Below are 72089 nucleotides of genomic sequence, written 5' to 3'. Positions count from 1 at the left end.
TTTTCAGTAGAATCAGCTCAAAGCAAAGTCGTTTTGGGTTTGATTTGACAGAGCGAGGAATGCAGATGGATATCATTTGAACCACAATTCCCAGGGCATCATTTATTTACTCATTCATTCATCTTCTAACGACCATGTCTCATGCATCAATGCAAAATAACCAGTCAGGCACATGCATAACGAACTCAGCCAGCCATGGATCACCCACAGCATGACATCCACTCAGCACAGATTGAAACAAATAGTAACGAACACAAATTGGAGAATAGTTCACTTAATATAGATAGCCAATTATCCGAAGATAAAAAGAAAAGTCAGAGACCAGTGTTTACTTGGATACAGCAGCAAACATAGGAGGTAGTAAAGAATTTACAACTAATCTAGCTTCTTCCTTTTTTTTATTTCTTTTGCGTGGCTTGATCACACAGATGTCATTGCAACATTTCAATAGACCCCAAATGTGTTTTCACCGCTGTATGTCATGTAAAGAAAGCCATCTTCATCCTTGTTTTCCTCGTATATTGCTGACATCATTGCAGCTGTGACAAAGCAACCAATTTTCACATCAAAAAGTCTGTAAAACAGGCAATGTTCATACGTTCTGAATCAAAATACATTAAATGTTATCTCACCAGTTGGTGGTAGAATATTCTTCACGAAGATGAAAATAGCCTTCTCTGGACTGAGCTTGATCCTTTTCCGGACCACGTACACAAATTGGCCAACAGTGAGATCAGCTGGAACCAAGTATCTACTCATCCCAAAGTTACAAATTAATTTCCATTTTAAAAAAACAAGATAATGGAAAATGTGAAATATATTAGTTAGCACACCTCACAAAGTCCCACTCAGCACCTTCCAACCATTTAACAATTCATAGAATTTAAAGAGAGTTATGTTTCTCTTATCATTCAGCTGGGAAGCTAATACACAAGCACATATAAGAGTCCAGCCTCAAGGAAATCCTGTCTCGCATCTCTTTCCCTTGAAGCAGTTACGAAACACACGTTACATTTAGCCCTAGTTAATTGAGAATCGTATCAGTGGCTACTGGTGTTTTACTGGTCTACCGATCCCCAATAATTAATTCTCGCTGACCATGTCCTATAGGGATCATTAAGTCAATAGCAACAAGTCCTATTTGAAGAGGCTCATTTACGGAAGCCCTCAAAATAATATGGAGAGGGCGATTCAATTAACCAAGATTCAGAAAATGAAATTGCACCTCTATCATCAAAAAGCTTAACCAGGGAATTTATAACATGACCCAGAAAAAAAAAAAAAAAAAAAAAAAAAAAAAAAAAAAAACCCTAATACAAGCAGTCCATGGTAACAAAGAGGTGAGGGACTAACTTTTTCTTGTCAATGTCAGGGACATCACTCTTCTCAGCCCTTTCCACAATCACCTACACAAGATAATTAGTTAAAACGTCAAACTAAAAGGAAGACCGTCCAAGCAGCAACGAACAAACACGCAAAAATAAAACGGTTAAGAACAAACAGGAATTCTATCAGGATATTTGTCTCTGATGCGACCAGCTTCTGCCTGCCTCCTTTCTATCATCCAAAACACAACAATCATTAAATAATATAATTCCACACCGTTCTACTAACTCGTCTTTAAGAAAAAAAAACCTAGGTTAACCAATTGATCAGAATTAAGACAGATGTCATAATAAAAGTTAAAGAGTTTCTTAGAGAAATAACCGAGAGGGTGTTCCATCTTAAAGGAGCTTTTAGCCATCGCCATGATCTGCAATTTCATTTTATTTTTTTTGTCAAGGAGAGAAACTTGTTTCTGTGACTGATCAAATTAAATTTAAGAGAGAGAGAGAGAGAGATTGTAAGTAACGTACCGATATTGAGGGGAGGAAGTGTTCGGAGATCAGAATTCAGATCCGGAACGAAGGAAGACGGAGAAAAAAGGAGGAAAAAAAGGGAAATAATAGCCTGCAAGCAAGGACAAGGGAAAGGAAACTCCTCCCACACTCGCTCACCCTTTTTATTATTTTGGCTGTTTATCCTCTACCCGACTCCCTACACTAGTTTGTGTAGAGCCCACGTAAACTATCCACGTTTGTTTTAGATATTGTTAAGTGGGTTGTTGGAGTTGTTTCTAAAATATTTTTTATTTTAAAATAATATTAAAATAATATCTTATTTTATTTTATTTTTTAAAATTTATTTTAATATTATCATTTGATTTAAAAACATTAAAAAAATTAAAAAATTATTTTTTTAAAAGTATTTTTAAAATATTCAAAAACTAGCCTTTAAGTTTACTAAAAAAAGATTGGAACATTTTACTTTATAACTCATGGACATTTATATAATTATAAGTCACACCAAGTTAAAAGAAGATTAAGCTAATAGTATTAGGTTTCTCGAAACACATAAACATAATAGGAACAATAATTTTAAAAAACATTAAAGAGTCCTAAGAGTCTCGTTAGATAATTTCAGGTTATTTAAGGTTCGCGTGGAGATTATCTGAAAATAATATCTTCATTCACGATTAGAGATCTTCCTAAGAACCTTTTAAGAATATATCTTCATTCACGATCAGAGATCTCCTAATAACCTTTTAAGAGAGCGATTATTATATATTTAATGCTAGCTCTTTTCTGTATTTTTAGGTGCATTTAATCATATAATATCTTTCTTTATCAAATGATCAGAATAAGGCATACTATTCTATTTATAGAGAAAACTTGATAACCAAATAAATTGTAAAATATCATTTTGCGCCTTGAAATATATCACATATTATTTTCAGATAGTTTTAGAAATTTATAAAATCATGTCGCTACTTGATTTTTTTAGATCTAGAATTGTAATTCTTTGTATTAATTATATTTAAGTCTTTAATTTCTAAAACTTATTTTCAATGAAGTCGCCCTTGATTAATCATCGTAGTTTAAATTCTTACTTGTGGTTCTTTATGTGTGTAATTCATTATATTTTATAATATGTTGACCCAAATATAAATCACAATTCTAATCAAAATAGGATTAAATAAGTTAAATAATTTAACTTATTATCAATTTAATAAATTGATTAATTTATATTTTAAAATTAGAAACAACATCTAGCAATGTTTCATAATCCCTTAAATATTAAAAAAAATCATAAATGGTTTAAATTAAACTTTTAATTACTCATTTTTTAATATAATTATTATTCATTCATCAACAATGTTTTAATTTGTATACTTGAGCATAGAGTGTGTATGCTCTGACAAATTATACTTGTTCTTAACACCATAGTCATTGATTTTTTGAATAAGATTTTAAATTATTTTCAAACATCATTTCACCTTGCACAAGGATTCCACAATTAATATTATTTAAAAATAAGTGAAATATTTTTTCTAATTCACCTAAGATGATGAATCTTCTCTTGATCATTTAAATATCTTCATATAGTTCATGTTATACCTAATATTTGTTTATTTGTTACCTTTTATTAAGGCAACATGTACTCAGGATCAAAGAAATATTTTTTTAATAAGATAACTTAATGATATCAATCTAAGAATCACTTATATAATTGTCATGTGAGTATTTACATAGACATATGTAATTTTTTTATATGAAATCTTGATACATGTCGATTTAGTATACATGTCATTTAACAAGCACATACATATTAGTTTCAAGGATTCCTTATACATCAACTTGTAAGAACAACTATTTCGTTTCATAAAGAAAAAAATATAATATGTGTCAATCTTAAGAACTATAATTAATATCAAGTCTTAATTAAACATTGACCAGGAGCATTTAGGAAAAAGCTATGATACAATAGGAATCTTATAATTATAATCATTTTATAAATTGTTTTGGAAAGCATTTTTTTTTTCCAATAACTTTATATGTACTATAGATTCATTAGTCAAACATAAATTAATATTGAAGATAAAAAAAAAAAAAAAAAAAAAAAATCTTTATTAATAATAAATATGCTTTTAGATAAATAAAGTCAATGTCATGAATAATCAATTGATTGTTTATAATGTTATATCTAACTGGTAGTTCACTGTTAGGTGGAGAGGATGATATCATAATTGTTATTCCTAGGTATAGGCATATCATAATGCCATCATCTAGACTCTATTATGATAGAAAAACGTGTTAGCATTTAATGTATGCATCTTTTATCTCCATGGTTAGTGGTGAGTCAACCAAGTTTGATTAGAAAGGTAATGTACGTAGGATGTGGTAGCTATATTCAAGGTATTAGCTCAAGAAGAGAGAGTATGTGGTCGATCCGTCAAGGAATGGGACACAAGGTCGGTCCATCAAAAAAAGGTATATAAGGTTCATACACTAAAATAGGATGTAAAGTCAATTTAAGGGATGCGTGGCTAATCCCCTAAACAAATGGTATTTATGTCTATCAAGGAGAATTGAAATAGGCAAGTCTATGGAAAGATGAGGTCAATCTAGGTAGATCTATGAAAAGGTGAAGTGAATCTGACCATCTCATTTGTTTAGGCATGCCATATCAATTCAAACATACCTCATAATGTACATGTCACCAGTTATAGGATGTAGTATGCAAGACTTATGAAATTTAAAAGAATAGTTTAGTGGTCAAGAAAGTTTACTCTCTTTTTTTTAACTTTCTAAATTTGAACTTCAAGCCTTATAGTTAGCATCCAAAAGAATTTTATTAAATTTTCATAAATACACTAAGACAATATAAGATGAATTTTTTTAAAGTCATCTAAATAGAGAATTTGATCTTGACTAATCTGTAAATTAGTTGAAAAATATCCCTACAAATTGAATAAAGAAATAACAATTTTTTACACTTCAGGCTTTATAAACCTATAAAAATTATGTTTTTTTTTTTTTTTGTGATGTAATCAGACCTTAAAAGGGAATGGTCGAATAAGATATTTTTAAAGGCTTAAATGAAGAAGCAATGAGGTGACAAACACATCAATATATAAATTCATCGTGGAAAATTAAATATCATAGGCATTGAGTTTAGTGTCATTTAATTATAAAGAATGAAAGGTTTAAATAGAAATAGAAGAATAAAAATATTAAATAATCAACTTTTCTTTTTTATTTTAATATTGTATTTGGAATAGTAATAAGAAATCTAAATAATGTTTTTTAATATCTCACTTTTAAGATAAAAATGATGATTAAAATAATAATTTCATCAACAATGGTGATATTAAAAATAATAGATGTGATTTTAGTGGTTGTGGCGATGAAGAAGAATGAGGAATATAGTATATGTCTATATGGTGGTAGTAATAAAAGTATATTAATAACAATAATATATTTTTAAAAAACAAATTCCATTGCTAAAAGAGATGGCGTTGGAAAAATAAAAATAAAAATAAAAAGTGGTGGTGGTGGTGGAAGAAAAGTGGAGGGTAATTTTAAGAGAAATGGTGATAGTGATGGTGATGATGCAATATTAACAATAATACCTTTTTTAAAAAAGAAAAAAAATGTCATAATCGCCACCAATAGTAACAAGCAACAATAGTAAATGAGGTAGAAATAATGGTAGAAATCCTTGAGGTGGTGATAGTGGTAAAAATAGTTGATATATATAACAAATAAAAATAATATATCATTTAAGAAAAATTTTCTTGTTTCTTATTTTTATTTCCACCTCCTTTCATGAAATTAAGAATATGTTTAATTTTCATTCTCACACTCACTTCATTTATATTTATATTTATATTTTATTTCCTTAATTAAACACTAACAAAGTGGGAATAAAATTTTCATTTTCATTCTCACCATTCCATTTCTAGTTACCAAACATCACTTAATTAGCATTTGAGGACCATAAAATACTTAAGCATGGAAAAAGGAAACTGAGATTAATGGTTAAGTGTCCAAATTAAATCAAATGAATAGTTATTTTGATTTTTAAAAAATGATAAAATGTGTTATTGGATCCTTATCTTGTTTAAAATATGCATTGAACATATCGCATTTTGTTATATCCTATTATCTTCTGTCCTATCCAATATAACAATCACAACATAATTAGTTGGATAGTTTCTAAGCTTAGAAAAAATGTAAAGTTTTTGTTGTTTTTGTTAACCATATGATGTATGAGGGTTTGAATGATCTAATAATTCTTAATAGTCAATGATGGATCTACCATAAATAAAACATATAGAAAGCCTACCAGACTCATTTATGAACCAGTAATAAAGAGCTAAGCCTAAAAACACGCTTAATCACATAAAACAACCGGTTAGATAGAAAAATTTATAACTTTTGATTCGATCATTGAATTAAATCAAGCTCAAATTTAGTTAGGAGGTTTTATTGTCTCAATTCTTTAAGGGATTGGTTTGTTGTCACCATCCTAGTTTGATAAAACCTTCAAATTAGGCTTATAAGATGCTTTTTTATTTAGTTTTGTTATTTTCCTTTTATTTTTAAAAATCCTAGTTTAATTTCAAATTTTATGTTGTTTTTCTTATTTGATCTAGGATTCTGATTTTATTTTTTTTTAACCTTGTAAAGGTTAGTTATTGTCATATTTAAATAGTTGTAAACCTTTTAAAATATATTAGAAATGAATATTTAGTGATAAATATGAATCATAACTCTTGTTGTTGAGATCCTATTTAAGCAGTTGTTATTTGTATATTGTTACATAACCATGGCTAGAAGAGGCCGTAGAACAATATGTGCTCATGTAGAAAAGGATGAGAAGGTTCCACCTTAAGAAGAAAAAACCCTCAAGAACTCAAATAGAAAATATGCAAAGATAGATTATAAAATTAACCTATCAATTGCTGAAGAAACCTAAAAGATCATGATGAGGATGAGGATCCCATATTTGTAGCGAGTTTTGAGAACTCGTTTCAAACGTAAGGGTAAAGAAATAAACTTTTTGATTGAGATGGGTATCTTGAAGACTTAGGATTTCAGATAATGCTTCTTAAGTTTATAGACACTTTACAAGAATAGGAGTTTATTGATTGGATTTACAAAGTAGAGAGGATTTTTTAGTGAAAAGAAATCCTGGAGTAGATGAGGGTGAAACTAATCACTATTAGAATTAAGGGTGAGCTTCTTTCTGGTGGAAACAATTAGAAACACTAAAAATACACTAGGAAAACAAAGGATATGTGACTAAGAGGAGATGAAATATCACTTTCTCCTTTTTATATGCACTCAAATTTTATACCAGTTGCTCCATACATTATGATAATAGAGGAGGTTTATTAATGAATACATTGATATTTTTTATCAACTGGTAATGAGAAATGATATGTAAAAAAACAAAACAAAAAATAATAGAGAGCTAATCATGACATACCATTTAAGACATACTATACATGTAATCATTGTGGATTGCTTTAAAAGCCTATTAGAGAGCCCTAAATATAGAGAAACAACATGCTATTAGGGTAGCTAAAAAAAGCTTTTGAGATTACCAAAACATTAAAGAAGTGTGCATTAACGATCAGAAAATGACTACTCAACCTAAACCAACTCCTCCAAAAACCTATAGTCGGTGTATTAGTTCTAGTTCTAGTTTTAGATTGTAGTGTTATAAGTTTAATGTGTAAAGGTATTGCTCTGCCAATATGTTGTAAGCTAGAAAGTCATTCGAGAAAGAAACTATCACTAGAAAATCCCAAAGAGGAACTTATTTATGATGATTTGAATGGCAGTATAGAGGTTTTGTATGGAGATGTTAGTGTTACTTTAATAATTTAAAAGAGTCTACTAACTTTCAAGGAGAATTTGAATAAGAGTTGGTTATACACCAGCATATTTCATTCAATGTGTACCATCAAAGGCAAAATGTGTAAACTAATCAAATATGGTAAAAGCTATAAGAAAGTAGTATCAACAATAATAGTGAAGAAGTTGTTGTTTATAATAAAGAAGCACCCCAAACCCTGCAAGTTGAACTAGTTACGACAAAACAATGAGGTAGTCGTAGATAAATGATTTCTTGTCTTGTTTTATATTAGAAAAAAAAAATATTATGATATTTTTAGAATGATATTGTCTTTATGGATGCGTATCATATACTATTAGATAGATTTTTGTAGCATAACAAGAAGGTTGTGCATGACAGACAACACTAATGTACACCCTCAACATAATTTTTTTATCATATTGGCACCTAAGAAAAAGAAGGAAGTGATTGAAGTTGAATCAAGTAAGAGTAAAACCTAATTATTCATATTACAGATCATGGAGGAAGTATAGAATGATGTAGTTTTTGCACTGATACCTACAGGTAGTTTCATAGAGAAGACTAATGGTATCACAGGTTTAAGAGGTTCTGGCCAATTTTATAGACTTAATGATAGAAGAGTTACCTTAAAGCTTACCTCTCATATAACATTATATCAACTTAATTCAAGGTTCTAGCTTTTCAAATAGGCTAGTGTATATATTCAGCCTCAACAAGTCTAAGAAGTCATACTAACAAGTGGTAGAGTTGTTGAAAAATAGGTATTTTCAAGAGAGCATGAATCAATATGTAGCATTAACCCCTCTTAGTTTGGAAGAAAAATGGTTTATAGAGCATTGTATAGATAACAACTATTAACCCAATCATAAAATATAGGTACCACATACTACAGGTAGATGATATGTTGGATCAGCTAGTTGGCTCTAAGATGTTCTTAAATATTAACCTTAAAAGTGGCTACCACTAGATTAGGAACAAGTTGAGGGATGAGTGAAAGACAACTTTAAATTACTAAATAGGTTGTTTGAGTACATGATGATGTTGTTTGAGTTATCCAATACCCCAAATACTTTTATTAGATTTGTAAAACCCTAATCTTTTATTATAAAAAGAATAATATGATATAAATAGTGTTTTCTTTGTATAGTAAAAACGATTAGGGTTGAATGTGAGAGATATAAATTAAAATAAGGAGTAGGATGATTCATTAGTAAGGTTTCTTGACATCCTTATTCCTTTAATCTTCTTAATCTTAAATAGAAAGGAAAAAGGCCCATTTTATTCTGAAAAAATTAGGGTTTATATAGATTAAGAAAATTAAAGATTTCACGAAATAATGTTGTAATAAGAAGTAACTAGAAGAAATAAACAACAAATTAAAGAAAAATCCAATCATAGAAATCCTAATTAGTTTCAGTCAATTAGGGGAAATTTCAATGTGAAATCCTTACTTGAGTTTATGCATTATTATGGTGGTATAAACCTCAAGGATGTGATAAGATTAAGTTTATACATGAGAACTAGATTGAAAGATGAGTTTCTTAAATTGGTTTTTAATAATATTGAAAAAAATCATGTTTTCTTAAAAAAAAAAAAAAAATGAAATTTTATTATTAGGGAACAGAATTAAAGGTAATATTGTGGAAGATTTGAAAAGAGACTTTTAGGGAGGAAAATGAAGATTTTAGACACCAAGAGTTTTGTAGGGGAAAGAGGGATTTGTTGTATTTGAGTGTGTATCCTTTAAAAATTTATCATTTGGTATGTTACGTATGTAACTTGAATGAGTATGAATTGATCTGGAAAAAATAACGCAAGAATTTCAAGAATGAACACTTCGACTAATGAAAGAACTATATATATATATTTTTCAGACCCGGACTAGCCATTTTAAGAAATGGCTAGACTAATTTGGACCATTTCCCAAAATGGTTGAACCATTTTAGCTATTGCCTAATTTTAGCTGATTTTGTGTTCTGGTCTTTTCTTGGTTTTCTTTGGTTCTTTTAGGTTATTTTAAGGGGAGATTGAAATTGTTTGATTTAATTAAATATAATAAGTGTGTTTAATAATAGTGACTGAAACACTTAATCTTCAAAAGATGAAGTAATCTATACACATATGGTCTAATAAAGGTTATTAATAATAGATTAAATTTGGTCAATTAGAGGCTGTTTTGGCATCCTAAGATAGTAAAAACAAGGGCTAACATAGAAATCTTGATTGGGAAAGAGTTTAGGAACTTTTTTATGGTCAATAAATGTCTAACATGGCCTATCGTGACAACCTTATTACAAGAGGTAAGGGGGGTTGTTTTGGGCAACCCTAAAGCTTAATTATCTTGAAAAAAATGAGTGATTATTATATGGAAAAAAAAAAACATAATATGTGTGTATGCATGAAATTAACTTATGTTGGAAACCCAAAGTTTAATGTGTGATAGTGTAAGAGTACATGTATTCATGAGTAACAAGTACCTAAATTTTTAAAAGAATATTGACAAGTACACTTTTAGTACTTAAAGAGTGAAGTTAATAGAAGACTTTGTGTAATGCATGAGAGGTGTCAGTTGTAGGACTAAATGCAAGCAGGAAAAGACTAGTGAGAGGAACAATTAGGTACTTGTCACCTTATCCTCATTATTTTACAAAAATTTATATTATATAAGTCTTTATTTTTAGTATTAAGATAAGGATTTGTATATATGTGTTGTGATGTGGTGATTATTTTTAGACAAGTGTTGTGTGTGCAAAGTTGGCCACATGGGTGAGGCTTGGATTTATTTGCTTTTTTATATGATGTTTGAGTTGTTGTATGAAAAGTCAATCATATAAGAGGTGCTTAGCTTAAGAAACTTGAATTGGGAATATAAATACATTGATTTGCATGCATATTTCTTCACAATTGACTGCTCAAAGCCAACAAATCCTTCAAACCCGCTAATATCAATCTCCCTATGTAACATCTCTAATTTTTAAAACATATTTTCCACAATAGCATCTTTCACATAATGTAGGAAGCCAAGGGTGAAAATTGCACTACATAAAAAGCCTAGTAGACTTGTTTATGGACCATTATAGCATAGATAAGCCCAAAAAGAGGCCTAATCGCACCAAACTACCAATCAAATAAAAAAACTCATAACTTTGTATATGATTATTGGATCAGGCTTAGATTCAGCCAAAAGGTTCTACAAGCCCAATTCTATAAAGGATCAGCTCATTGTAACTAGCTGAGTTTGGAAAGACCTTTAAATTAATCCTAGAAGATGCTATTACATTCAGTTTTGTTATTTTCTTTTTATTTTCCAAATATCAAGTTTAATTTTGGATTTTATGTTGTTTTTCTTATTTGATTTAAGATTTTGATTGATCTAATTTATAAATATCAATAATTGGCTTATTTAAAGAGTTTTAAACCCCTTAAAGAGAGAGTACATTATAGAGAAAAATTTAGTAACAAAATGCAAACCGAAGCTCTAATTGTTAAGACTTTTTTCAATAAAATTTGATTTTTTTTATTATTTCTTTTTTTTGTCATGTTTATATTTAGCTATCCCATAAAATCAAACCATTTTTCAATCATTAAAACATTGGCGGCATTGCTTAGTGTAAAAGTTCATACTCATCACTAATCACGAGGTATTAAAATACATTAATAGGCAACAAAAGTTATCATTGACATGCCAAGTACATGTCTTTTCTATAAGAGTTCAATTTTTATCTAAGGCACAAATATGTTAGCCTTAATATGGTTGTTAATGCTCTGAAAATAATATATAATTCTACACAACATTATGCATACCTGTATGCAAGGAGTCTAGGAGTTGTACCTTGAAGACCTATATTTTAGGCAGATTTCTATTGGGTTGGAAAATGAAGGTCAAGTATTAAGTTTCATGCATAGAGAAAAGTGATGAACTATAGCCTTGAGAACCTACTACGAAGTTTGGCAAAAGAAAAACCTTAAAATACAATCTCATTTTTCCACAAATAAAGTTCACATATAACAGGTCTAAGAATCAGACTACTCAACTAAACTCATTTGAGATTTTTTGAAAGCAGAATCCTTCTGACGTGCTTGAGTTAGTACTTGTTCCTCATATCGGAGGCTAAATATTCAAGATAAAGATATAAAAGATTACCTTTAAGGGTTACATGATCATGTTAAACAAGCAATTTCTAAAAAAAACATGATTAGCCCAAGTGAGGTGTTAGAGAAGGACAATGACCAAGAATGTAATCCTCTATATTGTGTTAGTGATTGTCAAGAAAAAGGACTTCTACAGTATAGGGGATTTTAGGAATTGTGCTTAGGATAGTTTTGCATGTAATCTCTTGTGTGAAAAAAAAAATTAATAAATGTATTGCACTAGGCTTGGAAACACGAATGCCACTACTAGTTATTCTCATAACACCATAAAATGTTTTTGTTTTGGTTTTGCTATCTCTCTACCCACACAAAAGAACTCAAACAACATTAACATTACCATGTACTACTAACCCTTGACATCTAACCATCACTAAAACTAAACAAACACCAAGTTATTGAACCCCGTTAGTTTTCAACCCTTTTCTCGCCTGACAGAAACACCACCTTTTGCTAATGAATTCAAAGTGTAGCAGATTTCCATTGGTTTCACCCTATAGCTCACTTATAATAAACTCTGGATTTTTTATTATCAGCTATAGCTGGTAATGTCTTCCAGTTTTAGGAGCTCCATCTCTCTTTACATTTTCCCTCTTTCTCTCGGAGTTGCATCAAAATTATAGAACAAGAATCAATATTGTTGCATTGCTTATAAGTTCATACAATCCACGGTGAGCTATGTGTTTGTGTGTGTAGTTAGTGGTGTTCTTTTAATCATATAACTTGTTTGCATCGTGCAATGAAGATGATTAATAATTTTTTACATGTTGTTAAGAACCGATTATTTATTGTAATTGAAATCCATTATAGTATTCAATTTGAATTTAATTGGAAAAAAAAAAGTTTAATTTACATATTTAAAAGAGATATAATTTAATTCATTTTATTTTATATATCACCCTCATTACCTTTAACTTATTCCATCAGAGATCTTTCAAAAAATGAAATGGGTAAATGGGAGTTCTGAAAAACCTAGTTTTAACCTCTCTTTTTTTAGTACAGCAAATAGAGACATTGGCTTCTAATTTACTTTTGTACTATTTTTAGAGATTAATTTTCATTTCAAATTCAATTCTTGACTCTTAAAATTATTTTAAAACATGAGTTTTTATTTAAACTTCTGAATTGAATTGAATTGACAAAGTTACAAAGAGTCTTTCAAGATTTTTAATGAAATCAAATTTGCCAAACAAAATCTATTGTAACTTTCAAAAAGTAAATTTTGAAGTAAAAGTTTCAATTGTAATAAGAGAGGCAGGAGTTTTGGTAGCATGTATTATGAAAATAGCATAATAGTTTTTCTGGGGAAACAAATTACATATTGATGAGTAATGGTTGGGATGCGACATAAACAAAACCATTTGTTAAATTGTCAAGGGAAAGGGTTTCTATGGTTTAGCTGCAACAGCAACACAATGATTCCAAATATCCAGGCTCCTTAGAGAAATCTTAGATGGATTTTCTTGGGGCTCTTTTGATTCGAGAAATTCTGTAAATGCATTATGACAATCTATTCCTGTTGTCACGAGCTTCTGGCAACAACTATCTGATGGATTATTATTGTTGCCACTAAAACTATGAAAAATCTCTGCTCCACATTTTCCAGTCAACTTTGCAGCACAACCTGCTATATATTTGCTAAGCTTAGGCATAGGCTCTCCCGATGGTGCAACACTGCGTCCTGCGAGTCCTGGTGTACCCATAAATACACCAACCAAACATAATAAAACCAAGAAATATTTTGTTTGAAAAATTGTCATCTTGCTTAAAACTCAACCCGGGAAGAGATAAAGATTGTGGATTCTTTAATTGAATTGAAGGACACAACTTACTAATTAATTTATAAGTAAAAGTCTTCCAAATGCTTGGTCAGTTGTTACTTTGTTCATAAATAATCTTTAATTTGTATTTAATGAAGTTCATATAGGTTAATAAAATTAAATAGATTATTTATTATTATCATTAAGTCTCTTTCTTTATTGTTAAGCTTGTTTCTTTATCATTATTGTTGTTATTTAATTTCATTGTTGTTTCATATGTTTTTATAAATTTTTCATTTTTTTCTAAATGAAAAAATAATATAATATGATGAATAATTCATTATTTTATTTTAAATGCAATCACTTTTAGCAATGGAAAACACTAAAATTATATTTTCTACATATTTATATTTGGTTAGTGTCATAAATTTAATTAAAATAAATTCTAGTTAACATGTATAACGTTTACTTCATAATTTTTAATTTAAATGAAATAAGAATAATATTTTATAATTAAATCATTAAGAACACAAAATATTAAGATGATTATAATAAATTATGGTTCCAATTCTTTATAAACAAATCACTATAAACTTGATGTGATTTGTTTCTATATTTATTCTAATTATTAATTTTCATTAATTGCAATAAAAATATTATATTGCTATAGACTCAATCCTTTTGGTGGTGGATAGGGTCTCGAAGTTAGCCCATTTTATTGCTTATATGAAGACCATAGTTGCTTCCGACGTTACCTCTCTCTACTTTAAAAAGATGGTTCGTCTTGCATAGGGTTCTTAGGTTCATTTTTTCTGATAGGAATACGAAGTTCATAAGCAACTTTTAGAAGAGATTGTGGAGAAAGTTTGTAACTCAGTTAGATTTCATTACTCCACAGATAAAAGTGATGAACTATAGCCTTGATAACCTACTACGAAGTTTGGCAAAAGAAAAACCTGAGAATAGGATCTGATTTTTCCACATTAACAGGTCTAAGAATTAGACTACTAAACCCATTTAAAATTTTTATATGTTCCTCGTATTGTATGTTAAATATTCAAGATAGATTACCTTTAAGGATTACATGATCATGTTTTTTAGTTCGTCCAAAGAAATAAATTAATTTCAGTTAATATATTATGAGAGAGCACAGTTAATATATTATGAGAACTGCTCCAACAGGGATGCCACTACGAGCGTTGGCTGATAATGTCTTCCAGTTTCAGGAGCTCCATCTCTCTTTACCTTTTCCCTCTCTCTCTCTCGGAGTTGCATAAAAAATAGAGAAGAAGAATCATTATTGCTGCATTGCTTGTAAGTTCATAATCAAATCAACCAACTTTAAGCATTTCCTAATTGATGCAATGCAGAGTTTCTACAATGGATATTGGGTTAACAGAATATAGAACACTTCAAAATCGAATGAGGGCTGGAAAAGCCACCGCCGGAACTTGTATTATTGTGCTTGATTGCCCGTGGGATTGTAACCTACAATTTGGCAAAGAATTGTTGGGGTGGTGACAGGTCCACAGCCTCTTGCCTTCTCTGGCCGCTATTGCAGACTCTCTCCTTCACTAAAATGGAGAAGTCCGCAAAGCAGGGCCTCTTCTCTCACACACACATGTGGGCAAGGGCGTGAATGTACATCCATTTTCTCCCCCTCTCTCTATTGGCGTATAATGGCATGGTTTCTATACTCACAAAAAATACAGAAAGTACTCAAAACACCTGATTCTTTAGTGTATCATCTTCCCGAGGTTGGAAGAGCACTATCTCCTAAAAAGTTGCACTCCACAAAGCATTCTCACCTTCCCCGCACCGCCGATGGACCTCCTTAATCCTATCGGCAGATCTGCAAATCCCGCTGCAGCTCCAATCAAATGATGCAACACAGATGTTGCCGGCCTGGGCCTTCCACTCGCAATCTGAGGTAACAAGTTGTGAAAAAATAATCAGAATTTGCAACATACTCTACTGGTACAATTCAGAGACTAAGGTTTAGGAGCCATGTGCTCAAGGATGGGTCAACAACCAATGTGGCAATTATATTTGTTATATATTTGCAAATAGCAACTAACAGAAGGAAACAGAAATAAATGTGATCAGGAAAGGCCATATGAGGTTATTGCACTTTCATATGAATAGTGATTTCAGCAGTAGGATTATTATCATTATCATGATAAGAATTCTAAATTTTAGGTCAGAAGTATCAATCAGCTGCACACCATCCATGACAAAATTGTTGATTTGTGCGGGCAAATCTTATTAGTTTTGTGTCAACTTTTACAAATACTATGCTGTAAGTGTTAACTTCTTCAAACCTTATAATAAATAATAACAAATAATCACATCAATCCAATATTTAGTCAGTTCATTCTGGTGTGCAATGTACTCCTTCAAGGTGTAAAAATTGATGTGATAGAGGCTCACCCCCCACTGATGTATGACATGGGAACACTCAGTATCTTCAGCAAGACAGTAATTGCTGGATCTATAAATTATATTAGTCTAATACAGTCCAAGAAAATCTCTTTTTCTTTGTACTTCAATTAAATAAAGCTTTTCAATATTTCAAGTTAAATGTAGCTTTACCAGGTGGAGTGCCACAGCATAGTCTCCTATCATCAATGTGCTCTGCATCAAGTCCAATAAACCACGACCCCAGCGAAACATCCTCGTTGGCAAACTTGTGCAGAACATGCCTGAAATAATTATTTGCACAAGAACCATCATTGATGTAAGGAAACTACAGGAAAAGGTTGGGCATTTAGATCCAGGCACAAACTTCCATCTTTCTTATGTTACAAATAAAGAGAACTTACTGGTTTATTGATATATACTTGGCCAAATCTTTTGAAATAGCATACAGCTGTCCAGTAGCATGTCGGAAGTACTTATTTCCTGCCTCACCAAATTTCCAATACTCAGGTTCATGGTATCTCACACCCCTGTTCAAAAAAGTGACTAGTTAAAAATCTAGATGATGATTTCTTTTAAAAAACTCCTGACAGAAAATTCAAGACAATTTCACTTACTTTTGATTAAGGACAGGACCAGATTTCATGCATCCAATATATACACGTGGTTTCTTTCGGTGTCTAACTAGAGTTTCTCCGAGTGTTGCTGCACCAAGTAGCAAGAAATGGACTTAAAACAAATTATTAGAAAGTAGGAACAGCAATTTACTTGTATGGATAAAACCACTAAGATAAACTTGTGTTGATTGTCACATTGATCCTAGAGGCTATGAAAGAACCTAAATTCTTCAGATGGTGACATTTAAATACATAAAAATTTATAATAATCTAAAAACTTTTCCCATCAATTTCTTTCCTGAAATAGGAAAAGAATAACTCATTAAACATCTTCAGATGATTATAAATCACTAACAATGGAATCATTGCACATTATATATTGATCTACCTATATTTACATGGACATCATCATCAACTTTGACATAGAAATCTGCATCCCACGAAGTGACAGCAGTAGCAAAATATATCTTTGTCTTGGCTGACAACTCAAGATACCCTTCAACATGGTCCTGCTCGGATCATAGCAGCACAAATATGTGAGCTCTTAGACTTAGATTTTTCTTTTCCTGAGTATACTAAGTAGTTTTTCTTTAGAAATGAGCAAGTAGGGCAGCGCAATAGAAGATTAGGAAACAAAAGCCTTACCAGTCTCAAGAAATCTCCATGTTTTTTGTCCTCTGCTTCAATGGCTCTGTCCAAAATGCCTCCTGATGTTGCACTAGAAAGCATAAAAATATTTTAAGTGATCTAGCACCGTCAAAGCTATTAGTTGTCATGAATAGAAATTGTTAACAGATCATGCATTCAGAAAGCACAGGTTTAATTCATAAGATTTGATTGTTTTCACCAACATATATATAATATTTCAGAACTAAAAAAAACATATTTCTATAGTAGAGTGCCTCTTGGAAAATAAATTCTGCTATATGATATGATAGATTGAACATTTCAGCTTTTGCCAAAACAAGCGTGTACAAATTACAATTGAAGAAGAGACAGAAATGAGCTGCAAGTGTTTAATTTTAGACAAATGCATCATGTATAAAAAAGTTACTAAAGAAATTACATCAGTCAAAAAAAATTGAAAATCATTTCATGGAAATGCAAAGATCATCTCATGCATGCAACTATTCAGGCAACAATGTTAGGTTAATAAGCTCATTTCAAACCCAGCAAACAACAGAAATGATTCGTGAAGAAATGCTATTGAAAATGCAATAGAAATTTAATTTCTATGGAATACAAATGCACCAAAAAAGCCTTAGTAATCACTGCAATGCGGCAGCTTACTCTTCCAGATTCTCAGTGCCTTTAACTGACATCAGGATACTTATGGATTCTCAAGAGAGATTGGATTAATTACATTGTAGCAAATGGTTGTAGAAAGCAAATGGAAAGTTCGTGTGTGCAGCCTTAATAACTAAAATTTGAATTGTTTCATGGGTAGCGTTGATCATTAAGCACGGGATGGATGAGCAAATATTCAAAATGAATTTATGCAAATGAATTTATGCTCGCATTACAGCCAAAAACATCCACTCAACAACTCAAAACTAAGATCCACATACTCCATCACGAAATACATGCACCCTTATCCAGATCATTTAAGAGAATAGAAGCCAGCCCACCTATGACCAATGACAAAGCGAACAATGATACCCTTCTCTTCTTCCAGTTTCTTCCTTTTTTCACCTATTTTTCATTAAGGAAAAAAAAACCTTTTGTCACAATGAGATTTCACACAGAAATTAAAATAGCATAAGAGTTAATGAAGGAAAGAACAGGGGACAATTCAACGAACCTTGTGGCATCCACGTAGCACGAACTGAATCTCTTCTTTTCCGGCTGCTAAAAGCTGTATTAATACCAATAACCATCAAATATCTTCTTTTCCCAGATGACCCAGTCCTCTTTACGTCATCTGACAAAGGAGAGCCACTGAGTATAGACTCCTGTGCTGCCCTAGCAGCCGCTAATTCCATCTCCAAATTTGAAATGGTTTTGTCTAATGTCCTACATTCAATTTTTGATAGAGAGTTTGCTTTTGAGGATACCTTCACACAAATCAACTATGACATGTAAGCAGAAGGTAGAACAATTGTTGGGCATAAGCTATACTTACTGAATGGCATTATGAGTTTTATAAACTTCCCCAATAATATCCTTAGAGTCACGCTTCACTTCTTTCTGGTGCAACTAAAGGGATTTAAATCAGATTACAAACAACAATGGTGATGAGTAACATATAAAAATGAAGTAAAGAGCTTGAAACACTCTGAGTATAGCATTAATTAAAAAAACATAAAAAGGGAATGGAAATTTATCATGTCATAAATAAAGATACCCACAATTTCATCACCGCAACCCTCTGAAACTAACTTTAGTTTTTCAGCTTCCACCGTAGTTGTTCGGTTGATGCCTTTAGGCTCGGGAACGTTCCACATCCTGCCACCATTTTTCCTTATTAATATGCCATTGCATCTTAAGTGCCAACAAGAAGTTACCTTGTTGATGATTATTTGCAATCTCTTTAATCATTCAGAAACAAATAAAAGCAATGATGCAAACAAACTAATACAAAATAAGATAAAGATTGAAGCTACTTGCAGAACCACAAATGCACATACAACCATTGAACAGATACCAGGAACTCTGATGATTTCATCTCCATGAAATTATTCCTGGAGGCACATCCAGACTGAAGAAAATACTCGTATGTGAAGATATGAAAAGGGAAGAGAAAATTCAATGGGGGATCATTGAAATGATTGCTAAATCTCATCACGAATTTCTAGCTAACCATCTCCAACAAAAAAGAGCAGTCCCAGCTACCAGATATTAAAGAATAATTTATGGCAAAGTATAGCAGATGTCGGTGACCTTCCTTCCCCTAGTACACAACCAAGTGGAAGCAGGTAGAAATAAAAACGGGGATAGTTCTTAAAGGTAGCACATGGATTTCCAACAAATAAACCACTTTTAAAACTACTACCTGAAATAAAATCTTATGAACAACAGTAATGAAGACAAAGATTAATTATTTATTAGATGATGGAGGAATTGGGAGCAGAAGGGTATGAGAAATTCTTGAATAAGGAGGGACCTGTTATCAAAACATGAATCCACAAAGGTTTGAGAAAACAAAATACCGACACTCACTAATAGTATTAAAGTAAAATAGAAAGTCAATGCATCAAAATCCTAAATTGGATAATTAGATCTATCTCACTTGAGCAAGAAAATAAAGCCAGAAATTGCATGGAAAATTCAAACTCGAAAAATGGTGAAATATTAAGATTCAGATAATTTAAAGAAGTCAATCCATTTTTTTAGATGAAAAATAAAACATATTTTTCCACAAAACCAACCAAAAACAAGCCTTCGATCCACACAATTAACAATCATCAAAACTGAGATCTTAGAATTTGAAAAGAAATAACAGCTTGTGCCCATTTCATAAAAGGCAGAAACTTAATCAAATTCAATCAAAATAACCTCTCCAAAGATTGCCCCAACAGGGATTTCAGATGAAAAAAATAATTAGAAGAAAAAAAAAAGGACAAGAAGAATTAAACATACCAATTGGCGAGGAGCATTCCCGAACAGAAGCAAGCCAAGCATAACGAAAGAGTCCATTTTTGGGAGATAGCATTTTTATAAGACTGCTGATCTCCCCTGCTCTTGAAAGTCATTTCTTTTCCTTGTTATTTCAATCTGAGGTTTCCAATTCTTCCCTTCTATTCACAAACCAATAGCTATCTCAACAAAAACAAACCCCATATGCAAGAAAATAAATCGAACCACGGAGACGAAGATAAAAGCTCCCTCAAGAAGTACTTAGAATTTCTTTTAGGAGTACCAGAGCTATGAATGAGAGCTCTGTCCAAGATTGGAACCAGAAAAATGTGTGTTAGAGAGAGAGACCCAGAGGGGGTGGTCTGGTCTGTTTTTCCCTTTTTTTTAACTTGTTTCTTCTTGTTTTTGTTCCTTTCTCTATCCTCTTACCTAAGCTTTGTAGTAGGAGTTGTAGGAGAGTTTGATGGTGTTGTTTCTCTCTCCAGGTTTTTTCTCTCTCTAGAAAGTATGGAAATGCTCTTCTCTGCTTTGCTAGCAAGGGAAGTTGAACAGAAGTGAGGAGACCTTCTAACCGCCTCTCTTCTTATAGTTAGAGTTGTCTGGGACTCTGGTAATAGTAATAGTTCATTTTTTAAAATATATTTTATTTAAAAATATATTAAAATAATTTTTTAATATTAAAAGAATTGAAAACATAAAAATTAAATTTTAAGTAAAATAAATGAATTTTATATATTTTATAATGTAATTTCAAACGGGTTACAATAAATTTGTGTTTAAAAATATAATAATAATAATTTTTAAAAGTTTTTTTCAGGAATGTATCAAAATAATATTCTTTTAAAAAATTATTTTTTGATATTAATATATCAAAATAATTTAAATATATAAAAATTTAATTTTTAAAAAATATTATTTGAAATACAATCTCATACAACCATTACCAAACCATCCTCATCTTACTGTAATTAGGTTTTTAAATTTTGTAAGGTATTTAATTTGCCTGAAAAAGGACTAACAATCTACCACATGTATATTAATGCCTTTTAAAGCATACTTCGTTAAACATGTCAAGATGGTGGAGTCAATATTTTATAAGCTTAAAACTTAGTTTAAGGTTTGGTTTTATTTTAAAATGATTTAAAATTTAATTTAATTAAACTCTGAATAATTCAGTTAAACTTGGAAAGCTTAGTTGCATATTAAGTCTAACATTTTTTTAAAAAAAAAATATTAATTCAAAATTATTTAATTTTGAGGCTGATTTGACAAACCGATAATAGCAATAATATTTATAGAAAATTTATTGGTAAACTTGTATTTTTCTTTTTTTCTTTTTTTTTTTTTTTTATCACGGTTTTTTTTTATTTCTAAAGTACAGTTAAGTATGCATCTCAAATAAATATTTTCATTTATTTACAACATTAAATAATTATTTTTATCCCCTTAAAAAGAAAATAATTAGTATCCTATACTTTTTGGATCTTCGAAGAAAGCAACAGTAGAACTTGAATTTGATTTCTTTTTTATATTTTGCGTTATGGAAATGGACTCAATATCTATATGTATATATTGAAATCAGAAACTCAGTTTACAAATAAATATATAAGCAGAAAATATAAGACACCATAATAAAATATGAAAATAGACATAATTTTATATTTTAATCATCTCTTTTTCTCCATTAAGAATAGAGAAGCCATGAAAAGACGAAGCTGAATATCTACCACATAAATGTCGGCAAGAGGGTTCTGTTCTTCTTCACTACTTTTTGGTAGAAATCATTCTAAAACAGTAAAAAAAAAAAAAAAACTGGATACGAAGAGTTGTTAGTCCCGCGCTCACATGGTAAACTATGGTAATGTTTGTTAGTTGAAAATTAGTTTTTTTAAAAAAATATATTTTTTATGTGAAATGATTTTTTAAAAAAATAAATATTTTTTTTAAATTTTGATAATGTTATAAAAAAATTAATTGAAAAATATTTTTTATTGGTTGTTTATATTATGAAAAATAAACTGGAAATAATTTGTTATTGTTTTAATTTTTTTTCAAGTTTATTAAAAAAATAAAAATTAAATTTTACATGTAAAAAGTTTAAGGGGGATGAAATTGAAAAAAAAATCTGATTTTATAAATAAATTTTAAATAAAATAAATAAAAATCAAAATAATGAAGACTAAATTTGATAGATAAAAGAAGTTAAAAGATGATGAAATTAAAAAAAAAATACAATTTTATAAATTATTTCAAATAAAATAAATAGCAATCAAAAGAATATGGACTAAATATGATAAATAAAAAATTTCAATTAAAAAAATAATAAAAAAATAAATAAATAAGAATGAAAAAAATAAGGATCTAATTGATATAAAATAAAATTAAATTAAATTAAATTCTAAGGGTCAAATATAAAAAAAATTAGCAATCAGAATATTAAATATCAAATTTGATATAATCAACAAATATCAAGATATTTCAAAACTTTTCACAACTTTTTAAAAGTGTTTTTCGCTCAAAATAAAAAAAAAAATAATTTGCTAAAAACCAATGTAAATTTTTTTTTACTAAAAAATATTTTCAATTGACCAACTTTTTTATTACTAAACAAACACAAGAAAAATATAAAAAATAATTTTCATGAAACCACTTTACATGACATTAATAGGGCATACATCTTTTATATCTACTCATTTAGAGAAATTCCTTTAATTAAGACTTGTGTTAATTTGATATTGTGTTAGTTTTTTTTTAAGATATATTTTTAATTATTTTTTATTTAAAAACTATTAAATTGATGCCATTAAGTGTAATATAATATCAAACATACTTATATAAAGATAAAAATATATGATGAAATTAATAGTAACTAAATGAGTTTCTTAAAGCCATTTCTAAGGGCTCTTAGAATAAAGTTGTTCGTGGTTTACATCAATTATACAAGTACCCTTATAAAAATATATATACATGCGTATATGAATATAGTTAATAAGTGGATTTATTTTATATATTTTAATAAATAAATAAATAAAACAAGAAGGTTTTATTTTACCTTTGGTTGGATAACACTTTTATCTTAAATAGTATTTTTTTAATTTAATTTTATCCTTTAATATTATATTTATTAAAGATCCTCATATAATACTATTCTCTTGAATAATGCTTTATCCTTTCTTCTTTTGTTTTTTTTAACTGATATATATATATATATATATATATATATATATATTAATTTTTATTATTTAATATTATGTTTATTAAAATCCTCACATAACATTATTTACTTAAAAAATTGTGTTTTTTTTTCCTTTTTTTGTTTTTTTTTTTTATTCTATATTTTTTTTTTCAATTTCAATTTTATTCTTTAACATTATATTTAATGAGAATTGGACTTTATAATTCTTTTCAATTTATTTTTTATGAGATTATCTTATATTCATAACCTAAATTATGTGTTTAACATGTTAACTCGGTTGACTTGAGCATTTTTTTTTTAATTAATTTTTTTCATTTGTATCTCTCCTCACATGGTACTATTCACTTGAATAGTGTTTTTTTCATTCTTTTTTATTCTAATTTGTGTTTTTTTCTTTCAATTTCATCTATTAACATTATGTTTATTAAGAATCCTCATATAACATTATTCACTTGAATAGTGTTTTTTTTTCTAATTTATGTTTTTTTTCAATTGTATCCTTTAACATTATGTTTATTGAGGATTGGGTTTCATAATTTTTCAATTTACTTTTTTATGAAATTATCCTAGATTCATGACTCGGACTGCGGGTTTAACAAGTTAACTCGATTGACTGGAGTATTTTTTTTTCTGATTGACCTTTTTTTTTAATTTTATCATTTAACATTAAATTGATTGAGAATTAGACTTCATGATTTATTTCGATCTATTTTCTATGAGGTTATCCTCATCCCATTACCAGGTCACAGGTTTTGCAGGTTAATATTGGTTGACTCAAGTTGTTTTTTTATCTTTTTTTAATTGATTTTTTCACTTTCATCTTTCAAAACTGATTTGATTGAGAATTGAGCCCTATAAATTGTTTCAATTTAGTTTCTATTGGGTTATCTTGGTCTCATGACCTTAATCGCAGGTTTGACAAGTTAACTCTAGTTATTTTTTTAAAAAAAAATTAGTTTTATCATTCGACATTGGATTTATTATAAATTGAGTTTCATAATTTGTTTTGATTTATTTCTTCTAGAGTTATTATAATCTCATCACTTGGTATACGCATGGATTGGTTAACCCAAATTTACCATAATCAATTCAATATATTATGGTTTCGGTGTTTATTAAAAAAAATTATCTTAAATATTTATTTTGACTCAAATTATGTTTTTATCAGTCATTTAAGTTACCTTTAGATCTGTTAAGGTAGCCAGGTTACATCGAGTTAATTTTTATAAGATTTAAATTTTTTTTATTAAAAAAATACTAGCAATACCTAAACCTCTTTTTTAAGTTAATTTTTTATATTTGAAGTAATGCAAGCTAATAATCTAAGGATTTCAAACAATGATGATGGGAAGATATATGCCATATGAGTCCATGGGGATGTGAAATGAAAAGCCAATCATATTGCCAATGCCAGAATAAATGTTTCATTTATGCCGAAGCTTTATTGTGAATATGACATTTCCCTTTCTCATCACCGAAAAAGCAGGAGGAGAAAAGTATAGTACTCAAATAAATAACTTTTTTTTCACCAATTGTTGTTTAAGGAATGTTAATTTGTGACGGTGATTACATATTTGTGTCGGTGAAAAAGGCATATTTTGCCACATTTAAATCATTTTAAAGTATAATCATCTTATCAAACTCGGTGATCTAACAATTTAATTTATAATTTAAATGATTTAGTCGATCAATTAAAATAATCTTTTTTATTTTTATTTAAAATGTTGTTTTTAATTTTTTATCCAAATAATTCCATTTCATTTAAAATAAATGAAAAACTGAAAAATATTAATTTTGAATATATTCAAATTTACCAGTTAACCTACAAACTAACCATGAGTTGTTTCTAATAACTATGCTTCAAATGAGGTTATTGTCATGATGTCCATGATTCTCCTTTTTATTTTTTTTATAACCCGGTATATTTGGACCAGCTTATGCACACTACGATTAATATTTGGATTCATTGAACATTTTATAAATCTAGTAAACAAGTAAGGCATTACGAGAATAACAGACATACATAAAAATAAAAAATCAAACCCAGGTGCTGGTCCTTTCCCCACTAGTTCACTACCTCAAGTGCTCCCTCTTCTTTTCTCTTCTTAATTACCATGGAAGTTGGTCCTTTGGATTGAAGAGGAGCACATGAACTCAATATGACAAAGCAACCACGTCTTTTTTATCATCTTTCATCATCGCATGCTCGAGATAAGGTGGGGTTGCCCTAGAAATAGCGCTAGGAGTTGGACAATTTAATGGACGGTTAATATATACAAATTAGCTATCGTGTTCTTCTGCGGGTTATACATTTTTTTTTTCAAAAAAATGTTAAATATACAGACCACTTTGATATGTTTTTAATATAAAAAACTCAAAATATAAATCAAGAAAATTTTGCAAATATATAATTAAATAAATCAATAAATATCTATGTATATAAACAAAAAAAAACCATTAATAATAACCAAAAAAATCTTAAAAACTGAGATATGTATGTAGATCAAGATATTTAATTATACAAAATAAAATATTCACCCGATAATGTGTTAACTGAATTTGTTTATTTAAATCAATAAAAGATAAATCCACACACAAAAAAACTCGTGATCTAAAAAATAAATACAAATTAAACTAGCCGAATAAACTCACGTCCTAAAAAAATGTTACGCAATCCCGAAACATCATAAATATTATTTAAAAATAATATTTTTTATTTTGAAAAATAAAGTTTATTTGCATAAAAAAAAATATAGATGAATTATAATAATATCTTAAAAATAAAACACAAGCAAAACATTTTAAGAAAAAAACTTATGTTCTATAAAGACATGAAAAACTCGTGACCTAGGTTTTTGAAAAATAAAGTCAATATGAAAATACCAAGACTTCACCCATGGCCTGGTAATTATAAAAAGAACCCGTGTGAAAATAAAAAAAAAATACCCTAAATGTACTTTTATTGCACATGAATAATGGAAAAAAAAAAAAACAATGTTTAACAACCTAACAATTTTCTTGATCCCGGGGTTAAGAAAGTATTTTTATTATTTAAAAGCTTATGAAAAGTAAAAAAAAACCTTTTACTTAACAACTCTAAGTTTTGTTAATTTTGAAGGTAAAAGAGTATTTTTATTATACAAAAAAAAAAGAAAAAAACTTAGATACCCCTTACCAATCTTTTAATGACCAGAGAGCAAGTGGAAAAAACCAAAGCGTCCCCAATCTCAAGGCTTCTTTTTTTTCCATTCAAAGATAAAAAAAAATATAATTTTATTATAATAATCCATAATAAATTGAGTCTGTGGCTACAATAAAGAACCCAAACCTTATAATGTTTTAGTTAATTATTGTTTTAGGTTCGGTATTCTAAATTGCCTTCTATATAAATGTACTAGGGAGCCTTTATAAAAACTTTACATGTGAAAATCTAGGATCTCAGCTGTAGACCTAACACTATTCACACACAAAAACATTGTAAACCTATTGTTTTTTTTAAATAATTTATTTTGGTCTTTAAAGTTTAGTTTTAGATGATTTAATCTTAATTAAAGGCCAATCGCTTTTGATTTCTTATTCAATTGTAGAATTAAAAGAACAAGGTATAGTTGTTTTATACCAAATATGGATGAAGTGTCAGAAATTTTAGGAAAAATATACTTTTATCCTCATATTTTCAAAATAATACAAATTATATAATTTTGGCACCTTAATATTTTTTCAACTCAATTTTGAGACAAAATTTTATTTTTGTTATATTATAGTCTTTAGATGAGAGAGGACAGAGAGGTCACTAAATTCCGATGTAAATGTCATGACACCAATATAGGTAGTTGATATTTATTTCAAATAGTTTCATTTAATGAGGGAAATTCATATTAGATGTTTTTTACTTTTAAAATTTTTGACAAAACATATTTGAGCATGAGTTGGTTTTGGGTAGATTTTGGTTTTGGGGATGGTTTTTTGGTTTTTTATGCTATAAATGAGTTTATCATGGTTCCTAAGGTTTTTTCTAGGTGTTTTGAGTCAAAATAGGTTGAACAATAGATTTTAGAGTAAAAAGACCTTAAGCTTTGATTCTCCGGCCACCACAATGGCTAGAAACTAGGCAAAACCAAACATCATATCGTCTAAATTTTTTTTTCTCGCAAATATTTGGGATCAACGACATTTTGTCCGCTCTAGATGAAAAAAAAAATAAGGGCTCATTTGTGTGGGCTTGCCAGGCAGGTCTCACGTGTGGAGCCCGAACAAATAGGCTAGGCTGGCTGGCCTAACTTGCAGACCTAGTAGCACTTGGCCTTTACTTTTCCTTTCTTTTTTGTTTCATTTTAAAAAAAAAAATTGATGCTTCTTTTATATGATTTTTTTTTCAAAAAAAATATTTATATTTAGATTAATATCAATTCTCTCTTTTATTTTGTTTAGAGAAGCCTTTTTTAATTGAAGATTATTTTTTTTGTTATGCATTTAATTTTTATGAAATTTTTTTGATTTGTCTATAATTTTTTTAAAATTTTTTGTATAAATGAACTTTATTTTTTAAAATAAAAAAATATTTTTAGATAGTATTTTTAATATATGCACCTTGCATAGTATTTTTTTTTTCATTTTATTTTATTCAATCAATATAACATGTGTCTATTTCTATTATATTTTGATTGAATAAAAAAACTATTTTAATAAATAAATTTAGTAAACACAATCAAGTAAATATCATGTTTTGTGAGATTAAATATCTTAATTTATATCTGTCTCTCAATTTTTCTAGTTTTTTTAAGTTATCATTTATGATTTGTTTTTATTATTACATATAGTTCTCAATTTATTTGAATACATGTATGTATAAGTTTTTTAGTTTTACTTAAAAAAATTTAACTACAAAAATACATCAAAAAAACTTATATAAAAAATATTTTATTAGCTTATATAAAAAATATTTTATTGAAAAAAAAAATATATCAAACCAATGGTGAAGTGCGGGTTAAATATCTAGTGTATGAGTGTTTGTGTGTGTATAAAATGAAAATTATATATATAAATCCACGTATCTTATTAGAAACTTGCATCTTTACCGACCACACACATACTCATTTTATAAGTCAATAAAACAAATTATATCTGTTGATATTTAACTGTATATTTGGTATGATTTAATGTAATTAAATATATAATAGAATGAAAAAAAATAATTTAATGTAATGGGATGATTTATTACCTTCATTTATTTGGTTACAAAACTTTTAATAATGTAATGGAGGCTATGACAAAGTTTCATTTTAGTTCCTATAATTTTCAAGAAATTATTTTAGTCCTTATGTTTTATTTTTATTTAAAAATTAGTAATTATTTGAAAAAAAAAATGGACCTTATATTTTATAAAAATCACAGTTTATTTTTTATGATAATTTTTTTAATAATTATGTCTCGACATGATTACTCTTAATAATGTAATTGCTTATTAAATATAGCTTTTTTTATACAATACTTGTAATGTAAATGTCATTATGCCTATATTAATGACCATTACATGTAATCATCAATCGTTGCCAAAGCAACTAATAAAATGAACACAGTTAAGTAATTTCTACAAGTGAATGATCAGAAGGTGTTCAGATTTGAACAACACAGGTGCTCTTATGATTTGAAAACCTAAGAGGATTACTCGAATAAACTAATTAAATTGAGAAATTATTAAAAATTAATTGAAAAAATGAATTAAAAAAAATTGAATTAACTAATTAAAAATACAAAAAAAAACTCAATTTAATTCTATTTTTATTTTTAAAAATCTAAAACTAATCGAATTGCATTAAACTAGACCGACTCAATTAGCCTTAAAATTTAGTTGAAAAATAAAAAGAGGCATAAATATTACGTTTTATTACAATCCTAAATCAAACTTAAAAGTTGTTGCCCTAAAGGTTTTTTGAATGTGTTTAGAAGTGTGATTGTGATTGTTTTTTAAAATGTTTTTTCATTCAGAAATATATTAAAATAATATTTTTTTTATTCTTTAAAAAATTATTTTTAATATAACACATTAAAATAATCTACAAATACTAAAAAATATTAATTAAAAAAATAAAATAAAATTTAAATTTTTTTAAAAACATTTTTAAAACACCAAAATAAATAAAACCTCTGTCTCTTGTCTCTTCTGGCTCTAATCCCAAATCAAAGTCAAAAGTTTCCCGCCAATTTCTATATTCTTACAAATTTCGTGACTACTTGATTCTAGCAATCAGACTCGGTCTTATAAGTTATACGTGTTGGAAAAAAATCTGGTTTTTTTCATGTGGGCATTAATTAATTTAGAATTTTAGAGGCCTCCAAAATTGTTTTAATGAGTAATAGCCCATGTTGATTTGGTTGGTAACATTACTATCAGTAAGTTGTTATAATTCACCGTCGAATTTCGTTTGCTTTGCCTAAAGGTTATGCACTTAAAGTGACCGAATTTGTGTATAATTATGCATATTTTAGGTTATTATGATTAAATCTGATTTTATTTTATTTTATTTTATTTTTATCATTACAAATGATGGTTATTGTTGCTATTCTTTCTTCTTCTTCTTTTTGAACTTTTGTTTTCTTATTTGTAAGATCTCATATTTATTTACCTCATTAGCTAACTCCTTCTTCTTCTTCTTTTTTATTAACATGAGTGTCCAAACCAGCTTGTACTTATATCAACTAATCTCATAGGCTCTGAAGTTAACAACCATGTAAGTCTCCAGTGACTCTAACGTTTATGAGACTAGAACTGGTGACCTCTAGAAAATAAATCTAGTACCTGACCGGTTGAGCTACACCTCTCAAGATTACTAACTCCTTCATTTTTTTTCTAGTAGTGACATACCATCCATTTATCTCCTTGTCTCAGTTTCTGACATACAATGAAACTGAGTTGGCTTGACGTATCAATTTGTTTGTTCAAGACTATAATTTTTGTTGTTGTTGTTGTTGCTCTTTGTATTAGTGTGATTATTCATGTAAAACAACTACTAAAAAAGCTCTTCAAATTGATAGATTGATAATGTTATCAACATTATTGTGAATAGCCTCTTCAAAAAATTAAAAAGCTTAAGACCTAAAAAATTAAGCATTTGAAAAAGGTCTTTTTTACATGAATCAAAATGCTTTTAAAAACCCATAAAAAAATACAAAAACAGGTCCAAAAATCCCAATAAAAAAGAGATAGGCATTGTCTTTTTTTTACAAAACAAACCAAACCAAAATTGATTGATTTGAAATCGGTTTAATTCGATTCGAACAAAAACTAAAGGCAAATCAAAATTGTTTACCCTTACTGGAGCCATGGCCCCTCCCTGTTCTAATATGGCTCAGCCATTATGTTAAAAAAAAAAATAAACTAAAGGTTATGGGGGAAAACACCATTCCCCACATTCATAAACATGGTAGATTCATTGTGTTTTATAATTTTTATTTTTATTTTTTTTTGTGTTTTTGTCTTTTTTAGTTATTGATTTTTTTTTAAATTTAATCCTTATATTATATGTTTAATAGAATTTAAAGTTAATAATTTTATTTTATTTTTCTTTTATATTATTATTATGGTATCGAAAAAATATCTCAGCATCAAGTTGGTATTGGAAAAATATCTCAGCATCGCAATATCATCTATTTTATTTATCATTTAGTTAAATAAAAAAATGATTTTAAAAAAAAACAAGTTATTAAACTTTATGGAGTCAATGCCCCGAACTACAAGTTTGGCGGGGTAACTCGGGTTATCCCGGTTCACAGATGTGGCAAGATACCTTCCCCCCCCCCCCCTAATTTAACTTGATTTTGTGATTGTCTATATTTTATTGCTATATAACTAAAAAAAAATTAGTTTTGAAAAAAAAAAAAACAAGGTTATTAAACTTTAGAAATTCCATGGATCTATTTGCAAGTTTGGTGGATTAACCCGATTCTCGGTTTAGCAGGTTTATTTTTTTAAAAAATTATTTTTTATTTAATCCTTTAATATTAAATTGATTGAAAATTAACTTTCATAATTTGTTTCGTTTCACTTTTTATGAGGGTATTATAGTCTAAAAAAAAGAGTCTTGGTATTAGATTGATGATCAATTTTACAATCATCTATTTTTGTTATATATAGCTAAATAAAAAATATTTTTATAAAGAGTTATTAATCTCATTGGATTTTGTGATCTAATTCATGGGTTTGACGTTTTGAATTGGATTATTCGAATCATGGGTTTGACGAGTATACCAACCAAACTGATTTTTTTGGTCCATTAATTTTTTTTAATTGATTTTTTTTTATTTCATCTTTCAATATTGGATTACCTGAGAAATAGACTACATGATTTACTTTTGTTTTCTTTCTATAAGGTTATCACAATCTTAAATAAACACCAACTCTATTTTAGAGTTGATGCTTGATTTTTCGAGTATTTATTTTTAATCATATAATTAAATAAAAATAGTCTATTAGAAAAAAAAGTTATTAAATTCAGTGGAGTTTATGACTTGAGTTGCGGAATGGTCAGGGTCAATCCAATCTAGTTTAGTCTCAATATTTTTTTTAAAAAAAGTTGTCACTTTAATTTTTTTAAAGCAATACAATATTTTGTATTGGTTATTCAGGTTGTTTTGAGACCTCTAAAATTGACTGATTCATATTGGGTTAACTTTTATATAATTTAATTCAAAACTCGAGTTAAACAAGAAGCTGAATCGAATGTTACAATAATAATACACAATGTTTTTTTCTTTTTTTTTTCATTTTGACCCCTTTTTTTCCATTGGTTATTGAATTTCTATTTAAGTTAGTCCTTATATGATGTGTTTATGGGGATTTAAAGTTCATAATTTATTTAAATTTACTTTTATAAGGTTATCGCAATATAAAAAAAATAAACCCTAGCATTAAATTGGTATCAAAACAATATCCCAACACTGTGGTATGATATGTTTTTTTTTTTAATAATTTAAATAAAAAATGATTTTGAAAAAAACTGGATTATTAAACTTTGTGGAATCAATTACTCGATATGTAAGTTTGGTGAAGTAACCTTAATTGCCCGGGTTCATAGGTTTAGTGAGGTATTTTTTTTTCTAGTTAAGTATATAGCTAAGTGATTGTTTGAGAATACAGTTAAAATTATGTTACAAAATATTCAAATTTATTTTTGCTCAAAATTAATTATTTTTAATATTTTTAAATTATTTTGATGTGTAGATGTCAAAAATAATTTTTAAAAAATAAAAAATAATTATTTTGATATATTTCTGAGCAAAAAAATATTTTGAAAAGCAATCGCTACCACACTCTTAACCCCCCTTAAAAAGTATTTTGATAATTTTGATACATTGTTTCCCCACACGCACTAACACTATGGATTACAATAGTATTCATAGTGTTGGTTTTTTGCTTTTTTTTTTTTTTTTTTTTGCATTTTGACCCCCTTTTTTTTTTCTTTGGTGATTGATTTTTTTTAATTTGTCTTTTATATGGTTATCATGATATAAAAACAAAAACCTAGCATCGGGTTGGTATCAGAAAAATATTCTAACATTGCAATATGGTTTATTTTTTAAAAAGCTTAGTTAAATAAAAAAAATTATTTTGAAAAAAAGTAGGTAATTAAACTGTGTGAAGTCAATGACTCGGTTTGCGAGTTTGGCAAGATAACTCTAATTGTCCTTATTCACAAGTTTAGCAAGGTGCCTTTTTTTTTTATTCTTCTAATTAAACTCGATTATGTTCATTAATTTTTTTTTATCATATTGTTAAAAAAATATTTTTGAAAAAAAAAACATGTTATTAAATTTAGAAAGTTCATGGGCCTATTGAAAGGTTGGCGAATTTAACTTTTCTCTTTTAAAAAAAATTATTTTTTTCAATTTCATCATTTAATGTTAGGCTGATTGAAAATTGAGTTTCATAATTTTTTTTGTTTTGCTTTTTATGAGGTTCTCATAGTCTTTTTAAAAAATCTTAGTATTGATTTGACGCTCGATTTTACGATCGTCTATTTTTATTATAATATAGTTAAATAAACAATAGTTTTGAAAAAAATAAGTTATTAATTCTAATGGAGTCCATTACCTAGTTTGCGGGTTTGACATGTAGACTCGGGTTACTTGATTTACGGGTTTACCCATCAAACCTGATATTTTTTTTTTTAAGTTTTTGGTCCTTTAATTTTTCTAATTATTTTTTTTATTTCACTCTTCTTCAATATTAGACCGGTTGGAAAATAAAATTCATGGTTTATTTTTTCTATTTTCTATATGGTTATCACGATCTCAAATAAATATTTTTTTAAGATTGATGCTTGATTTTGCATGTATCTCATTTTATCATAAAATTAAATAAAAATAATTTACAAAAAAAATAAAGTTATTAAACACATTGAAGTCTATGATCCAGGTTGTAAGGTGACCGAAGTTGATCTAATCTGGCATCGTCTTAATATAAAAAAATTACTATCTTAAAATTTTTTAAAAGTTATGTCACGCTTTTACTAGTTATTCAAGTTGTTTTTTAATCATTAAATTAAATGATTCATTTTAGATTATCTCCCATATAATTTAATTTAAAACATAAATTAAACAAGGAATCAAGTTGATAAATTTCAAAATCAAACTATTTAATTAGATTTAATGATAGTATCCAAAAAATAATTTTTTATACTCTAAATATTTTATTTAAAATTTCAAAAAATAATAATCTAAACCGCATTAGAGCGCGGCCGAATGTAATAATGTCACCTACGGAAGCGAGAGGTCCTCTTCTTCGAAGTCTCTAAGTTAATAATTGAGCAGTCAAGGAGTCTTGAAAGCATTGAGAGGGGCCCGAGGGCGTTAGGCAGGCTTTTGAAATTTTAATCCTTCGATCACTTTTTTAGCATGTTTAAGAGTACTGGTGTAGTTATTTTTTAAAATAATATTTATTTAAAAATATATTAAAATAATATTTTTTATATTTTTAAAAAATCATTTCTGATATTAGTGTATTAAAATAATATAAAAACACTAAAAAAATTCTTAATTTAAAATAAAAAAAAATTTAAAAATTATCAAATTTTTTCAAATGTATTTTTAAAAGAAAAAAATAATCAAGACAAATTACATATTGCTAATCAAAACTCCCTCTCAAACTCATACTCTCTCCCATATCTAATTTGATTTTTATTATTCATATAGAGAGAGTTTATTTTTATATTTTTTAAAAAATTAAAATTTTAATTTTTTTAAATTGATTTTTTTTATTGTTTTAAGATTATTTTGATGTACAATGTCAAAAATAAATTTTAAAAAATAATAAAACATTTCTATCGTTTTACATTTTATTCGCATTATCTACTTTTCCTCTCATACTTGGCTTTAGTTGCATTCATTTTTCTTGCTCAGTGGACAGTTACTTTTATAAATTATAACATCAGTTTGTCGCATCTTAACTAAGTCTGCAAACGAGAATTTCATGCTAAACGAGAGAGATCAAATCATTTGTTTTGTTGAAAAAGATTCATCTACAAATGTTTGTGGTGGGTTGCCTAAGTAGTTTTTAAGCCATTTGCAATTACATTCCAAATGTTTTTTTAAAAAAATTAAAATTTATTTTTATTTAAAATTTATTTTTTATTTTTTAAATTATTTTAATAAGCTGGTATCAAAAATAATTTTTTAAAAATAAAAAATATATATTATTTAATATAATTCTAAATAACACACACACCTAGGAGAGGAGAGCTAGGGTTGCGTTTGTTTACTTGCAGCTTTTGCGTTTGCGATGCAAAACATATAGTAAGGTGTTTGGTAACTTATCAAACTGCATTTTTAACTATGAGATCCATTAAAAAATTGAGTTTTAAAATTATTTTTTACATATTTTTGTAACTGAGTTTTCGTAAAATTTTGTTTATTTTTGTATTTCAAAAGTACTTTTAAAGTATTTTAATTTTTTTTACTTTAAATTAATATTTTTTTTGTGTTTTCATATCATTTTAATGTACTGATATCAAAAATAATTTTTTAAAAATAAAAAAAATATATTTTTATGCATTTCTAGAAAACACTTTGAAAAGTAACCGCAACCATATAATTGCCAAACATTTTATATATATTTTTTATTGCACATAAACCTTAATCATAATTTTTACTAAATATATATCTCAGTCCAATTAACCATACATAATCATATTTTTTTAAAACTTATTTTTTTTAAAATTATAATCATAAAAATTACCTTAAAAACAAATCCATGGACAGCTTGAATTTCTAAGCAAAAGACTTTTGGTCGCATGACTGAGAATATTGCTCTATTCAGCCATAAAATTAGCAGCAAGTTTACTTCTTTATAATGTGACAATTCTCAAATTCGTGAATTAATCAACTTGCAATCGTAATATTCTGGGTTGAACGCTTATTTTCAATTTTTTTTAATTTTAGTTGCTAATTTCATTGAAATATCAACCATGACAGCAAATTAAAGCATATGAAGGGACATTATGTTCAGTCCAACATTCCATCTACTATGAATAATAATATTGACAATATTTTTTTAATGCAAACAAAAGAAAACCACGTTCAGATTATTGCCATCACAATTTGCAAGAATCTAAGCCAGGAACAAAGTTATTAAAATCCTTCTTCTCTTGTAAATAAATTATTTTTTAAATAAAACAGTATTATTTTAAATAAAAAAAAATAAAACAAGATTTTAATCCAAGAGCAGAGCTGCAGAAGTGTCTACAATTAGAAAGTGCAAAAAGTAAAAGAAAATTAGCAAAAAGCATAATCAAGTACACGTGATTGGATCTAGCAGCTTGACAGGTGGTGAGTTCTTGTTGGGAAGGCAACCTTACCCTGTCCATCAATCATGTGACATGCTGCACTTTGGCTCACGTGAAGCCTGTAAGAATCTACATGGAATGGGCTCCACTTCACACGCTAAGCCTGACACGTGCCATGATTTGGTTAGCATGCGATAAAACGATGTTACTTCTTCAACTAAAAAAGTGGCATCCATCCTCCTGGCACCCATTATATATCTGTGGACTGTACACTCCTTTTGTTTGCAAGACAGCAATTTCTTCATCTCCTTAATTAAGATATATATATATATATATATATATATATATATATATATATATGTCTTAAGTCTTGTTTGGATGACAAGAGAGTCATGTGTTTTCCTTCTTTGTTTTTGTACAGAGATTCAAACCTCGAGTAGGTTCAAGTATCTTGTTGGCATTCACGTGAAATTTTGGGTTTGTTTTATTTTTAATTTATTGGAAACATGTATTTATTGGATTTTACCTTAATTAAGATTTGTCTCTCCCACATTGGTTGGCTCAAATGGAACGAATAACGAGAGAAGATATGCTTAAAGTTATTAAACAATATTAAAGAAAGGAAGAGTGAAATACTAAACAAACTTTTGATGATACTCAGCGTTAAGATGTTGTCTTATGGTCATATTTTTATAAAATCTTGCTTTTTCATATTCTCGGTTAGATGTTGGTGCATTAATTTAAAATAATATCGCTTTAAGATTTTAAAAAAAATAAAACAAATTATTTTTTAAATAAAAAAATTAAATTAGATTTTGATTAAATCAATCGAGCTATTAATAAATATACTAAATTAACGAGGTTTAATTAGATCAACTCTCACATGATTTAATATGTTAACTTTTGGATTAATAAGTTATTAAATTTAACTAGATTAATTATTATATAATTTAACATAAAACCTAACTTGAATTAAGTTTTTATTTATTTATTTACGTGGGTGTTCGGGCCAGCTTGCGCGTACTACAACTAATTCCACGGCTCACTGAATATTTTGTAAACCCAGTGAACATGTAAGGTACCATGAGAATGACAGACATGTATAATAAAGTTTAAACCTAGATACAAAGAGAAAAAATCAGTCCTTTTCACTGCTAGACTAAAAGACCTCAAATGCAACTTGAATTAAGTTCTTGAACCGATAAGTTACTGGGTTGGACTATTAGTCATGTTAAGTTCATCATTACAATGGGGGGAGCTCAAACATTGGTGGTGATAAGCAGGCATTGGTGGTGATTTGTTCACTGTGGACCCACAAGATTCCCTACAAAACAAGTCTCATGTTGAAAAAAGGGACAATCTCTGATTTTTAGGTTTGGAAATATAGGAGGAATGTGTGGGTAGCTTGTATATGGAGTTTGAGATCTGGGTTTTGTAACTTCCACGGTTACGAATTACTTTCGTGGTTGTGGTGTGTTTGTGATTCTGATAATAGTAATGATTTGAAGTGTCTTTTTTGTTTAGTAATATATTAAATAAAATTTTTATTAATTTTTTAAATTATTTTTAACCATATTAAAATAATCTGAAAGATAAAAAGAATTTTTAAAATAAAACAATTTAAAATTCAAAGAAACACAATTAACACCATATTTTCAAACATATTTAAGAATGTGTTTGAGAATGTTGTTGCGGTTGTTTTTTAAAATATTTTTTATTTAGAAATATATCAAAATAATATATATTTTTTTTATTTAAAAAAAATATTTTTGATATTAATATATCAAAATAATTTGAAAATACATAAAAATATATTAATTTAAAATAAAATAATAAAATAATGTTTTTAAACAAAAACGTTTTTTAAATAAAAAAATAAACTGCTACCATATTGGTGATGTCATTTGCAATGATGTTTTGCTATTTATTCTATTGGTGGAGATGTTGGCTAGTCACTGTCGGATTAAGCGTGGGGGATAGGCTAGTATGCTAGCCAGGATACTAGCGTAGCAACTGGTTTAGAAAAGAGATGTTGCTCAACGTAGAAAAATTTGTATGTGGTGCATAGAGGTGCGTGTCGTAACATTTATTCAGAAAACATAATCTCTTAAATTTAAAGATATAGAGAGAGAAAGGATCCTAACAACAAATCGGGTTTGGAAAGATCATGTACTAATTGTAATAAATAAAAAATTGAGAAAAATCTCATTCATTCATATATATATATATATATATATATATAAAAGAAAATGGGAGGTTACTCTTAAATTATTAATTTAAAGAAAGTTAACTCGGTTAATTCCAGATTATTTGTTAAATCACTCTTAATTATAATCTGATAAAGATTCAATTAATAATTTTTATTTAAAATAGTATCATTTAATTAAAGAAATCAATAAATATAGGTTAATTTGTTAGCTAATGAATTCAGTCGTCCAACCAATAATCTCGATCTTAAACCAAGTCTTATGAAGATGGATTTTAATTAATTAAAAGTGAAAATCAAAATGTTATTAAACATCAAATTATGACTTTATAGTTTATATCATAGTTATTAAATTCGAACCGGACTAATGGGTTGACCCGGGACCCGATGGCCGGACCAGTTCAGATAAAATAAAAGATTAAGATAAGCAAAAATCTAACAAAATCAAATTGACTCATGACCTGAGCAACCTGACAAAACCTGATTGAGATTTTTTTTTTTTTTAAATATGTTTCTTTTCCTAGTCAGAGACCCCATATATATAAAAGTTGGTTATTGATCCTTTTCAAATTTCACTATATAAATACTAGAATAATATTTTATTTTTTCAATGTGAGATTTGAAGTTTTTTAATATATATACTATATGTTTATAAGAAAAAAGTTATATTTTTTTTAATGTGAGATAAAAAAATTTTTTGATTTAAATACCTCAACTTAAAAAGATAGTATACTAACATAATAGTTTTTTAACATAAAATAAAAAAAATTTAGAAATAATTTTTTAAATTTTATTATTTATATATAGTATATATACTAAAACGTTGTTAAATTCCTTTTTCCTTTTTCCTTTTTCCTTTTTCCCTAGCTAGCTATATAAACTATAAAGTCGGTCAAATCTGGTTGTCGTTTTAGGAGTTCATTTATTAAAACGTTTGACATGAGCAAATAAAAAAAAGATTTCTGATTGTTGTCTTGAGAGTTTTCATCATCGTGCATGACATCATTGCAGTTAATAATTTAAACTTTATTTAAAAAAAAAATATTAAAGACATTTTATTTTTCATTTATAGTATGGATGGGCCAGATATAACCGAACACAAGACTTCACCAATTTTTCCTTATCTTTTTTACGTAATGTACGACGTGAGGTTAAAAAAGAGTGGTGGGTAATCATTACAATTTACGAACATAATTTCAAGGACGTAAAAGTTTGTTATTAAAGCTTTTTTTTATTTTTTCGCTTCAAAACGTTTCTGAAAAATATTAATATTATTTATTTATTTATTTTTATTTTAAATTGATATTTTTTATGTTTTTAAATTATTTTGATATGTTAATATTAAAAATAATTTTTTAAAAATAAAAAAAATATTATTTTAATATATTTTTAATTAAAAAATACTTTAAAAAAATAATCGTAATAAATTTTTAAAAATAAATAATAAATAATTTTTTAGAAAAACAGTAATTTTATTAATATTAAATTGATATAAAACAGAATACTGTTGATGAAACTTGGTTTTTCTAAACAGCATCTAGCACTTTCGTAGACAATAAATAAAGCTCTATATATTTTTCTGATTAGAGTTTTTTAAACTAGGACATTTTTTTTTAAATTACACATCTAGATGATATATATATCATCTAGATGTGTAATTTAAGGTTGCACTCCCAAACTTCATTGATGAAAAACTTTAGTTATCCAATATTATTGATAGATATGGATCCCTAATAAAAAGAAAGAAAACTCATTTTTCACACAAATAAGACCCTAAAAAGAAAAACTACTGTAAATGTGAAAGCCTCAGATATTTCGGGGTGTTTGAAAGTGCTATATTAATTATTTTTTATTTGAAAATATATTAAAATAATCTAAAAATATAAAAAATAATTATTTCATATTAAAAATACTTATGAGAAAAACACTAGATGAAGGGAAAGCGACAAAAGCTATTCTTGAGATGGTTTGGAGGTTCTAAAATTTAAATTAGATAAGATATTATTGTGTAAACTGCATTTTATAAAATTTTAATTTTTTTATTTAAATATTTTTTTTATATTTTCAGATCATTTTAATGATATATTAATATTAAAAATAAATTTTAAAAAATAAAAAATAATTTAAATTTTTTTTTAAAATAAAAAACACTTTAAAATATAATTACATAGCAGGAAGAACAAAGACCAAATACCATGCAGAAGAGATGAATGCCCAACGCACTCTCGTTCCTTTCAAATTTCCATTATCCAGCAGACCCATCAAAGTCATTATGTCTCATGGTCCATCTTACTGGGCCTTCATAAATGCCTACCTTGGTGACCAACTCAGGTAGCCCTTAGCAGTTCGCACCCCACTCTGGCAATGACCACATGTAGCATGTGGTGTTTGCCAATTCTGTGAACCCAGGCTCCAGCTTTAAGGCGTGGTGTGGACGCTCATGGGGACACTATGCCTCCGTGTACTCTGTGGAGAGACACTGCTTTTTGTGCTCCCCAAATTAATGGAGACTGGAATTGTGACAATTCGGGCTGGAGAACAACTTGGCTCCCATTTCATGTGGCCCTTTCCCTACAATTTGATTGTTCGAATGGTGAATTTTGTTTATGCTACTTTTCAATGGACAATTCTTGAACTTACAATATCAATAATCTATGCTAATTAGCTTAGTTATAAAACTCCGTTTGGACCAACAAGTTAAAGCGTGTTTGGTAGTGTGTTAGCGGTTGCTTTTCAAATAATTTTTTCGTATCGTAATACATGTCAATGATGTTATTTTATTTTTTAAAAATTATTTTTGACATCACCATATTTAAACGATCCAAAACATACAAACTGTATTAAATTTTAGTAAAAAAAAAAAATTTCAAATTTGATGGGAACGCGGTTTGCACCACGTTCCCAAACGTTTCCTTAATCCGATAGCTTATATATGAAGGCACGACTCAGATCCCATTAAAAGAAAAATATTGAAAAAAATATTTTTTTAAAAATAAATCCATATCAAATCTAGGTTGGTAATTATAACTATGCTAGTTACACTACGTTGTATACAAATCAAACAAGGGTAAGGCAAATAATGGACTTGCATTAAAACATTAGACGAAAATATTTTCTTAAATTTCCTACTCATACTCAGACGTATATTAGATAAATTGATGGACAAAGATAAATATATAGTTTATGAAACCCAAAAAGAGTGATTAATTAAACTATAATGATTAAATTACAATCCAATTTAATTCCTTGAAAAACATAAAAAAATCATAGTAGTTAACTTAATGGTTTGACCAGAGGTTGAGTTAGACAATATATTAACCCGTTAAAAATTTAAAATGAATGATCCAACAGATTTTTTAGTGGCCTGATTAATCCAACCTGGCTCGGCAAATTAATATAAAAAAATGGACTCGGATAACTTTGGATCCACTTGATAGCTCAATTTCCGGTGGCTTCTTTGATTGGATCTGATAGTTGCATCATCTGGGCCTGAGCATAAACAATCTACAAAAGGCCTCAAAACATAAGCCCAATAACCAATCAAACCGCAACCGAAGCCGCCAGAAAAACCACCTTAACTCCATTTCCACTCTCAAACAGCGCTCGCTCACGAAGCAGCAGAAGACGCAGAAAAGAAGGATGGAGTACAAGGACAAATTAAAAATCACAGCATTGACCATCGCTTCTCTGGCAGCACTCTCTTCTGTTATTTTCCTAATAACCTCCTCCTCCAAGCATTACCGCCGGAGACGACGAAAGCAGCAGCAAAAACAAAGCTCATCGTGCTACTTGCAATCTCATCAGAAACCACAGCTTTCTTTCAAACGCGTCTTGCTTGATAACTCCTTCTCTCAATCCAAGCACTTAAATCTCCATGGTAGGTGTTATTAGGTAACCGCCCTTTCCTTCTCTGTCTTTTTTTTTTTTTTAATTATTTTGAATTTTTTCTACTTTTTTGCATTGTCGAAGCAGCGAGCTCATCGAATTTGCATCCATATGAAGCGGAGATTAAATCTCTGATAGAAAATCCTGAGTCCTTCGAAGACTGTTATAGTGATCATCAGAAAATGAGTGAATTTTTCTCTTATGTTTGGATCGAGACGGAAACTCAATTGAAAGACTTAGCTCATACATTGAGCAAACACAAGGTTTTTGCTGTCGATACGGAGCAGCATAGCCTCCGCTCTTTTCTCGGTTTCACTGCTCTAATTCAGGTTAATTAATTAATTACTTAATAAAAATTTCATTTTGTTAGTAACATTTTAATGATATGCTTAAAAACATTTCAGATATCTACTGGAAACGAAGATTATTTGGTGGATACGATTGCATTTCATGATGTAATGGGTGTTCTTGCCCCTGTTTTCGCTGATCCAACTATTTGTAAGGTAAACTGATTGTAATTATTTCTAATTATCAAGTGGTTAATGGGATTGATGTTTTATGTAATTATTGTTGGTGACCTAGGTGTTTCACGGGGCAGATAACGATGTTCTCTGGCTGCAGAGAGACTTCCATATATATGTTGTTAATTTGTTTGATACTGCGAAGGTCAGTGTTGGTGTTTATCGTGATTGGTTATTGGCAATGTGTGTTCTGTAAAATTTTGTTTGTTTCTTGATTTGTTTTCCTGCCATGTTTATGCAGGCGTGCGAAGTGTTGTCAAAACCTCAGAAATCTTTAGCATACTTGCTTGAAACTTATTGTGGTGTAGCCACAAACAAATTGCTACAGGTTTGGGTTTGGGACTGTTATTAATTTATGCAGTTTCCTGCTTTTGATGAGGCCTTTTTGGTTCGCTTAAGGGAATTGAGTTACCTTTTCCTTGTTTGAATACTTCTGTGTAGCATGGAAAATGCATGTTCAGCAGTTCCAACTCTAATTTATATCATTGCTTATATCAAAGCATATATGATTAGTGTATTGTCTGCTAAAATGTAGCGTGAAGATTGGAGGCAACGCCCACTATCAGCAGAAATGCTAGAATATGCTCAAACAGATGCACACTATCTACTGTATATTGCAGGTTGTTTAATAGCTGAGCTCAAACTACAGGACAGAGGTATGTATTTAATTGTGATCACCTATCATCATACATTTAGTGTCTATCGATGTAACTATTAAAGCAAAATGGAAGGGGCATCATATGAACTGTAGAAATAATCAATATCCAAAACAGCAAATGCCAGTCACCAGGTAGTTCTGTTACAGGTGGGGAAAGAGGGGTAGGTCTGCATCTACCAGGAATATTCACACAAAGGCTTACTTTTGACATTCATAATTGGACAAAAATTTCCTACCTACCTAATGTGGTATAATTTAAGCTGTTGTATACGTATTTGCAATACACCTAACACGCCCGCACACACAATTAACTCTCTATTTAGCTTGAATCTTTTTTGAACTTAACAGTGTTTTTAATTCTCTCTTTCTCACAATTTGTTTTTCTATTTTCTTTTTTTTTATCATATAACACCAGGTTTTTGCTTCAACTTTGGAGCTGGATATGAACTTCTATGTCAATTGAGTGGGAGGGTTTATAATGCAATTGCCCCTGAATAGAACATGGATTACGACCCTACTGGCCCTTTTCAGTGTTAATTTAGGAAGATGGGCTTTGTTACAAAACAGCTTCACGCACAAAAAATCAAATTCCCACGTGTCATTGGGAAAAATTTTCACAAGTACCTGCAGTAATTTGGTAGCTCTATGATGTTAATTCTCTCACTTTGGAGTGCACATCGTGTGTGCATTAGGTATACTAAAATAAGTTTCAAAAACTATGTAGATATGTGCCACATTAGGGAAGGAGGAAATTTACTATGTCTAGTGAAGTTGGAAATTTTTGTCCTTCAAATTTTTAGGGGACACATTAGCAGAGAAAAACTAATTAAAGCTGGAACCAGCATACAATTGTTAGGGAATTGTTCATGGTTAAATATATTTTCAAGTCACAGACCATTTAAATCATGCATCAGCTGTTTCTTGTAGCATCAAGTTGCTAAATATATCAATGTATCAGATAACTCAAACTGTCCCAATGACAAATTCGATTTTGTTCTGGAGGCTAGACGTCGTTCAAACATGATTTGTCTTCAACTCTACGCTAAAGAGGTTGAAGCCTTTCCTGGTGAGTCTGCTGCATCATCAATTTTTTCCCGTCATTTGAATGGTCAAAGAGGGTCATCAATTTCATATGAGACACAGGTGCTCTACTTTACATATGTTTATTAGCATAGGCCATTATGAATGACCTTCACATTGTTACTAATGTTAACAAACCACTTATTTTCAGGATCTTGTGAGATGTTTTTGCACATGGAGGGATCTAATGGTTAGTTGTAACTTGTAACATTTTCAGAAATTTTATTTCCGAGGGAACTTCATTGTATTTTGAAAAAACAAAAATCAAAAACCTTTATCTTGTACTTGATATTAGTGATAAAAATAATGTACCGCCTTTATTGCATATTATAATCTGAACCTAATTTCAGTGATAGGCAATCACACATTTGTAGTTATTCAATTGAGAAAATGAATTTCCCTTTCATCAATAATCAACCTGTGTGAAGAAATCACCTATAGATATGTATGTAGAACCTGTGGTATACCATTTAACTGTCCGTAGAAACTGTAACTGCAAGAACAAAGCACCTTCTGAATTTGTTGGCTTCTGTTGATCTTCACTGACAATCTGATTGAGGAAAATAAAATCTTTCTCTGTCATTTTTGTTGTTATGACATACAAGTATTGCCAAATAGAATATTTGTCACAGTTTGACATGCTTTTGCTCATGGAAGTACCATGCAGGTTGAAAGGATGCAAAACTCATGTCGAGGATCATAATTGCTAGTGTGGACCTCTCATAAGTAATTTTCCTTGGCCTATCGCTATCAGTGCCAAGTTCAATGGTTTATATTTTAGGCCTGAACAAGATAGTAGCGTTTTACATGTCTCAGATTGTATCAGTATTAATATAATGATCTAAACTACATGTTACTGGATTATGTTGAGATCAAGACAGGAAAGTACTAGTCAGCTCTGATTGCGAACTGGACTAATGACTAGCAGACTCCTTGGCTCTTTACCACCTTCCCTTTTGCCATTTTCCCTGCCTTAGTCTACCTTCTTTCTGAATTACATTTGTCTAATACTGATGATAGTAATAATGATTTGACTTATCAAATTATTGGTGTCAATGCTTCATCACACTTGCCTTTATCTTTGGTTCATCAAAGAACAGCAATGCGAATTTGATGTTTTTTTATTACTAATGGTTCCAATTCATTTTGTCCTCTTAAACATTCTTCTCTGTGTTAGATGTGCTAATTTCACATGAGTTTCTTTTGACGAAGCATGTCATTTATTTCCCTTCCCATTTTTTCAGTTAATTATTTGTTTCTGCACCCATTGTATTCTTTGTCATAGTGAAGTCATGTTGCATAGTGAATTTTTCATTGTTTAATCTTGCTGTGTGTTCGGACTTCCTTTCAGGCTCGTGTTCATGATGAGAGCTTGAGATATGTATTATCAGATCAGGCTATTGTCGCTCTTGCAGTCAAAGTTCCCGCAACTCCTGAAGAAATATTTGACACCATAGCAGAAGCTGATTTGAATGTGGAAAATCTGAATTTAAATTCTTCTCTCCCATCTCCATCCCCTGTTGTTTGCAGTCATTTGGATGATCTCTATCACTTGATCAAGGACAAAAAAAGCAACGCTGATGAAGTTCTCCTTCAAATTCTTCAAAATTGCCTGGGTCCCAATGGGAGTTGTCCATTGTCTGTTTATAACTATGCATTACTGATTAACTGTGACCTAATAATGAAAAATAGATTAGTTTCCAAACAGAGTCCGGTTATAAATTCAAAGCAAGTTGCTCGGAAGGCTTCAAGAGAACTATTTGTTCAAAAGTTCTCCTGTAAATCTCCAGTGTATCATAACTGTAGGATCTATGCAAATGATGGGCGGTTGCTTTGTTATTGTGATCGGAGAAAGCTTGAATGGTCAGTCGACTTATTTTCTTTTCGTCTTTTGCCCAGTTACAAAATGTGTTCCACATAATAGGATCATGTTATTGTCTTGTAGGTATCTCCGTCGAGATCTGGCAAAACTTGTTGATGATGATGCTCTTGCCATAATGCTTCTTTTTGAACCAAAAGGTCGTCCGGAGGATGAAGGGAATGATTTTTATATCCAAAGTAAGAAAAATATATGTGTTGGCTGTGGTGAAGGAAGTCATTACTTGCGCTATCGAATAATCCCCTCTTGTTATAGAATGCACTTCCCTGAGCATTTGAAAAGTCATCGTTCTCATGATATTGTCCTCCTTTGTGTGGACTGCCATGAACTTGCTCATGCTGCTGCTGAAAAGTACAAAAAACAGGTTGCTAAAGAATTTGGAATTCCACTTTTCGTTCGTAAAGTAGTTGATTCTAAAGAAATTCCAGTTATAAGTGAGTCATCTTCATCATTAATGAATGTTGAGGAGACAGGGGTATCTCCATTACATTTGCGCACAGCTGCTATGGCTCTTTTACGCCATGGACAAAGAATGCCACTCAAGCGCCGTGAAGAACTGACACAGGTGAGTACACGATATCATTGGTTATTTGGGGGGTGTATTTGATGAATTGAGTGTCATTTTTTTACTATCTTCTGTAGTTGGGTAGGCTACTCCTATGACTTCATTTTAAAAGAGTGACAAATATGATTATGTTGGGTATGTTTGGGCATTCCAGGAACAAATAATCTCCATGGTGGTCTACTTTGCCTTTAAAACGTAGATTATATAACAATGAATGGGGCCACAGAAAATTGCAAGACTAGAGTTTAGCATCATTAAGATACAAGACTATTGGAATTTTTCAGCTTTTATTTGTATTGACATTCCTTATATGCTACGTGGATCATCTGAAATCAGTATTCTGTGTTTAAGTTGGAAGAACCAACATCCTGGTATCCTATTTGTCTATGCTCAAGTGGACACATCCGTAAGTGCTGACTGTGACCTTTTATGTTTTGCGATGGTGTTCTTCATATCTAAGCAAAAATAAATAAATTGCATGTTAGTGAACTTTCAAGAGATAGAGGTTCTCCATTGACAAAGATGTTATTCGCTTACATTAGGAGAAATTTGCAGTTACTATTGATTTGAACTGAGTGATAATGTTAGAAGTACAAGTTTTTAGGATAAGTATAAAGTACAAATGGAAAGAAGAATAAAAGGATGAAAAACAACTGTTGATTTGCCTTGACAAAGGTTGGGAGATGAAATGATTGTAATATCTTTGGAGATGTGCCTTTTTTGCTTCTGTTTCTATTGATAGAGTGGAATTTTTAAGTTTGTATTATTGTCCGGATAATTGCTGTGGATAGGGTTTTTTCTGGCCTTTAGACTAAAGATATTTGGGTGTTTCGAGCACCACTTTAGTAAATATTCAGTGGGATTGGCATACACTTCTGAACTGACACTTCCTTTTTTGGAGGATATATTATCCTACTCTGTGTTCAGATATCATGTTGTCGCACTCTGATATCGTCTATGATAGCTTGTTGTGTTGTGATTAACTCAGAGTTGAAACATCAAAATAACTGTACATCGACCCTTGAGAAGAATATCCAGTCTTTAAAATTTGACATTTTACCCCTTGCAAGAAATTTCTAGCACTTGGTCATCCATTTTCATTAATGTTGCACCTTACTGTGAATCACAGATGGTTAGAATTTCTTATTACCGGATGACAGTGAAAATAACCCTGATCATAGTGGGACAAAGATCATTGAACCCAAATCTCTGTAGCAAAGAAAACCGCCCAACCATTTACATTTGTGAAGCCTTGATGCAATTGGTGTATAAAAATTGAGTTTATAATTTCAAAGTAGGCTTGCAATGTTTAATAGGAAATAATGTCTTTACCTTCTTGGAGCTAGGATAATGATGTTGCTTTGAATCTGATTGTACATTCTCATTTTCTTTTATGATCATGAGAATTATCTTTTGTCATGTTGTTACATATACATTCTCGTTTATGATGAAAAAAATGTATATCATCAGTATTAGTGCATGGTATCAACATGCAATCATGGTACACTATGTTGCTTCTGGTTACTCATTGGTGTTTGTGGGGATTTTAACCTTCGCATGGGATTTAATTCTGCTGTTTATAGATTGTGATGCAATATTATGGAGGAAGGGAGATATCTGAGGAAGATTTGGAAAGAGCTCTGCTGGTTGGCATGAGTCCTCATGAAAGAAGGCGATTTGAGAAGAAGAGAAGGTTTGCATCAAAACATTCTACTGAGGTTATCCTTTTGGACAAAGAACAGATGGGTGCAGCTTATACCATGGCTGTATCTGCCACTGGAAATTCACTGGAAAAGGCTGTTACTAAAGATGGTTTAGAAACTACTGAAATGGAATCAACAGGTACAAAAGAACTAGACTATTTCATGGTAAAAGATACTATTTCTAACAAGGAAATGAATTCAGATGAAAATGAAGCTTCTGATACAAAAGATGAATATGTTGGAAACGATGATGATAATTGCGAAGGAGGCCTCTCAAATGGAACAGCTAGAAATGATGAAAGTGCTCCACATAAAAATAATTCGAAATTATCTCTGTTAGGACATGGACCACATGGAAAACAAGTTGTGGATCATATATTAGAGGAATATGGCGAGGATGGCATTCGGCAATTTTGTCAGAGATGGAGACAAGTTTTTGTTGAAGCAGTTCATCCTCGTTTCTTGCCTGCCGGCTGGGATGTAATGCACAGGTAAATAGCCTTGTTATGCACGTGTCTCTGGAAATATGCTATGCTCAAGCATTTTGTTTAACGTAGTTCAATCTAATCTTTATAAGGTTTAGATGCCACAGGTCCATAGATGTCCAAATAAAGGCGTGTTACATCAAGAATTTTCCTTGCCTCAACTTTACCATTATTGCTTAGCTTCCCATCTCTCTCTCCATCAAGACTGCCATCAATGCCAGTAGCTCCAGAACTAACTTAATGCCTACACAGCAGCTACACTTTGTCACTAGAAAGTTGTACTGACTTCAGATTTCTAAGACAACCTAGACATTGCCAATTCCAGTAGCACCAGCACCAACTTAATATCTATACAGAAACCAAACTTTGCAACCAGAAAGTTGTACTGACTGCTGATTTCTAAGTCAACCTAGACAGTGTCAATGACTTGTGCTGGCAAGATAGCAAGCGATAATGTACAATCACCTCAAATTGTGCATGAAATGCCATGTTGTCTCTGTTGATATCTAGCATCTGCTGACCATGTCTATAAATAATTAGATTGCAGTTTCAGAGTTCTGAATTTTATGATGACCTACAAGCCTAGTTGCAGTTGCTAGCTGATTTTCTTAAACTAACCCCAATAAGAAAAATGGCTATTTCTATTGGGCATCCTTAGTTGCTGTACAAGTTGCATATTTGTTGGTACACTTGCATATGTTTAGCAGCTTCACAAGATGTATTAGATACTGAACTTTTGTTTATTTGTTCAAGGATTTAACTATGTACGCTGTTTTTGCCAGTGGCAGAAGAGACTTTGGTGAATTTAGCGTGTACAATCCTACCAATAAAGCACCTGCTGCTAACACTTGAACAGATTCCCCATCGGCTGTAGAATACCAACAATGAAAGTAGAAGCTTCCTGTGGGTATCAAATTTTCTTCCCCAAATTCGTATTTTCATTTGTTGATCAGAATCAAATTTCTATTCTTTCATTTCTTGTGGCCATTGACATGTATAAAACTAGATACAATTAAAACCATCTTTAATTTCCTTTCTATGATTATTAGAATATCCGTGTTAAGCATGCTTTTATATTATTTTTTCTGTTTCAGATATGCATGTTTAGGTTGTTTTTATTCATGATTTTGTATGCGTGTGTGCTCAGGCTATGCTTTTTTTATATATGCATGATTGTTGGTGTTCTTTTGAATATGTTACACATTTGGATTGTGATTATGGATGCTAAGGACAGGGTTTACACCCATATTAGTCCCCGCGCGTCTAGAAAATGTTTTATCAAGTCCCTCTACCAAAACAATAGGGCATTGTTATTATACTGGTCAGGCCCAACTATGGGTCAACTTAGGAATTGACATGAACGGGTTTAATGATGGTCCAGTTAATCTACAAGTGAGACTTGAATTGATTTTAAAAAAATAATTAAAACAATGTTGTTTTATTTTTTTTAAATAAAATAATATTATTTTGATTTTTTAATTAATTCACATAACTTGTAATCCAACTTGGGTTTTACAACTATGAAAATGGTTGGATTGAGTTCCTATTTGTTACAAATTATTGCATCTTTTTTTTTCCCCTTAAATTTTATGAAAATAAGTTAAATTTAAAAAATATAAAAAATACTATTTTTGAGAATAAAATTATAGTTTTTTGTTTTTATAAAATTATCATGCATTTTTTTTACAACCCTTCATGATTTGTTTTTTTTCTTAAATTTTGTTTTTTAGTGTTTTTGCACAAATTTTGTTTATAAATTTAATCAATTTACATGTGTAAACTGTTTTGTTTACAATAAAAAAAAAGTTCTTCCAACTAAAAAAAATCAATCTTGAAAGTGAAAAAAAAAATGCTCATAATTTTATTTTTTTTTGCATTCAAAAACTAACTTTTAATAAGACGCACAATGAAAGCTAGGTAAATTGGCTGCTAGGAATTCTAATTCAAATTATTTTCGAAACAAATTTTTTTTTTTTAATTTTTGAAAACAATTAATGATTTTATTTATAAACACATTGTAAAATCAAACATTCTACATGTCTGATTATTATTCAATACTCGCTTTCTACTTCTTAATTAAATAAAAAAAATAAAAAAATAAATAAAAACAAAGGGCAAAAGCAAATATTTAAATTAAAAAATTACTAATTATTAATATAACTAAAAAAGCTTTGATTTAATCATTGGAGGTGTAGCTCAACTAATCAGGCTTTAAGTTTACTTTCTAGAGATCATCAATTCGAATTCCATAAACCTCAAGGTCACTAGAGGTTTACATAGTATTAACTTCAGGGCCCGTGGGATTAATCAAGATGCACGCAAGTTAATCCGAACATTCATATTAATAATAATAAAAATACTAGACTTTCTTATGATGTTTCACTGTTCATATAGAAGCATCTTTCCTCTTTTTTTCCCTTCAATTTCAGTTTCAGATTTTTTTTTCTTTTGATTTAGTTTTTTTTTGTAACATAATTTCATGAGATAAAGTTTTTAATTGTAGTAAACAAAATAAAATTTAAAGTTAGAGGCCATACTATAAAACATGGTGAAAAGGTCTGTCTAATCTTAAAGTTTTTAGAATTTTTATTTTGGTTTGAAATCTCATTTTATTTATTTTTTAGTCCCTGAATTTAAGAGAAAAGAGGGAAACTCATAAAAAAACAATGAAGTTGTCAGTTAGTCATAATCTAACCACACACAAAAAAAAAGTCTATCATTGAATTTCATTCGATGAGGAGGTTTGATGTTGTGGTTCTTCACTATAAACATGCGAGAAAAGTAGATTAAGGTCAGTTTGATTATTTTTTTACTCGATTGATTATTTATCTTTTTAAGTGATTGTTGGGTGTTTTGGGGTTAGAAAGTGGTTTATGAAGGTTTTTATAATGTTTTTAGGTGAAAAGGGATGAGAATAAATTTTTAGACCAAACTCCCCCTCACTGATTTTCCAGTCACCATTGTGGTGGTTACATTTTAGACAGCAGTTCAATAGACGACATGTCACCTGTTGCTCGGTTTAAAAAAATAAAAGAAAAAATTAGCCACTAAACTTGTTTTTAGTGTCAACGAGTTCTATTTGATAATAATTCTTGTTTTTATAAACATGCCTGGAAAAAAAAGGTTAGATTATGTTTGGATTTTTTTTTATTTGATTGATTTGTGTCTTTTTGAGTGATTTTAGGGTGTTTTGAGATTAGTAAGTGGTTAATGAAAATTTTTATAGTGTTTCTAATGTATATTTTTGGGTGAAAATGGATTTTTATGCCAACATCTCTTAATTTTCCAACCATTATGGCTGGATTCTGGACAAACAACACAATAGATGACATATCGCCTGCTTAAAAAAAAAAAAAAAGCATGGGCTTTGGCTTTTTTTGTTTTTATTTTTTCTAATTTCATCATTTAACATTGAGTTTTTATTGAATTTTTTTCATTGATTTGTTTTTCTATTTTATCATTCAACATTTGATTAATTTTAAATTGGTCTTCATAGTTTGTTTTGGTTTGATTTTTATGAAGTTATCACAATCTTAAATAAACTTCCCGATATTTGATTGGTGCTTAATTTTATGAATATTTATTAAAAAAAATATTATTAAACCCGGTGAAATCCATAACCCAGATCACGTATCTGACAAGTTGACTCGGGTTGGTTAAGAATTGGATTTCATAATTTTTTTTGATTTTTTTTATAAAGTTACTATAGTCTCAAACAAATGTTTCAAGATTGAATTGGTGCTCGATTTTTAGAGTCTCTAATTTTATTGTCATGTGAATATATATATATATATATATTATAAAGTTATTAAACTTAATAAAATCTTATCACAAACTTGACAGATTAAATTATATATATATAATATATCATCATTTCAATATTTAAAAATAAAATATCAACTTCAAAGATGCCCAGACCTTGAGAGATAAGCAATCTCTAGAATATTTGCAAATTAGTAGGAAGAAGATTTAAGGATTAATTTATCTTTTTTATACATGAAAATTTTTAAAAGGTAATTAAACTTTGTAGTGTATGAATAATGCCTCCGCTTAAGGCTAAAGTAACCCGTTATTTGCACTATATATTTTCATTAATTCATAAAGAAAGCCCTTTTTATTATCAATTTGGTCAAATGAACACATGTATTTTCAAATGCAATCAATTAAGTACAATTTTCCAACATTGAAAAATCTACAATCCTATTGAATAATGTCTTTCTTTCTTTCCTCTGACATAAGTCATAAACTTGTAAATCTTCCTTTATTCATGCTTATATCATTGAGTTTTCTCTTCTTTTTTTTTTTTTTTCCCCGAACTTTCAATTGTCTGAGATAGAAAATACAAGTGGTAAATTGACGTTAGTGATGCCAAAGGTTTTTTTTTTTTAACGAAATAATTAACTCTTTTTTTTTTTTTTGTGTGTTTGAAAAAAATTTAAAAAAAAAAATTGAATTTTTTTTTTGTTTTAAATTAATATTTTTAAATAATTTTGATGTGCTAATATTAATAATAATTTTTTTTTAAAAAAAATATTATTTTGATATATTTCTAAATAAAAAAATATTTTAAAAAACAACTACAACAACACTTTTAAATACATTTAAACCATGCTAGTTCTATCCTTTTGATGAGTGCCCATATATTTGACTGAGACTTAATTGGTCCACGAAATCAAAGATGGTTTACGAAATGAAAAATCCAGCAATTTGCACCAATATAATTAGTTTTAGGTCTTTTCTATTTCAGGGAGGTTTCTAGATTTAGAGAAAATAATAATTTGTTTTGATAAATGAAAGTAATTCATTCTAAGAGAAAACAAGAAAAGTAGTCGTTAGGCCCTGTTCGGTAATGAGGTATTACTTCACATTTCTAAGCAACAACATGATAGAAAGAATTTCTCATCTTTTATTTATTTTTAAATGTTTTGGGAGAAAACTTTTCAATATAATTAAATTGAATTAAATGTGAGAATATTATGATGAATATATTGATTAAGATGATAGAATTTCATATTAAAAGGAGAAATTTAGGAAACCTAATATATAATCAATGGCTAAAAAACACCACACTCATATAAATCAATAACATGATGAAAAGTTAAAATTCACACTTATATACCAAATACATAATTAACCATAAAACTAAAACATTCTCAATACAATTTTAATCGAAACATTCAAAACAAGTAAATTAAACACTTAACAAGTTAAAATAATTAACCATAAAACTAAAGTATTCTCAATACCAATTTAATTTAAACATTTCAAACAACTTAAACACTAATAATACTAAGCTCATTATAAGTTGTTAAGGCTAGACTTCTTCCTAATAATACTCGGTTACTTCTTAGCTATAATGAAGAATGTTAAAATAAAAAAGAATTTCTTAGCCGAATGGTTCATGTCACTGAAAGAGAAAAGTCTTGTGCTAAGAGTTCCAAAGCAAAATGGCAAAAATATAACTATCTCCTTAACTACAAATGTGTTAAGAAAAAAACTAGATTTGAAAAGTTTGATGCTTGATGGGAAATGTTGGCATCTTCTTTTGAAGTGCTAGAGCTAAAAAAAGATTAAGCTAAAGCAAAAGGTATAAAAATAAATACCAAATCAAGCTCCAAGCTTTGTCTAAAATCCATATTTAATTGAGTATATAGATGTACTGGAGAATTTTGATGTCGTGTTCAATGTTTCTTATATCAAAATTCTTGAAAAGTTTAAAGATCCAGATTGAAAAAAAAATGTTTAAGAAAATATTTAACAATTTAAAATAGGTTTAGTAATTCTTAATGTTTAAGTCACTTGTTTGGAATGTTTATCTTATTTGATTACTTTAACTTTAGGTTTGATTATGTATTCAGCATGCAAGTTTGGATTTTAATTTGTATTCAGTAATTATTAATTTAAATATTTATGTTAAATTTGTATTGAGAGTATTTTAGTTTTATGCTTAATTGTGTGTTTGGTTAGAAGTATAGGATTTAACTTGTCATCATATTATTATGTAGTGTTTTTTAGCCAATGAGTTCTCATCTATATATTAGGTTTCAATTTTGTCCATTAGTATGAAATTCTATCATATTAACGAATATATTCATCATAATATTCTTGTAATTCATTTGATTTAATTATATTGAAAAATATTTCAGCATCTCTCTCAAAAAAATTATATATAAATAAAAAAGAACAATACCGTTAAAATAAGAAAAAAAAAAAATTGTCCATGTTAAAATATAAAAAATATTCTAGAAAAAAAAATTGATTTGAAAACAAATTTCATTGTCATTTTCCAAATAGAAAACAATATAATGCGAACACAGTTTTCAACTGAAAGTTTAAAAAATAAGTATTTGATATTCCATCGGAACATAGAAACTAGAAAATGAGAAGAAAACTGAAAAAGAGGAGAAAATTCTTTTATGTTACTGAAAAGAGCCTAAGATATTCTCCCCTGGCATCATTCAAAGTAAAACTCTCCAATAACTTTAACTCTTAGCAAAGTGGATTTTGGTACAAATTACTATTTAAGCAGTGTGCTGGAACAAGCCTGATCAGTGGAGGCGTGCATCCAGGCATCTCTTACAGAAGTCAACACAAAATGAGTTGTAAAGGGTAAGGCAGAGATAACGGATTACCCTTGTTTTAAATGAAAGCCACTCATCAATCACGTTACCACTGTTGCCCTCTTTGGCCAAGGAAAGGTGAGAGCTTTACCTATGACCTTTCATTTTCTTTTCTACCATTTTCACTTTCTTTCTAAGCCAAGTTATACATCAATAATGTCACACAACTTGAACATCACCAGAACTCTCTGCATCTGCATCCCCACACGGCTCTCGACAATGTAAAGACCGCTTCCACTAAATGATGTAATAAAGCTCTTTACCTGCAAAAGGTCTACAGCTCCATCGTATCCTGTGAAATGTTGGCCTGCAATTAGAAACCAAAAAGAGTGAGTACAAGTCTTAACAGAAATTTTGATTGTTGCGCCAAGGGGAAGGGCACGAGCTTGCCTGTTCCTTCGAAGCATTCTACAGAGCCAATAATTGAGACTTCTGATCAATGCCGTTGAATATGAAAGTTCCCACCATGGGAACAAATTGTTTTGTTATGAGCTGTGAAGAAGATCAAAATTTGTGATATCATGGAGGTATTCTTAAAACACAATTTTGATCAAGAAAAACTTAAATGTGACATTATATTGGCAAAAATAAAAGCACATTGTGTACGAGGGATAGATATATATAGCACCTTGATCACTTCTTGTGATGCAATTCCCCCAATAAAGGCAGCAACTGCATGAAGTTCAGAAGCACCAAACCGGCACATTTCATTGATAAGGTCCTCAGTTACAGTTGAGCCATTGCAACCCAAGTCGTTAAGTAGACCAACAACTGCAGTTTTCAATCGAGATATATCCTCGTCCATTTCCCTGCATGACAGCAATGTTAGAGCAGATCTCAGTTTAGTAGAAGAATACAACGGCTATTTGGAAAAAGAGTAGCAGGAAGTATTCTCATATGTTACCCTTCAAATTGCCCAGGGAAACTATTATAATTAGCAGAAAAGCGGTCAACAGCTCGAAGCAGGATGTAAAACCCCATGGCAACACTGCAACTCAAGTTCAAAGAAAATCAAAGGTTATGAGCCAAACAAATTCCTCTCAGCTGGTCTAATATACAGTTCATTTGTGTTCTGATGTAAAACTCAGAGAAAAAATTATTCTTTTAATTTTTTTTAAAAAAAACATAGCAGTTGTGATCCATATTGAAATTCTCCAAGATAGTTGGCGAATCAGATTTCCCAAAATATGGGATTTCAACAATTGTTATGTTTGGTGTGAATAATGCATGTGAATTGTGCTCAATTCATGTGTTTTGCTGAGAAACGTGAATTTTGATGCTTTAACAGCTGCAACACAACTGTGATTTTACATTAAATAACTTTTTGTCTATGTTCAAGGCATCCGGCATTAAAAGACCACAAGCTTTTGTGCTAGGTACTTTGTGTTTTTTAGCACATGGCTCTTCAAATAAAAGGTAATTTAATAGAAAATGAACTTTATCAATAAAACACATACCACCATTTTATTCTCCTCAAATCCTTCAAACTAATCGTTTTTTTAATCATTATTGTAATTTGTAAACAAAACTTTACTTGTTTACCATTAGATTTCTTTACACAAAATACTACTAGTAATTTGTGGTTTGACGACAACTACAACAGCAACAATAATAAACAAATTTTAGACAAAATAAAATAACTGTACAAATGAATTTATTAGAAAAACTTTTATTGATAAATTATTATTTATTAGAAAAATTTATCAGTAAATTATTATTTATTGATAAAATTTTTTTTATCAAGAATGACAAATGAATTTGTGAGAAAAATAAATTTCATGAACTCCAAAAAAAATAATTAAAAACAATCAAACAAAAAGAGATTATTATAACTAATAAGTTACTGTTTTTCGTAACACAAACTTGGCATTTTTCTATGAAAAATTATCACCATTTATTATATGGCATATCCTATAAAGTGCCACCAACATAATATTTTCCTTGAATACAGGAGATAGTTTTTATAACAATTATAAGGATATTGTTTATATTTTTGAAATCTCATTTTTATGCTTCCCTACATATTATATAGATGTACAACACAGAAATTAATCAGAGAATCATTCTCAAAAATCTTCTCATACCAGGTAAACAGGATTTTTTCAAGACAATGCTATCTGAATTGTAAACCATAAGGTGAACCTCACCTGTATTCCTCATCAGTTAAATACTTCTGTACCTCTGGTACTGCAGGATTGCTGAACTCATCTTCAATAAGTCGATACCTGCAAACCTACAAAGAAGAGTTTTAAAATGCTCACAAACACACCTTATCTAAGAACAATATAATCCATCTCAAAGAGGAACAATATCAAGCCTCTATTATGTTATAATGACATAGTTGCATGTCTAGAAGAGGACGTTTTTGGGACACGAAAAATATATGCTTTTCCAGTGATCTCAACTGAATTGTCTAACTGGGTAACATTCCAAAAGTTACATAACTCAACGATAACACATAGGTGAGAGTCCATATGCTATCACTTCAACAATTCCTTGAAATTAGTTGAACATAAATGGGTAGTTAATGGTGAACATGTTTATTCTAAGAGGGAGAAACATAAAATTTTAGTTAGCTTAATAATCATGAATCATAATGTAAGGATAAAGGCACTTCGGGCCTAGGTACTTTGACAAACAAATATCTGAAAGATAAGCAGTCACCTCAAGAGGAGATGCACACAATCAATTACAGACAAACAGAAAATGAAACATAACATACGACCTTACCTTTAGTTTTCTTGCATTTTTACAGAAGCTTTTAATCATTGTCTTTGAGATGCTATCTGGATCTCTACCAATTCTCTTCAAAATACTCTTAACTCTTTGCTGAATAACAAGAAAATCAGCCTCTGCTTTTGCTAGGTAGATCTTCTGCAAATTTACATAAAGCCTGCAAAAGAGTTGATATTTCATTTATATCTTCTTCTATTTTCATAATCTAAACTGCTATGAAAGATAATCAACCCAGATAGGCTTAGTCACTAACTCAGTTGAAGATGTCATATCTGGAATTGAACCTTCAAGAGGCGCCTCCCCTCCACCTTCATTCACAATGAACTCCTAAGAATGTGAAGGCCCACTTCAAGAAATCAAAATCTCAAGCATGGAGTGTGATAGATCTTAATGTTATCATCAAACTAGATCCTATCCATACATAATAGGAAAATGTGTCTCACAGACTCCAATTGGACACTGAAAAAGCGGAAAAAGAAGACAAGAAAGTGAGATGAATGTAAGATGCACATTAAAGCTTGAAAAAAATTGTCCACCCCTTCAGAACTTGTGCACAAAGACTGAAAAGAAAGAATCTATGGCAAGCCCATCTACCATGAAACCCAAACCTCTAATAGTCCTATTACTTTCTTTCTAAAGTGAAAATTCATGAGCAAACTTCCATGCATAGTGCCTGATCAAATGATTGCAAAGAACCTCCAAAGAGTAGGCATAACTTCTAGACATCCAGAGTTTACCCGAGACTTTTGTCCAAACTAATAGTTTAGAAATAATATAAACATGATGCTCCCTTAAAGAAAACAGGCTTCCAAAGAAACAAAGATTAGTGATCTAATTTTTTCCAATAGTAAAATTATCCACCATGATACACATTTGGCCAAATTCAGTTTCCCTAAAGTCCACAACAAGCTTGTCAATCCATTCATGATATAATCCTAAAACCATCATTTCTACAGACTGAAATACAAGTGAATTGCACTTTAACCACTGTCAGTTAACAATTGGAAAACAAGTGTGAGTATGACATCAAAGATCAAAGTCAGATTGTAATGCCTAACCTTCAATGCAGCAACCATCACCCAAAAGTCAGATGAATTTGAATCAACTTCACTGCAGCTGTCATGGATTATCTGCAGCAGATCAGAACCTAAGATACCAAAAACAGAGAGAGGCAACATTAGAGAGAACAAAGCCACCATTCACAAGGAACTAAACAATATTGTTAATATTTCTTCTATTTTTCCTTTCTTTCTTTCCTTTCTTTTTTTTTCTTTTACAGTTATATTCTTAATGTCCACAACAAACATCATATTAATTTCAATGCCAAAATGATCCCCGTGGAAATAGATTAAAAAGCTACTTGCATATTGACTGTGTAAGATTAATATTGAATCAGTCAGGATAAAAAAAAAAGTGCAAGAAAACTGAATCAATTATGAGGATAAGGGGGCAACGTGACAGATAATTTCATATTAACTCATTCTGTTATATAAGGCAAGCATCCATCCTACAGGGTAGGACAGATGAGTTTCATGGAAATATATGACCAATGGCTGATCCTCCAAGCAACACAAGTGTGCATGCAACCTTTTTCTTTTCCTTTATTGGTAAAATGTAAAATTCTTCTATTAGACATTTATGCTTTACCTAATATGAAGAATGAAGAAGTGAGCATAACAAAAATGCTCTACTTCTATCAATAACCAACAAGTTTCTACAGGAATATCATTCTCCAAAAATTTCAAATCCATTCTTCTGAATACTTTATACTCACTGATTCCTCGAGGAGCAAAGACTTTAAAGGAGGCCTCAATAGCTTCTCTATAGTTGTCTTCATCAATTGCAACCATTCCTGCTTTTAAAAGCTCCTAAGAGATTCACACCCCAAAGTAAATGGCATTAACAGACAGAAATAGGAAGAGAGTGTTACAGGTACACTCGTAAACTAAATAGTAAACCTTGAATTCTTTCTTCTCATCCCTAGTTGATGGCAGGGCACCACCATGAGCTTTAGCCCACTCCTCAGCCATCTTGACAAGAATGACAACATAAGGTGTGTGCTTATGGGCAACAGGATCTGCCACCTTTAAATCAATACTTTCTGCAAACCTATCATATGTAAATATCACATAAGAACTTAAGTAGAATACAGCATGTATGCTTTAAGCTCCAACCAAAAAACGAAGGATGTTTATTACAAATGGGAGCATGTTCTCTAGGTACAACATAAAGTGAGACTGGGAAGAAAGATACTTCATCCCACTTTGTCCATCTCTTTTTTAGAGATGTCCCCTAATATTTGTCGGCTTTCTAAATGAAGTACATGTAAAAAATATTATTTTCCTATCTTGCCTCCTTTTAAAAGATGTCCCATAATATTTGTGCACTTTCTAAATAAGTACGCAAAAAAATATTATTTTCCTATCTTATCCTCGATTTTTTGAGGATTTACATCTACATTTCAAATTATATGGAATTCTACATTTTCCAAGGCAGAGTTATTTTTTAGCATATGCACAGTAGAGAGAGCAGTAAATGCTGTTTAATTAATAGTTGGAAATCCAATAGCAGACTAATAGAATGGGACAGAGGGAGTAATAAATTTCTTCAATTCACTAGGGTACGCAGTAGTCTACTGGTATCAGATATACATGTGCATTCCAAAATATCAAGTAAAAATAGATTCAAAGACAAAGCTATATGTACCTTTTGAGCTCAGGCCATGGGTTATTTAACCGTAGGTCATCCAAGAAATGATCAGGCTTTGACTCAATCACTGCATGTTCCTGCCTCAGAAAATGAAAATTCAATTTTGGAACATCTAGATACATGGAAAGCAATTTCCAGACTTGATAGTTGATATGCTAAAAATTGTTCCAATTGATGCCCATTTCAGTTTTTATATTCTTCCAATTTTGGCTCACCAGCTTTCCCTTCCCCTACACAACTCCCTAGAGAGAATTCCAGGACTCTTTTGCCATCAACTTATGAAAGAGATGGAAATGTCCAAAACATTGAATCAGAGAAAATTAAATAATGATGTAGCCACAAAGTAACCGAGTAGGTCATCCATTCAGTGCCTCAATGCAGTTTAATCCTCAGTTTCTGGAAGGTCAAGATGGTTAGAGCAATTTCAATCATGATGAAGTAACAAAAAAAATCACCTTCACACTATTTCTGACAAACCCAGTAAGGCCATAGGAGCGTGCAAAAATTAACAAAACATTTGCCTCCCTGCAGATTTTATCAAGCTTCACCATAGAGTCTTCAGCCAACTGCAAGTGATATCAGAAATCATCCATCAAAGTCATAGCACAGAAAGAATTAAGATAACAGAAAACTGTCTGGAGAAATGGCAAATCAGAATTTCCAGTTATGAAATACATGTAATTTGTTTTCTGATGCTGAGACAATGAGGAAAGACTATGCAAGAATTAAAAAAAAAAGGAGCAAAAATGGGGCAAAAATCCCATTATTAGGATACCATCACCACTTTACAAAACCACACGCAAACATCAGCATATTTATTCCGAAACAAAGTAACACGAACATACAATCATAGCGACAAGAGCAAGCTCAATATCCTATAGCACGGTATTCCATCAAGAATGCACAATTACCCTACTATAGACATCAAAATTCCATACCTGAGTAGCTACAACAAGCGTAAACTGCGAAAAGAAGGAGGGATTAGAGTCAACCAATGCCTCAGGATACTCTTCTATGAACTTGGCTTTAACAGCATCATTCAACTCTTGAAGAAACGTGCACACACATTTCGCCTTGGATTGCCCAACACATGATTCATCCACTACCAACCACCATCACAAATAAGAGAAAGCAAAGCAAAGCACGACAAGAAAGAAAGAAATAAAGAAAAAGAAAGTATACCCATGAAATTATTTCCAAGGTCACCCAGTTCAACTTTAGACCCATCAATCACAGTGATGGATCCAACTCCACCAAGTACAAGATTTTTCAGTGTCTCGGAACCCGTAGGACCGCAATTAAGCAAACAAATGCTGGCTTTTTCTAAGGCAGACTGTCCTTGCTCACCCCATATCCTAAACACAAATTCAAAAATAAAAATTTAAGGGGAAATTGAAGCTTGAAGTGAAGATAAGTAGAAAGTAGTACCTCAGTTGGCGATCGTATTTGGTTTTTGGCTCCGCCATTGTTTAGGGCTTGCTTTAGCTATAGCTAGTGTCAACTTCGCTTGATAGTTACGCAGCTTGCGAGCGGACAAGGAGAGGACGACAGGGAGACCATGGGCGTGTCTATATATATTTATAGGCGTGGGTAGGCCCAGATTGGAAAACGAGTCCAGTGTTTCTGGTTAACGAAAGAAATGTACATAGATCCTGTTTTGAACTGTGTTCACTAAATTTTAAAAAACAAATTGTTTAAAATTATTTCATATATTTTAAAATTATTTTAATATAATAATGTTAAAAATAATTTTAAAAAATAAAAAATATTATTTTAAAATATTTATAAGAAAAAAGAAATTCAAAATATATTAAAATAATCTATTTTTTTATTTTTTTTAAATTTAGTTTTGATATTAGTATATTACAATGATATAAAAATATTTAAAAATTATTTTTAGAAAACAAGATTAGACCGTAAAAACATACATATCATTGCTTTTCTATTTTTTAACTCTTATGGATTATGCTTTTTATAAATAAAAATTATAGATTGTGTTATTCAATAACTATATGTATTATAATTTATGTTCTTTTCTTCATTTACGTTAGTTAAAAGATCTATGTATTTAGCTGATAAAAACGAGATGTTTTATTCTTTTTTATTTTATTTTAAAAGATTTTAAGTTTATAAGAAAAATATGAATTCTACCTTTTTTTTTATCTCGTTAAGGATTATTTTCTTTTCATCCAGTTTTGTTAAATCATGTGATATGTGTTAAAAATATATGCAATAAGAAATTTTGAATTAAAAAACCCAAACCAATGAAAAATTATCTAAAGTGAGAATTTACTTATAAATATTCACCTTTCAAAATGTTAATAAGAAAATATTATACAATATACTATAAGGTTAAGTGCCTCTTTTACTCTTTACTTAAACTCAAAGCACTGTATATTAGAATAATATAATGGAAACTCAACCCTTGCTACAAAGAATTGCATGGACAGCGAGGGAGGGATGGGGTTGTGTTTTTACTAGGATACATTTGGCATTAAAAGAATGATTGAGAAGAAAATAACCACTTCAAGTTTTGGTAGGGTTGTCCTAGGCGTTAGCCAGGCCTGCGCCCCAACATGAGGACACCTGGCACTTAGGTTGACCTGTTCTTGCGCACTCAAGCGCCATGTGGCGCTGGGGCTAGCTTGCCCTTGCTCTGGGTCAAACCCGCATGCCATGTGGAGCTGGGCCTACCTTGCTCGGGGTGTACAGCTTGACTCGAGCACCATGTGGCCCTAGGGTTGACTTGCCCTTACCTAGGGTGCACAGCCAGACCCTAACGTCATGTGGTACTAGGGCTGACTTGTTATTGCCCTGGGTATGAGCCAGGCATGCGCCCCCACGTGGGAACACCTGACGCTTGGATTGCCTTGCCCAGGACGCATTGCCAGACCCACACATCACATGGCGAGACCTAGCACTTGGGCTGCCCTGCCTATGCACTAGCTCGGACCTGACGTGGTGTTGGAGCTGGCTTGCTCTATGCCCAGGGCTATTGAGTGTCGAGTTTCTAAATATAATTATTTCTCTTATAAATATTATTATTATTTTATTATAGTTAGAAGTATTAATATCAAACATATTATAATTTATGTTCTAAAAACTATTAGTTCAATTGTAATAAAAATGATAATATTTATATCCCAAATAATAGTATTGTTGATATTAATACTTTGAATTATAATAAAAATCATAATATTAAGAATACAAATAATACTATTTTTAATATTAATAATAATAATAAAAAAATTGTACCGCAAATAATAATATTTATACCACAAATAATACTATTTTTAGTATTACTACTTTCAATGATAATAAAAATAATAATCTTTGTACCACAAATAATAATATTTTTTGTATTAATACTTTGAACTACAATAAAAATAAATGTTCTTGTTTTCAATTATGATAAAAATAAAAATATTTGTACCACAAATAATAATATTTTTTTATATTAATGCTTTGAACTATAATAGAAATAGTAATATTTATAACACAAATAATAGTATTTTTAATATTAATACCTTCAATTATAATAAAAATAACAATATTTATGACACAAATAATAATAATAATAATTTTTTAATTTTATCCTTCAAATCAACTATATGGTTTTTCTTTGATGGTAAAAATATTTTATTTCAAATTTATTAATGACAATAATGATAATAAAAATAATAATTTATATTTTTACCCTTCAAATGGGTCTTGCGTCAAGACCCAGTGGTAATGAGCTTTCATTAGGACCCAATTTGTTTGGGTCTTACGCCCCACGAGGCGACACCTGTCGCTTAGGTCACCCTGGTTGTGCACAAGGCATACCTAAGCGCGTATGTGGCGTTGGGGTTGGCATGCCCAGTGCGCATAACTAGACATAACGTCCATCCCCCTTTGGGTCTAAGTAATGACAGACCCATGCCCCAACCCCCAAGCTTGTTTGATCTGATCAAGGACCCCACCCCTATGGGACAGGGCATCAACCCAACCCCCGGGTCCGGACAACAGCCCAACCCATTTAGGTCAAAGTAGGGACACAACCCCTTTTTGATCTAAACACGGACCCATCCCTTTTAGGTCCGAACATAGCCCCAAGCCCAACCTCTTTGGGTCAAGCCACAGACCCAAACCCCTAGGTCTGGACATGGACCCAACCTTCTTGGGTTCGAACATGACCCAAAGCCCAACCCTCTTGAGTCCAGACAAGCCCCAAGTTCGGCCCTCTTAGGTCCGGATACAACCCAAGCCTAGGCCCCTTGGGTTCGGCCACAGACCCATCCCCCAACCCCCTTTGGTTCTACGCAGGACCCAAATCTAATGGGTCCTGTCTCATGATCCAATTCCCTTGAGTTTTTGCCATGACCCAAATAATTTGTATTATAAATATTCTTGCAACTCTTAATATACTTATTTGTGTTATAGATAATATTATTTTTATTATAATTTGAAATATTCATATAAAAAATAGTATTATTTGTGTTATAAATATTATTATTGTTATTATAATTAGTAGTATGAATATTAAAAATATTATCATTTGCATTAAAAATATTATTATTTTTATTATAATTAATACTATTATAATTAAAAATATTATTGTTTGTATTAAAAATATTACTCTTGGGTGCCTTCGCAGTGGAGGCTTTCTTTCACGTGGCTTGAAGATGTTGTGCTTGAATGTTTGGCTTGATTTTATAAGCATCTCTTTTGGGTATCTTAGTAGTGAACAGTTGCTATGGCGTAGCTATAAGCAAGTGTAGTTGGTCGTCTATTTACTGGAAGAGTTGGTTTATGTGCAATGATTTGCGTTAAATGTACAATCTAGCTGTCATGTCCTCGCATAGTCGTTGTTTGAGCATTCACAGTCTTTGTTACTTGCCCTGTTGTGGGCAATTGTGGATTTGATATTGTATGATTATTTTTAGTACAATATCTTGATTTGTTATAGGTCTGCGTTTGTTCTATGCGGTGTCATTTTCGGTAAGGCTGTGGGATAAGTTTGTTGTTTCTTATGATATTTGTTTTTTTTTTCCTGTTTTATCATGTAGTTAGTAAGATATTGGGGCGTTTTTTTCTTGCTATGTCAAACCAGTTCTGCTGTTAAAATGACTTTTCTTATTGTATGATATTTTTTGTGCAATATGAATGTTTTATATTTTCTCTGACAGATTCGGTGTGATTTGGGATGCATGTTATATAAAGCTTTACAATATTTTTTGTTCTCTATTCTAGTTGAATTAGTGGATTTTAAGTTCGTATGTGGTTCTTGATCTTTACTTGTTGTTTATGTCTTTTATTTTGACACAGGAGAACCTTTTATGTTCATAGCTTTGTTGCCCTGTCATTATCTTTTTTCTATTTTGCATTGGTTTGTCTTCGTCTTGATTTGCCAAGTTGATAGGCGATGGTTTTATTTGTTATGTATATTTTAAATTTTGGTCAGCACATTCCATACATGTTTATGCTCTTTGGTATACCATTTCTACTTTTGCATTCTTAATTTATTGTTTTTCCTTATCTCATACATGGTTCTTTTAGTTTTGTTCTTCTATTATGAACCTAACATTTTTTTTATATAGGGTCTTGGTTGTACCGATTAAAGATATCAAAAGATACATCTTCTATCCATTGATGAGAGCACAAGTTTGTCATATATGGATTGTAAAATTTCAAAAATAAGTCAGAAGTTTTAATTGTCTTTTCATTGACAATCAAGTAAGATTAATTTTTTTTACTTTCCTGTTAATATATATTTCTTTGATTTATTTATATAGAGAATGGAAAATAAATTACATATTGTTTTTCATTTTTTTGGCAAGTGCAATAAACATTCAAACTAAATGTTTACTTTGTAGTTTATTTTATATTGATTCATGCTTCCTTTTTTTTTTTCACTTCATGTTTAGTTCTTTTTCATAGCATAAATTCAATCATCTATTTCAACTTCAATTTTCTTTGCACTTTTATCTCTATCTGCATTAAATCGCCACTATTTTTAAAAGAGTGGAGCTATTCAAGGATCATCAAAGACAAGAGATGTTGCCCATTTCATAGAGACAATAGTTGAAGGTCTTTACCATGAGGTTTAGGGGGGTTTACACCTATGAAAATGGATCAACAAATATGGTTATTAATAACGATGTGGTAGTTGAACTTAAGTCTATCATCAAAACTAAAGCCATTGATCCTCTCACCCTTGTCGTGTCAAGATATTACTTCAAGTTCATTGACTTTGCATATGTTTTCTCTCTAGGAAAGGGTTCAAGAGTACTCACATGTATAACAATGTTGCTTTCATATTATATGTAACCTATACATGGTTTTAGTTTGCTGTTTATTATTGATGCATATCCATTTATTTAAAACTAACCTCTGCACTTATTTTTTTTATTTAGATGTTCTTAGAAGACTCAAAGTTGTTTAGCCACTTAAGCAAGTCTTCGTTCACGACCAAACAATAGAGGATAAAAGGGAATTTGTATTTGACAATAAAAGGTTCAATAAAAAAACTGAATACGTTTTTTTTCTCAATATTCTTTTTTAACATGTTTTTCCCAATCTTTATTAAAGGGGTGATGAGATGTCCATAACTATAAAGGGTGATAGCAAGGGTATTTTGATGATTCTGCTCTTCAAACACTGAATTCGCCAATTATAATGGCTTTTGCAGGCTTCCGTGTAACATAATACCGAGGTTTCAATGTCATCTTAAAATTCCTACTACTTTTTCATTTGTCCTTATTTTCAAAATATATTTTCTTGATTGCACATCTCATTCCAATTCCAAAATTTTCATATATCATGTCAGCCTAATTTAAATGGGACAACTGCTTCTATATGGTACATTAACCATGACATACTAGAGGTGTTGCCAAGGTTGTTAAAATCGCGATTCAACTCGTAAAATCGTACATTTTTACGAGTTAATATAGACTTCATGTGCTAAATCGTTCACAAAACTCAGAAATAGCTAAAATCGGGTAAAATCGTTAAAATCAGGTGAAATCACGATTTCACTGCCGATTCAACGAGTTTGCCCGCGAGAGATAAAAAAGGAATGTTGATGACAGGTGTCAACTGCTTATTGGCTTTAACCGAGCAAAAGTGACAAATTGACAATTACAAATTCACCGAGGATGCACTATGCAGTCTTCTCTTCACATTTCTGATTTCACCATTCACGTTCAGAACAGAAAAAATCCCTAAATTCTAAATCCTCACTGAGGATTCCTCAGTCTCTCAATCTTTCTCTCTCACCATTAACGTTTCTATGCTACAAGCCCCTCAAGAAACTCCTCAAACAATTACCTCCCATCATTGATTCTCTCAACCTTGATCGCCCTTCTGAGATATTGCATCGCGACAACGCAACCTCTCCTACAATAAATTTACTGCTCTCAAAGCATGAGTGCTGCGATGGGTTGAAAGAAAAGGTGTGGGCTGCATTCTAGCATTGAATGCTAACCTAGACTTCTCCCGACATTTTAATTTTTGCATCCCCTTACTTTGCCTATCCGTTGGCTGCCACCGCGCTTCCTGCATTGATCAAAACCTTGATGCTGATCCATACATTATCTCTCTCTGCTAATTATCTCTTTTAAGTTGTTGTTTTTTTTCCTGTTAATTCTTTTATGTTTTGCATGTATAAGCGCTCGATTTATTAAAAAAATAATCCAAATGGACAGGTGTTCTTTTTTGTGGTGGTTGTTTAGTGGTTTCAGGTGTTCCACTCATGCTTTCAGTCATGATGCGTGTGTAATTTAAAAAATAACTGAATGTTGTGGAAACTGCATTGTGCTAGCTTCAGGATAAATCAACATGCAGGGGTAGAAAAGAATGCTTAGAGAGAGAAATGTTTTGTAGGCACAAGAGATTGGCGAAAAATAGCCCCTTTTTGTGGTGCATTGTTGAGCAATTCACTTGGATATAATTAAAAGTATGGAAAAATGGTGAATTTTGATGGATGTGGGTGAATGTGGTTAAAAGCGAGGTGGGGAAAATGGGCAGCATTTTTTTCGGAGGATGGTGTCTATCCATTAGTTACCCATGCTACATGACAGCTTCTTTGAATACCACATTAGTGTTCATGCTTGCTGTGTTTGCTAAATTCGTTGTTTGGGTTATATACTTGGTTCATTTCTTCATTTTGTTATGTATTATGTTATTTTATTTTAATAAAAATTTAATTACAATCATAAAATGTTTGAATTGATTACAGGGCTGATTTGAATTGATTCTTGAATTTTTTTTAATATATTTTAAAATTCCTTACGATTTTACGATCCGAGTTTGTTTTGTATTTTCCATACCGTGTCAAAAATCGCAATTTTAACAACCTTGGGTGTTGCCTTACCATCATCAGTGAGTTTCTTTCTTATTCTTCATTTAAATTCAACCTCTAATAATTGTTATCTGTTCATTTTCTTTATGCTCATTTAATTGCATGTCAATTCTATCTTGACAGCTTCAGTCAGCGGCCTATTGAGGTGTACCTTCTTCCTCCATTCTGTAATATTGTTTTGAAATTAGAAGACCAGATTCATGAAAACAGAAAGACAATTAGAGAAATCCTTTGTATGGACGCATATGAGCACAAGCTTCAATATCTTTCTTGATATACTTTATTTTTTAGCTTTTTTAAAAAAAAAAAAAAAACTAAATTTTATACATTGTTTATCATGCATAGAAATTTATTCAAACTACTTTTTATATGAAACATGCACTAAATATATTTTGCATACAATATAACAGAATATGAGATTTACATGTCGTCCATCCATTGGTTATTTTGACATCTTTAATGGATGGTGGTACCCAAGTTGTCCTCATTGCAACAAAATACTTGGCGGCACTGCTAATAATCCAGTTTGCGTGGATCATGATGCAATAAAATCTTTTCTTGTGCCATGGTAAATTTTTCAAAATAAAATATGCATTAATGATTTATACACACAGAGTGGAATATTTTCAAATGAATTAATTTTAGTACACCCTTTTTACAATTTATGTAGGTTTCGCCTTGACTGTGTTACGAACTTCCTCATGGCTGGTAAAGTTGCAGAAAACCTTTTTGGATTCTCAGCACATCACCGTGTTTATGATAGGGGCTTTAGTGACCCCTCAATTATTACACCACCTATGACAAGCAAGCTTACACTTTGGAGCATTCTGATCAACTACAAACCATTGTGATGTTGTAACAACAAATGTATCTGATGATATGCCAATTGAACAAGTACACGTGCAGCAATAATAGCCTCAAACATAAAATGTTAGTGTAGTTTCCAATGCATCAATTATTGTGTCAAACACTGCACTTGCCACTCCATCCAACCCCTTACCCCAACAAATATTGCGCAACAATCCAGCCTCTTAACTACACCATTGACAATCACTTCAACTGGCATATAACAGGCACATAGTGTTAGTTTGGTTACGACAACAAAAAGAAAACTTCATTTTGATTCTGATGATGATGTTCAACAAAGGTTTTTCCTCTTCCACTCCAAATCAAAACATTATTTTAATTCATTTTCTGCTGCTCTATACATTTTAATTGTCCATTATAAATTATTCTTACACCACCAGGGCTTAAAATGTCCTTTTGCAGCATTTCACAACCAAGCAAGCCATTAAGCAAAGGTGCCCAAGCATAAGCAAGTCAGTTCATGGGCTTGCAAAGAAACAAAGGATAAGTAGTTCAATCAAATCAAATATATTGTTCCACCAATATAACAACATTGACTTTATACAATTTATAAAGACAATAACATGTATATTTTTTGTTATACAGGATTTCTAGGCCTAAGCCAACATATATGTTGATACAATTACTAAAAAAGCTACAAATTATTGCTTACTTTTGTATTAAAAATAACTTAAAAGCACTTACTCATTTTAATATGCTAAATCATGAAGCTTTTGTATTAATGTTTTTTTTTTGTTTGGTGTGTTGGTGTAATACAACAGCATACATTATTATTCTATGTATGGTGTCTTCTAGCTATGTTAAACATTGCACCATGCACTAAAAATATTAATTCTTATTTTGGAATTAATTTACATGCTTCAATCCTAGACTATGGTGTTTATTAACATATGTTTTTAACCATTTGGTTAGGGTTTTATCTTTTCTTTTTTTAAAAAAAAAAAAAAAAAAAACAAGGTGCTAAGACTTTGTTATTGTTCAAAAAAAAAAAGTGAACTTTATTTCAAATATAAAATTAAAAACTATAAAAACTTAGAAAAAAAAAATTTTTGAACCCACGTTGTTTTTAAACACAAATATTTTTTTAATACCATTTTAAAAAAAAATATTATTATTTATTTATTAAAATATTTATAACACAATAATATTATTTTTAATAATAATACCTTCAATTATAATAAAAATAATAATATTTGTAGCATAGATAACAACAACAACAACAATAATTTTATCCTTCTAATCCACTATATCGTTTTTCTTTGGCGGTAATAATATTTTATTTCAAAATTATTAATGACAATATTCATAATAAGAACAATAATTTATACTTTCAGAACCTAATGGTAATGAGCCTTCATGAGGACCCAATTCGCTTAGGTCCTGCGCCAGTACCAATGTTAACGGGTCCTGCCTGAGGATCCAATGGTAATGAGTCCTGCGCATGACCCAGGTCTAATGATTCCTGCCTCAAAACTCAATTCGCATGGATCCTTGTCAGGACCCAAATAATTTATGTTCTAAATATTCTTCGGTTTTTTAATATAATAATTTATGTTATAAATATTATTATTTCTCTTATAATTTAAAGTGTTCATATAAAAATATTATTATTTGTGTTATAAATATTCTTGG

General features: G+C 30.0%; 4 protein-coding genes across 10 annotated transcripts; 1 reads left to right on the top strand and 3 right to left on the bottom strand.

The window, feature by feature from the left end:
- Window positions 1-258: 258 nt before the first annotated feature.
- LOC118042683 (autophagy-related protein 8C-like) lies at window positions 259-2011 on the bottom strand. Its single transcript, XM_035050404.2, has 6 exons — window positions 1857-2011; window positions 1708-1753; window positions 1502-1557; window positions 1354-1406; window positions 633-751; window positions 259-539 (listed from the first exon to the last, which is right to left on the bottom strand). The coding sequence occupies exons 2-6, from the start codon at window positions 1748-1750 to the stop codon at window positions 445-447; spliced, it is 366 nt and encodes a 121-aa protein (XP_034906295.1). The 5' UTR covers window positions 1751-1753; window positions 1857-2011; the 3' UTR covers window positions 259-444.
- A 12928-nt stretch (window positions 2012-14939) lies between these two features.
- On the bottom strand, window positions 14940-20793 carry LOC118042682 (probable beta-1,3-galactosyltransferase 2). 2 transcript variants are annotated; one of them, XM_035050401.2, is made up of 11 exons: window positions 20231-20793; window positions 19000-19096; window positions 18774-18847; window positions 18453-18664; window positions 18280-18343; window positions 17297-17369; window positions 17040-17160; window positions 16652-16739; window positions 16439-16564; window positions 16209-16318; window positions 14940-15541 (listed from the first exon to the last, which is right to left on the bottom strand). In XM_035050401.2, exons 1-11 carry the CDS (start codon window positions 20341-20343, stop codon window positions 15393-15395), a joined length of 1227 nt encoding a protein of 408 aa, XP_034906292.1. In that variant the 5' UTR covers window positions 20344-20793; the 3' UTR covers window positions 14940-15392. The 2 variants fall into 2 exon arrangements, with proteins under 2 accessions (XP_034906292.1, XP_034906293.1); XM_035050402.2 differs by having other exon boundaries at window positions 18774-18838.
- Window positions 20794-41975: 21182 nt separating this feature from the next.
- On the top strand, window positions 41976-50277 carry LOC118042680 (protein RRP6-like 3). Of its 6 annotated transcripts, none has more exons than XM_073407603.1 (13): window positions 41977-42285; window positions 42378-42622; window positions 42698-42796; window positions 42876-42959; window positions 43056-43142; window positions 43350-43470; window positions 44431-44615; window positions 44704-44742; window positions 45904-46415; window positions 46498-46996; window positions 48580-48838; window positions 49040-49190; window positions 49967-50277. In XM_073407603.1, exons 1-13 carry the CDS (start codon window positions 42048-42050, stop codon window positions 50034-50036), a joined length of 2589 nt encoding a protein of 862 aa, XP_073263704.1. In that variant the 5' UTR covers window positions 41977-42047; the 3' UTR covers window positions 50037-50277. The 6 variants fall into 6 exon arrangements, with proteins under 6 accessions (XP_034906291.1, XP_073263704.1, XP_034906290.1 ...); XM_035050399.2 differs by having other exon boundaries at window positions 48902-49190; XM_035050400.2 differs by having other exon boundaries at window positions 41976-42285; window positions 48580-49190; window positions 49938-50277.
- A 5364-nt stretch (window positions 50278-55641) lies between these two features.
- Window positions 55642-62837, bottom strand: LOC118042679 (NEDD8-activating enzyme E1 regulatory subunit AXR1). The gene is made up of 15 exons (XM_035050396.2): window positions 62678-62837; window positions 62432-62604; window positions 62188-62351; window positions 61705-61815; window positions 61247-61326; window positions 60499-60649; window positions 60315-60408; window positions 59599-59687; window positions 58794-58867; window positions 58535-58697; window positions 57952-58037; window positions 56709-56792; window positions 56433-56613; window positions 56195-56296; window positions 55642-56111 (listed from the first exon to the last, which is right to left on the bottom strand). Exons 1-14 carry the CDS (start codon window positions 62713-62715, stop codon window positions 56213-56215), a joined length of 1572 nt encoding a protein of 523 aa, XP_034906287.1. The 5' UTR covers window positions 62716-62837; the 3' UTR covers window positions 55642-56111; window positions 56195-56212.
- Window positions 62838-72089: the final 9252 nt, after the last annotated feature.

The sequence above is a fragment of the Populus alba genome, chromosome 2 (genome assembly GCF_005239225.2).
Source record: "Populus alba chromosome 2, ASM523922v2, whole genome shotgun sequence".
Lineage (NCBI taxonomy): Eukaryota > Viridiplantae > Streptophyta > Magnoliopsida > Malpighiales > Salicaceae > Populus > Populus alba.
This window is presented reverse-complemented; position numbering and strand designations above follow the sequence as displayed.

What these genes read in the sequence shown, in the direction of transcription:
- LOC118042683 (XM_035050404.2), bottom strand. Translation starts at nt 1,750, where the DNA reads ATGGCGATGGCTAAAAGCTCCTTTAAGATGGAACACCCTCTCG. An exon ending in AATATCCTGATAGAATTCCT is followed by an intron (nt 1,407 to 1,501) that starts GTTTGTTCTTAA and finishes TATCTTGTGTAG; the next exon opens with GTGATTGTGGAAAGGGCTGA. An exon ending in CCTGACATTGACAAGAAAAA is followed by an intron (nt 752 to 1,353) that starts GTTAGTCCCTCA and finishes TGGGATGAGTAG; the next exon opens with ATACTTGGTTCCAGCTGATC.
- LOC118042682 (XM_035050401.2), bottom strand. Translation starts at nt 20,343, where the DNA reads ATGACTTTCAAGAGCAGGGGAGATCAGCAGTCTTATAAAAATGCTATC. An exon ending in CGCTTTGTCATTGGTCATAG is followed by an intron (nt 17,370 to 18,279) that starts GTGGGCTGGCTT and finishes TATGCTTTCTAG; the next exon opens with TGCAACATCAGGAGGCATTT. An exon ending in ATGGAGATTTCTTGAGACTG is followed by an intron (nt 17,161 to 17,296) that starts GTAAGGCTTTTG and finishes TGATCCGAGCAG; the next exon opens with GACCATGTTGAAGGGTATCT.
- LOC118042680 (XM_035050397.2), top strand. Translation starts at nt 42,048, where the DNA reads ATGGAGTACAAGGACAAATTAAAAATCACAGCATTGACCATCGCTTCT. An exon ending in ATTTGTTTGATACTGCGAAG is followed by an intron (nt 42,960 to 43,055) that starts GTCAGTGTTGGT and finishes ATGTTTATGCAG; the next exon opens with GCGTGCGAAGTGTTGTCAAA. An exon ending in GATCGGAGAAAGCTTGAATG is followed by an intron (nt 46,416 to 46,497) that starts GTCAGTCGACTT and finishes ATTGTCTTGTAG; the next exon opens with GTATCTCCGTCGAGATCTGG.
- LOC118042679 (XM_035050396.2), bottom strand. Translation starts at nt 62,715, where the DNA reads ATGGCGGAGCCAAAAACCAAATACGATCGCCAACTGAG. An exon ending in CGCTTGTTGTAGCTACTCAG is followed by an intron (nt 61,816 to 62,187) that starts GTATGGAATTTT and finishes TATCACTTGCAG; the next exon opens with TTGGCTGAAGACTCTATGGT. An exon ending in TTGTCAGAAATAGTGTGAAG is followed by an intron (nt 61,327 to 61,704) that starts GTGATTTTTTTT and finishes TTTCTGAGGCAG; the next exon opens with GAACATGCAGTGATTGAGTC.